This window comes from Bos taurus, chromosome 21 (genome assembly GCF_002263795.3).
Source record: "Bos taurus isolate L1 Dominette 01449 registration number 42190680 breed Hereford chromosome 21, ARS-UCD2.0, whole genome shotgun sequence".
NCBI classification, from domain to species: domain Eukaryota; kingdom Metazoa; phylum Chordata; class Mammalia; order Artiodactyla; family Bovidae; genus Bos; species Bos taurus.
In genome coordinates this window covers 11,118,680-11,190,768 of record NC_037348.1, presented here as the reverse complement: position 1 = coordinate 11,190,768, position 72,089 = coordinate 11,118,680, and the positions used below count along the sequence as shown (strand labels likewise).

At 38.3% G+C, this 72,089-nt stretch overlaps 1 long non-coding RNA gene across 1 annotated transcript; it reads right to left on the bottom strand.

The window, feature by feature from the left end:
* Positions 1–32,714: 32,714 nt before the first annotated feature.
* On the bottom strand, positions 32,715–70,446 carry LOC100847841 (uncharacterized). The gene is made up of 6 exons (XR_003031555.2): positions 70,412–70,446; positions 52,527–52,684; positions 48,986–49,030; positions 48,109–48,321; positions 42,763–42,820; positions 32,715–33,198 (listed from the first exon to the last, which is right to left on the bottom strand). It is a non-coding gene; the product is annotated as an uncharacterized lncRNA (long non-coding RNA).
* Between the last annotated feature and the right edge of the window lie 1,643 nt (positions 70,447–72,089).

Genomic DNA, 72,089 nt, shown 5'->3' with positions numbered 1-72,089 from the left:
ATTCTGCAAACTAATCCCTGTGCATTATACAGAAATATATTCTCTCAGTCAAGTCCTTCTCTTTAACTTAGTTTATTGAATCTTTGTTTACTAAGACTATCAAGTAGAACTCAGACTAAAGTAGAATTTAAAACTTGAAGATTCAATGGACTTATCCACTTCTCATTTTATGGAAGAGAAAACTGAGGGTGATAAAATATGTATTGGGTTGACCAAAACAGTTTGTTCTAAGGTTACCCTATCAGTTAGTGGTTGGGAAAAAAAAAAAGAAAGAAAGAAATTAGATCTCTTGATTTCTGGGTTAATATATTGGAGCCATACCAACATATTATTCACTGGACTCTGGTTAAAGTATTGTTAGAGGAAAAATAATATATATATATATATATACATATATATATACACACACACCAAAACCCACACTCACATCCACTACTAATTCATTGTGTCTTTGAATTATTCATATGCTGATTTTTTTTTCAACAAAGGCTACACTCAAGTGTAAAGCACCTTTTGAGAGTCCTCCTTTCTTCCTCTGTCTTTCCTTTCTGCTAGGCCTCACTTGATAGCCATGAACTGTGGATAAAGAATAAATATGGCTTTGCTGTACCCCAGGACTATCCTCTGCCTTATTTATGTCTGACCTGGTACAGCACTGCTGACCTTGAAAAGTTTAATTGAGGCTGGAATTATATGGCACAGCTTGAGGCCACCTGAATTTAGAGGGTGTGACATACACAAAGACACACACACGTTGAGGATAGAACAGTCTGATGAGCTGATGTATGCGTGCGTGTCTTTAGCTCTGCTGAAAATGACAGCAGTGAAAAAACCTATTGTGATTGGTCTCGGGTAGAATTCTTATGGAACAATACAATATGCCTACATACTTCTATAATTAAAGCAGAGTTTATTGGTTAAAGAAATGCAAAACTACTTAAATATGTAAGCTATCAAGATGAAATAAAAAGCATAGACAGTTGTAACTAATTCAAGGAATTCTGTGAAATATTTCTTAATCATTTTAATAAATGTTCAAGTGATTGATAAATGTTGACATTTCCATTATGTTGTTAAGATAATTTAATAATATAAAAGCAAACAAAAGTTTCACTAATTGATTTATTTTAGATAAGCATTTAAATTTTTTAAAGCTATCCTAAGTGATCAATTACCAAAAAAAAAAAAAAAAAAAAGTTCTATTGTGTTTAATAAGATTATAACCAAGATTTTAGATCTAATTTGTACATGAAATCAAAGACATTGCTACTGAAAAGAAAATATTAAGTTAATGTTTTATTAATTTACTTGATTTGTAATCAGTTACACTCCTAGCCATTTATTCCCTAATTATCATTTTACTACAAAGTTGGTTTTGAACTATTTTAGTACAGATGCCGTTGCAGATAAACCTGAAAATTAAAGCAGGTAGTATTATTCACTTTTATCTAATTAAATAAATAACTATCCTATTTTTCAGGGATATTATTATATATCCTCTGTAATTAGTTAAGAACATACCAACGCCCAAAAATACATACCAAAATATTTCCAAATTAAAGAACAAGGTCAAATTTTTATTTCATCCAGCATAACTAAAAGTAGTTCTGAAATTTATCTTAAAATAACAGAATAAAGTTAAACAGATTAATAGATGATATTTGCAAACATATAATTTCTATATATTATATATAGCATAACACACACACATATATATATGAAAAATCTCTAGAGAACATACATTTTAATAACTAAATGGCTAGAAAAGATTTATTCTTTTGCTTTCATACATATAAATATATTACACATTTTTTTTTCCCCTACATATAATGTCATAAGTATGAACAGCGCTCCGAATTTGTGAAACACAAAGGAAGAAGTCAAGTTTAGCCGCAGGTCATTCTAAATTCACACACATAGAAGCTGGACATAGAGAAGCAGATAATTATGTCCATATGCACCCATATAAACTCCTCCACAAACAAGGTTTATACCTGTAAGTGAAACTCAAGATGTCACCAAATCACAGCATAGATTCATTAATCAAAACATTAAGTGAAACTATTTTAAAATTAGCTCTCAAAGGGACAAGACCTCTTTTGCTTACCAATTATTTCTCATATAATATAAACAATGAATATACAAACATCTCAATAATTTTTAAAATTTTAAATCAATTATCACACCAATTTAAGTAAGAGAAGATTAAGAACTTATGTCCACATTCTGCCATGAGTTCCAGGATCTGTAGATTTTGTTTTGCTAAGAGTTTCAGACAAATTAGATTCCCCTAATAATGATTGTGTTGTAATTAAGGAATCTGGCTTGATAAATAAGAATAATGGTAAGTATGATTATCAGCCCTTGCACAGCATTATGTGCCAGATAGTATTCTAAACACCTTGCACATAGTAATTCATTGATTGTAGTTACTCATTAATCAAACGTTCTTGCTTGCCCTAGAAAGGAATTTTACTTGACTATACAGAGATAATATAGAAGCAGATTTTTTTTGCATAAATAGTAAGACACATGAAGAATAAGGTGTTCAGCATTTATCCAACCTCACATTGATTTCTTATTCTGGGTCAGATCCCAGAAGCCACCACAATGTATGAAAATTCTGTTTTAAAATGAATAGAAATATTTTTTGATGCCACATCTTAAATTTTTTAGTAAGAAAATTAGACAGTTTGAGATCCAAAAGAAAAATTAGAGTAGGCAGCCTTAAATGTTCTAGCTATAATGATTCAGCACCTTAATAATTAATTTGGAGAGATTTGACTTTCATTTTCCATGTTCCACATATGCCTGGATTTCTCGATACCTTCTGAATACCAACAACATCCTAGGCCCGTAAAAATTTTTATCTGATAATGTTAAATAGCAGGATACTCAAAATTTGAAATTTTCTTTAAAAATAGGTATTAGGTTAGGACATTTTAACTTTCACAATTGTCTACATGACCTATTCCTGATGGATTTCTCATTTTGCTTGTGATGGCTAAATTCACTAATGATTTGATACCCAGAGCTATATGTGTAATTTGTAATATGTGACCCATTTATTGCACTGAATTTACTATGCTTAGGAAGGATCATTGCCACGGTCAATAGAAACTGTTACTGAATTTTGATAATACTCATTCCCCCTCTCAATGTGGCAGGAACTGCAGTTATAAAGAATTATGTAAGGCTTGCTCTATTTTTCAATATTGAGATACATACATATATATTTTTTTCTACCAAAATAGGGTTTTTTATTAATAGTAAAGACTATTCACACATATTGCTTGCAAACAGTATAGACACAAAATTATAAACATAAACCAGCAGATATTTAAGCACAAATGCAAAGCTTCACATGAAGTCATTAAAGATTTTGTATACCTTTGTATACTGTAAGTTATCATTAACTAAATAAGGTGGAAACCGGCAAGTATTATATGCCACCATCTGTGTTTTTAAAATGAGAAATACAGACAAATACCCTCTCCTATCATCCGTAAATAAATGCTTTAAAACAGAAATTCAACTAGATAAATATATAGGTACATATATATATATATGCATATACACACATGTATATATATGTATCTATACATTTATCTAGTTGAATTTCTATTTTAAAGCATTTATTTACAGATGATAGGAGAGGGTATTTGTCTGCATTTCTCATTTATATATATATATATATATATAATCATATCATATAAGAACAAAAGATAAAATCAAATAAAATGGCTTGAATATCTACTATCCAAATAGGGTGCACTTTCCCTTCCATGAGCCATCCCAAGACAGATATAAACTGAGTGTTCAGGATGCTGACAGATGTGCTGTATTATGCAGGGAGACATTTTACGACTGAGGCTACTGCCCTCTGGAGATGCAGCGGACTCCATGGACCACTTCACCTGAGACCACAGATCACACTCAAGTCGCCGGCCCCAGAGGCCTTATCATCCCAGGGAACCACTAAAGTCCATTTTTGGCAAGATCTCAATTCTTTTCCTTTCCTTGAGGTCAATAGAGTCAAGGGCACGGAGGTGGCCCACCCAGACCTACGCACATTCACTTTTGGGGGGAATTCACCTTAGTAAAATCTATCTACCTTAGGTCAATTTAAATTCCACCATGGAACATGAAATATCAGTAAGTATCCATTACTTACAGAATCTTTGAATCCTTAGAGAATTCTCTACCTTTAAAATAATAATAAAAATGATAAGATAAAAACACTATGAATTTTCCCTAAAGAGCATCTTAAGCAGAGTTCCTGCCACTGCTTTTTTTTTTTTTTAAATCTGTGTTTTGATTCCTGGTGATTTCTATTCAGTCACTCCTGCTTTTATCACTAGGCTTCCATGCGGGTTTATGGGATTACTTTCTTAAGTGTGTAAATAAGGTCTATTTATTCAAATGACAAACTTTACTGAAAGATCCACAAGGCTTCAATCTGAAGCTGTCACATCTTTAACATGACTCCAGCAAAGTTTATTTTTGCGACTGTGAATAGAATTCCAGCACTGATGAAGATCCTATACATTTATGATGAGTAATATAGGAACAAAAGTACTGAGCCTGGAAAGAAATATTTTTGGATTTCTTATTTATTACATTTTTAATAGAAACTCAGGGAAAGCCTTATCTGCTGTCATTTGGTTTAAATTCCACAGTACTTTTTGTATTTGACCAAATTCCCTTATCTCTTATTTCCTTGTATTCTGCTGTGCCAGCCTCCTAGCAGTTGATATACTTATCTGTGGTTTTATAATAAAGTTTTAGCTTCTACTGAGGGAAAAGAGGGAAAAAAATAGAAAAGGAAAAGCTGCTCCTTAGATACTAAATATACAGGCAGCCTGCGTCCATTATACGGCTTTGAAACGGTTGCCTGTTCTTGGGTTTATCTGTGAAGCTTTGGGGGTTAGTTCCATGCATCCAATTAAGAGGGGACACTGTGCCCAGTGTCATAGCCTCTGATTTATTCATAGAACAAGAGATTATACAGTGTACAAGGTGTAAAAAAGAGAAAAAATATGTACACACACATACAAACACACATTAAGTGGCAAAACAGAAATAAAAAGAGAATACAGAAAGAATGGAGATATATATATATAACTGATTCTATATGTGTGTGTGTATATATATATAACTGATTCTATATGTGTGTGTGTATATATATATAACTGATTCTATATGTGTGTGTGTGTATATAAATATAACTGATTCTATATGTGTGTGTGTGTGTATATATATAACTGATTCTATATGTATGTGTGTGTATATATATATAACTGATTCTATATGTGTGTGTGTGTGTATATATATAACTGATTCTATATGTATGTGTGTGTATATATATATAACTGATTCTATATGTGTGTGTGTGTATATATATATAACTGATTCTATATGTGTGTGTGTGTATATATATATAACTGATTCTATATGTGTGTGTATATATATAACTGATTCTATATGTATGTGTGTGTATATATATATAACTGATTCTATATGTATGTGTGTGTATATATATATAACTGATTCTATATGTATGTGTGTATATATATATAACTGATTCTATATGTGTGTGTGTGTGTATATATATAACTGATTCTATATGTATGTGTGTGTATATATATATAACTGATTCTATATGTGTGTGTGTGTGTATATATATAACTGATTCTATATGTATGTGTGTGTATATATATATAACTGATTCTATATGTGTGTGTGTATATATATATATAACTGATTCTATATGTGTGTGTGTGTATATATATATAACTGATTCTATATGTGTGTGTGTGTATATATATAACTGATTCTATATGTATGTGTGTGTATATATATATAACTGATTCTATATGTATGTGTGTGTATATATATATAACTGATTCTATATGTATGTGTGTGTATATATATATAACTGATTCTATATGTATGTGTGTGTATATATATATAACTGATTCTATATGTATGTGTGTGTATATATATATAACTGATTCTATATGTGTGTGTGTGTGTGTATATATATAACTGATTCTATATGTGTGTGTGTGTATATATATATAACTGATTCTATATGTGTGTGTATATATATATAACTGATTCTATATGTATGTGTGTGTGTATATATAACTGATTCACTTTGCTGTACACCTAAAATTAACACAATGTTAAAAATCAACTACATTCCAATAAAAATTTTGAAACAAAATAGATTAAAGTTGAAAATAGGAGTTGGGGGTGGGGGGTGGTCAGTCCAAAATAAACTATTATCTCTGTTTCAGAACTGAAGGGAGATGATAATTTTTGGCACACCAACCTGATTTGATATTAAGTACTGTATTTTAATCCCCATTCAAAAGGTAAAATTTAAAATAAACAAACAATTTACAATAAAATGTGAAAAAGATAGTTTTGGGAATCCAAACTATTTAACGTCGTGATAGGGTATGGATTCTAAAAGTCTCATAGTCCTCATGCAAGGAGATGAGATATAAATTCATGAACAAATGAACACATTACTCAAAGTAATTGTAGACAATGATATTCTTTCTCAGAGGGTTTAGAAAGATGAGTCTTTCAATGCTGCTGACTGGTCTAGAGAGATCCAATCCAACAAGCAGTTTGCTAAGTATTTACAATGTGCTAGACTCTCTCCTCGGAGAAGGCAATGGCACCCCACTCCAGTGCTCTTGCCTGGAAAATCCCATGGATGGAGGAGCCTGGTGGGCTGCAGCATGAGGTGGCTAAGATTTGGACACGACTGAGTGATTTCCCTTTCACTTTTCACTTTCATGCATTGGAGAAGGAAATGGCAACCCACTCCAGTGTTCTTGCCTGGAGAATCCCAGGGACAGTGGAGCCTTGGTGGGCTGCCGTCTATGGGGTCTCAGAGTTGGACACTACTAAAGCGACTTAGCAGCAGCAGCAGTAGACTCTCTCCTGAGGACTACTGGCTCTTGCTTAGATTAGCAAGGTATAATTCTGACCTACAATTTAGAACTGTTGTGCCATACATATAAATACACACATATCTATACACATGGGCTTCCCCAGTGGCTCAGCAGTAAAGAATCTGCCTTCAATGCAGGAAACATGGGCTTGATCCCTGGGTTGGGGCGATTTCCTGCAGGAGGGTATGGCAACCCACTCCAGTATTCTTGCCTGCAAAATTACAGGGACAGAGGAGCCCAGGAGGCTATAGTCCATAGGGCAGAAAAGACAAGACTGAAGCGACTGCATATTTGTACATATATAAAAACTCATATGACCTATAAACCTCACTTAATTCATCTGTAAAATGGAGATCCTACTACCCGCTTGAAGAAAAGAAGCAGAATTCATTTGGAGTCCTTGCTGAAATGCATATGATCGAATGATTTTACTGGCTCTGTAGATCCATATAATCTTCTAAGAAAAATGGACTCCCATTGAATTTCCTTGAGGAAACAGCTCTGCTTTCCAAAAAGCAAAATTGGATTCCATGATTGTTCTGAATTACGAGGGCTCAAAATAGTCTATTTTAAGTGCCCTCTAAAACATCCCTTCTGAGTCCACTCAGCCCGGTTTGCCATGAAGTGCAGTTACACCGTGCAGAAAACACATGCTTTGCTCCCAGTCAGGAACCATTTGGTGCTGCCCTGAAGCCTGTGATCTTGGAAACAGAGAAGCTGCCACTTTTCACCGGCAGTAAATTCACCAAAACTTCTCTGTGAATGTGCACAAGAAAGGCGGAGGGTCTCCTCCTCCTTGTCTTCCCCAACAGATGTTTTGCCTCCGTGACACAGTACAATAAACCTGTGAAATAAGAAAGGCGGGACTCGCACTGAAACCTCTGGATGCTTCTGCAGGGAACAAACCGATTAGATTATTTCCACGATCTTCTGCTGTGTCAGAATGTGACAACTATACCTTTTCATTTCCCAGCCAGCCTTCAGGAGATGGAAGATTTAGTATCCTTTCGCACACTTTAAGTCTGAGAAACTTCTCCTTATGGCTTCTGATGAGTCCTGGAGACTGGGAAAGAAATCAAGTTGCTTGAGATTGGCGGCAAAGATTCATATTAAGCCGCTCCCATTTGCAGCAGAGACGCTGGTGGCACTTTGCAAATATTGTCACCATTGACCCGCAGAGGTGGTACATCTCCACCTCTGAGCACCGCTTTCATGTCAGCAAATGAGCTGTTTTCAATCCCTGTTCCACATTTTTTTTTCTGCTATTTTGTCAGGTTCCAAGCTGAGACTGTCAACATTACTATAACTTGTGATCTCGCACAGCCATCAGTTGAAAACAATTTCCATGCACATTTATTCAGGCCAAGCCACAAGCAGGAGGTCCCAAGGTGGCAGGTTCTTGCATTACTCTAATCCAGTTACCACTGAGTTAAAATGCTTTCATTACAGTTTCAAACCCCCGGGAGAAAGTAGGTATGACAAGCTGGGCTCTGCTTATTATGTTTTAAACCAAGATTGACTCCAAGAAATAGTAGCAAGACTGAGCTAGTATATTTTTACCTACTTCCCTTCTTCTGTCTTTCGTGGTTCATGTTTTGAATGCTTCTTAATTTGAACTCTCTTCAAGATCATTGGGCCCACCTTGCTGGAGATTTGGAGAACAGAAATACAAGCAATAATTATAAATACATTACTTATTTCTGCAAAGTCCTTCGGAAACCTTAGATGTCTTGGGCAGGCTTTAACCTGCCCCTCACCCCCTCTGCTCAACTCAAATATTTTGAAACTGTCTAAACTTATTCACCGAAGCAGTCGTGAATTATTAAAAACTAACTACTTTCTTAACTACTTCCTTAATCATTACAGATGAACACTCTAAATCAAATATTTAAGGTATAATTTGATGTAAAGCAACTTATTTATTCAATTAATATTTATGAAACAGCTACTTAAATGTAAGTACTGTGCTAAACCTGATACCTCAAAGGAGGAGATGTGACCATCATACCAAACTTTTCTGGGTTTACAATCTTCGTGGGCAAACTGGACAGATAAGCATTTAATGCTTATAATTTAAGACATGTGCTATAACAGGAGAAGGAAAGAAGCTGGGAAGTAAAATCTCAAGGTGCCTTCATAGATCCACCTCAGAGAAAAGCTATGAAGGCTTCCTGCAGGAAATAACACCTATGATATCCCTAAAGGGATACAATATGTGTTAGAGGAAGATCGGACCACTTTCATGTGACAGAATCAGCAATGCTTAACAGAGAAAGACTAGGAAGGATTTTGAAAGAGAAAACAAGCTAAAGTAAACTTCAGCTTATCAAATGCACATTCCTGCAACTTCATATGCATTGGCTGCTAATGATGTCCATTTCCAAGTATCTGAAGCTTATATCATTTAAGGGTCCAAACTTTATTACTCTATTTTCGCTTCAGCCAAAGACCTCTCTCTTAAAGGCGTCACCTCATTCTTTGCCTTTCCAATCAGGAAAGCCCCAATAACTTCTGTACTTGCCTAGTGAAAGAAATGAGAAATTATTATGAAAGTGACTTCTCTTCCCATCCAGTTTTTAAGATCTTTGAAATTCTGGATCTTATTTTTTATGCTTTCTGTACTCTTAGCTCATATTATGTACTGAATTTTTATTTGTGGAATGAATAAGGCTTGAAGGAATGCACATGTGCATATGTGAATTTATGTCATGAGTTGGAGGGACAGAAAGGAGACTGCATGGCTAAGGTGCAATTACTGCAGGACAGGGAAAGAGGGAATGATATCAATTAGACAGTTGGATGTAGACAGAAGAGTTGAATCGTGCAGAGCTGTTGGAGAGACTCAGTTTTTTCATTATGAGGGAGATGGGTGGGCCCTCAATTCCAGGGTGGTAAGTGATATGATCTGACTGCCTTTTGATAATCATCTGTCAGTGTACAAGAGTGGTAGGTGGAGTTGGAGGGGAGTGGGTGGTAGGGAGGAGGGATATCGCAACAACCTAGTGAGAACTAGGGTGGCGGGTACAGAGTGCCAACGGTGGAGGTGATGAGAGCTGGTGAGGTTCTGGACAGATTTTGAAAGATGACAAGGCTTGCTGATGGACCAGAATTTGGAAATCAACAGAAGAAAAGACACAAAGAAAACACTGGGATTTTCATTTCAGCGAACTATCAAAAGACTTCATTTTTCTTCGGGGAAAAAATGAGGCATAAGAAACCAAGCCCAATGAAAACAAAACTTCTGTTTTAGATTTCTTCATAGAAGAACAATGAAATGGAACTTCTGGTTTTAAGAGTTGAGAATCTGTCTCTGAATAGACTTTCCACAGACTCTTGGCCTGCTTAATCATGGAAAAGTCACTGAACTGTGTTCAGTATTCTTATGCATAAAAGAGCAGTAATAATAGCACTTACTTCACAGAAGAGTTGTGGGTACAAAATAAGAAAATCTGTGTAAAATGACATCAGAGTGACTGACAGAGTCATCGCTCAACACTTACCAGAAAAACAAACTGCTTTTGTGAAATGAGAGAAAAACTAACCATTTCAAAGGTGATGAAATTTCCCATAAACCATGAGAAACTGTCCTCATATTAGCAGGTAAATAATTTCCTTTTTTGCAAAACAGATTCTTAGTAACATGAAGTTGGGCACCAAAAACTGAGAGGTGTTGATAGAATATACACAGTGGGGTCCACATTTTTCAAGGAACATATAGCTTAGTGGAGGGGACAGATGTGTGTACAGTATTATGTGATAGTCAATGAAAATTGAATGAGAATAGTGATTTTTTTCTACTGAGAGTGGAATTAGTTTGAAGACAGTTTCTAAATGGGAATAAAAGCTTTAGACTATAGTGATGGTACTTGCTGAACAAAAAATCAATACATGTGACCTGAGAAACATAGTTATGGGGAAAAACAGAGTCAAGCATTTGAAATCTGGGCTATCCTACAAAGTTCAACATTGATAACAATTTTAATGTGCATCATATCATAATAATGATTACACAAAGTACTATAAAAAATGTCTGCTTTCCAACATTCAAAGAGCTAAGCTCCCCTGTCGGAATAGGCCACCTTTTCCCTAAGAGAAACCCAGAGATACAGTAAGCCAAGTCCCGAATCTGGAGTGCTTATCTGAACTAAAATCAAAACCTTCAAGTTTGTTGCCTTGCCATTATTAATGGATGCTTAACACCCTGCTAAGCTGGGCTAGCACTCAGCTGTTTTCTTAAAGTTGGTTGAATAACTGGTATTCTTCCTGCTCACAAAGTCTTTGTTAATGTGCGTATTGCAAAATCATCCTGAGTAAACAGTCTGTGTCATCTGTATTGAAGGGAAGTAATGTATGGATTAGTGCATAATAGCCTGGGTTAGGGAGAAAAGTGAGTCACTAAAGTAACTGGTTCAAAAGAATAAATAACTAAATCATTATCTTGATGCCTGACTTAAAACGCTTTAGCTCTCAAAGGCATAATGTCTAAAATATAAAGGCCATTGTGTAAAGCCCCATTATGGACGGCAGTTTGGTAGTTTATGATGGAAAACTATGGGCTAAGCATATACTTAAAACACAGGATTTAGAAGGAAAAAGTGGAAAGGAACTATTATGATTTTTCAGCTAAATTTCTTTTTCCCTAATGGTGAAAATTAGAAGCCTTTGCTTCTAATGAAAGAGATATGGTATGTAGAAATAAATTGCTTTACATGTCAGGTATTGATCTATCTGGAAGCATCTTCTTCAAAAGGATTTTAATGCAGTTATTGTATCTATTCTCTGTTTCTGGTACAGGGGACCCATAGACATTTGACATGCCTGTCATCAAGGACATCACAATTAGAGCAGGTATGACAAATGGATTTCAGGGATGTATCAGTGACAGTGGTCAGTAGAAGCTACCTCTGGCACTGTTTTGAGAGGAGTGCTGACTCAGCAGGAGAGATCATTGTGATCCACTAGTCAGGTCTGGCAGGGATGTTGTAACGGAAGTGAAGGCTCAAACATTAAATGTTTGACAACAGTGATCTAGTGGAAGGAGTAGACAAAGACGTGCAATAAAATGCTAAAGGAAATGCTCTGGGGGCATACAGGAAGTGAGGTGGCGGTCAGGGAAGATTCTTTAAAGGGGAGATTACTTTTGGTTTGAGTCTTAAAGGATGATCAGGTATATAACAGTGTTATAGACTGAATGCGTGGGTTTCCCCCAAGTTTGTATTTTGGAACCCTATTCTTTAATGTTATGGTAGGAGGAGATGGGGCTTTGGGGATAAAATTAGGGATAGGTGAGGTCAAGATTGTGGAGCTGCCATAATGAGATTGGGACATTAGAAGAGGAGGCCTGAAGGCTAGTCTCCTCTCTCTCTTAGCCATGTGAGACTGTAGCAAGAAACCAGCTATCTGCAGTGAGAACGAGAATCCCCACTTCATACTGAATATGCCAGCGCCTTGTTCTTGGACTCCCATCCTCCAGAACTGTGAGAAATAAATACTTGTTTAAGTCACCTGATGTATAGCGACTTCTTATGGCAGCCCAATCTAGGATAAGTAGGTAGATGATGTTGCAAAGTGCACTCATGAGGAACCCAGGACTTTTAAACACACAGAAAGGTAAGAAGAGGCATGGACTGTTCAAAGTTACAAGAAGTTTGGTATTTCTACAGGACAGAGTATAAGCTGAACTTGCCAAGCCCAATCTTTCCCAAGTTCTCTTGAAGTCCTATTATTTTTCAAACCTATTTCATTTTCCTAATGTCAGCCGTCACTCTAGTCTCAAACATTATCACTTTTTACTTAAGCCATCGCAGTGACAACTGATTTTGCATATTCGCAATTTATCCATTCATTCAACAACTTTATTGAGGCATCATTTACATACCATAAAACTCATTTGTTTTGAGTGCACAATTCAGCAAATTCAAAATGTTGCATAACCATCATCACATCATTCTGATTTTAGGACATTTTCATCACCCCAAAGATCTTTTGTGACTATTTGCAATCACTTCCTACTCCCCTCTGCCATTTCGTGCATGCTCAATCGCTAAGTAGTATCCGACTCTTTGTGACCCTGTGGACTGTAGCCCACCAAACCCCTCTGTCCATGGGATTTCCTAGGCAAGAACACTGGAGTGGGTTACCATTCCTCCCCCAAAGGATATTCCTGACCCAGGGAGTGAACCTAACCCTAACACCATCTCTAACCCTAACTCCCCACACTGAATCCCCAGATACTAATCCACTTCTGTCTCCATAGATTTGTTTTTCTGAGCAATTTCATGTATATGACATCATTCTATAGATAATATTTTGTATCTGGTTTCTTTCACCTAGCATCAGTTCAGTTCAGTTCAGTCGCTCAGTCGTATCCGACTCTTTGTGACTCCATGAATCGCAGCACGCCAGGCCTCCCTGTCCATCACCATCTCCTGCAGTTCACTCAAACTCACGTCCATCGAGTTGGTGATGCCATCCAGCCATCTCATCCTCTGTCGTCCCCTTTTCCTCCTGCCCCCAATCCCTCCCAGCATCAGAGTCTTTTCCAATGAGCCAACTGTTCACCTAGCATAGTGTTTTTTAATTTCATCCATGTTGGGGCATATATAAGTACTTTGTGTTTTTTTTTTTTTTTGCAGAATAGTATTCCATTGTATGGATATATCATATTTTATTTACCCATTCACCAGTTGATAGACATTGGACTGTTTCTACTTTTGGTTATTGTGAATAATGGTACCATGGACATACACATACATATTTTGGTGTGAACATATGTTTTCATTTCTCTTGTTTAGGTAACTAGAAATGGAATTTCTGGGTCATATGGTAAATTTAAGACACTGCCAAACTCTTCAACAGTGACTGTACTGTTTTATATTCCCATCAGCAATGGGGAAAAAATTTCCATCTCCAGTTTTTTTCTCTATACTGCTGTCAGAGGTTCTTTACAAAATTTTTATGACATGATATTTTACAACTGTATGTGAAGAATTTCAATGGCTTCTATCTGTTCTCAGAGTAAAGAACCAAATTCTGAACAGAACCTATGAGGTCAAGGAAAAGGTCTGGTCCTTGATCACCTCTTTATGTCACCTCTTCATTTCTTCGCATCCCCTTCCTCTCTACTCCAGTGATAGCAGTCTTCTTCCAGTCCTTTAAACATAGTAAATTCCCACAAGAGAGTCTTTGCAAATACTATGCCCAAGGCTTGACTGCTTCCCCCATATTTTCTGTTTCTTTGCTTCCTTAACAATGTCTACCCATCAGTTATGTATCAGATCAGGTACCAGTTGCTCAGCAAAATCTTCCCTAACTCCCCAGGCTAGGTCAGATTTCTACATGCTATATTTTGCATTTTATTGATCTCAGTTTATAATTGTGCATTCATTTATTTAATGGCCTCTCTCCACCAACTTCCTGGAAGAGGGATCTAAACTTCTGGAAGTTTAGATCTAAATTTCCTAAAAGAGGGATCATGTTAGCCTGCTCACAATACTACATAGGAAGCATCAGTAAATATTTATTGAATGAATGAAGAAAGGAGAAAATGGAAAGAGGGGATTGGAGAGGTAGAGATGGATCAGATCACAAAAAGACCTTGGACATCTTTTGCGGGGATGTGTACTTTATCCAACAAGTTGGAGAGCAATTAGTACTTTCAGATGGATAGAAACAGATTTATACTTGAATTAGCTCACTTCAGTTTCTTTATGAAGAAAGTATTTAAAGAAGTAAAAGAAACAGAAAGCCTATGTTAGAGGTGGATACTGAGAAAGGGTTTCGATTCAAGAAAAACTAAGATGTCTTCAGTTTGCTAGCTTGATAAGGCAGATATAAGCTACTTATCAAAACAAGAAAATGATTATTGTACAATTGAGCATGTGAGTCTGTGAGTCTGGACTGGATAAAGAAATAACTAGCATAAGTAGCCTATAGATTATCATAAAAGCCTTAAAATAGACCAGAGATGACAAAACCCTGGGTAATCCCAATATGTAATGTACCAAGAGTTGAAAGAAAGAATGAAAGAAAGAAGAAATCAGCAAGCCAAGAGGAGTCTAAGAAGAACCACGAGAGAGTAACATAGGAGAAAGGTGCTATGACATAAATCTTGGCAATGGTTTTTTGGATATGATACCAAAAGTATCAACAAAAAAATTTTTTTAATAATCAAATAGGACTACATCAACTAAGAAGCTTCTGCACAGAAAAATAAATAGTCAATAAAATGAAAAGGCAACCAACAGAATGACAGATAATATTTGCAAGCCACACTTCCAATAAGCCTTTAAAATCCAAAAATATATAAAGAACTCATATATCAATAGCAAAAAAAAAAAAAAAAAAATGAATAGGAATTAAACAGAAGGCAAAGGACCTAAATGCCTAAATGGACCTGTTTCCAAACAAGATATCAAGTGACCAAAAGGTAAATGAAAAGGTGCTCAACATCACTAATCATTAGAGAAATGCAAATTTAACTGCCATGAAATGTCACCTCAAACCTTCTCTAATAGCTATCATCAAAAAGACAAGAGAAACAAGCTAGACGTCCATCAACAAATGGATGGATAAAGAAGCTGTGGTATGTATAAACAATGGAATATTACTCAGCGATAAAAAAGACTGAAATACTGTCATTTGCAGCAAGTAATTGCAGCAAGTAATGGAAGGACCTAGAAATTATATTAAGTGAGGTGAATCAGAGAAAGGCAAATATCATACGACAATCACTTACACGTGTGATGTAAAAAATGGTACAAATTAACTTACTTCCAAACAGAAATAGAGCCACAGATGTGGAAAACACACTTATGGTTACCAAAGGGGATAGTGGGGGTGGGAAGAGAATTAAGAGTTCGGGATTAACATATACACAGTGTTATAGATATGGAATAGATAAACCATAAGTCCTCACTGTATAGCACAGGGAGCTATACTCAGTATCTTGCGATAAACCATAATAGAAAAGAATATGAAAAAGAATGCATACATATGAATAACTGAATCACTTTGTTGTACACCTGAAACTAACACAATATTGTGAGTCAGCTACAATTCAATTAAAAAAAAATACACAAGATAATGAGTGACTCAGTGAGGATGTGGGGAACAGGTGTGCACTGTTGGTGAGAAGATTAATTGGCCTAGCCACTATGGAAAACAATTTGGATGTTCCAGAAGGACTTTAAAATAGAACTACCATTTTATCCAACAATCTCGCTTTTGGGTATACATTGTAAAAAAATGAAATCGCTATCCTCAAGAGATGTTTGCACCCTTATAGTTATTGCAGCATTATTTATAATACTCAAGACATAGAAACAACCTGTGTCTATCGATAAATAAGTTTAAAAAATGCATAAAGGGAACTTCCCTAGTGGATGGTGGCTGAGACTCTGCAACCCCAGTGCATTGGTCCTGGGTTCGTTCCATGCCTGGCTGGTGAATAAGATCCCATATGCCAAAACTAAAAATCCCCCACCATGACAAAGATCAAAATTCTGCATGGCACAACTAAGACCCACCACAGCCAAACAAATGTTTTTAAATACACATTTTTAAATATATACATACATATGCTTATAATATATACATATGTATATTTAATGTATATATGCATACTTACAGTATATATATATATATATTTACTGTATATATACATACTTACTGTATATATATGTGTATATATATATATTTAGTAAAATATCAATACTACTATTCAGCCATAAAAGTAAGGAAATTGTGCCATTTGTGAGAGTATGGCTGAATCTTGAGGGGGTTATGCACAGTGAAACAAGTTAAGTAGAGAAAGACAAATACTGCATAATCTCAGAAGCAGAGTCTGAAACAACAAAACTCATCAAAACAAAGGTCAAATTTGTGGTTGTCAGAGGCAGGGGTAATAGCTGGGAGAACTGGATGAAGGTGGTCAAACTTCTAGTTACAAGATAAATTAAGTGCTGCAGATGTAATGAATAGCATGGTGACTATGGATATCAACTGTTGTTTAGTCACTAAGTCATGTCTGACTCTTTTATGACACTATGGACTGTAGCCTACCAGGCTCCTCTGTCCATGGGATTTCTCATTTCCTTCTCCAGAGGATCTTCTCAACCTAGGAATCGAGCTCACACCTCCTGCATTGCAGGTGGGTTCTTTACTATTGAGCCACCCATTGTTTTGTGTATTAAAAAGTTGCTGCTGCTGCTAAGTCACTTCAGTCGTGTCTGACTCTGTGTGACCCCAAAACAGCAGCCCACCAGGCTCCCCTGTCCCTGGGATTCTCCAGGCAAGAACACTGGAGTGGTTTGTCATTTCCTTCTCCAGAGGATTTTCTCAACCTAAGAATCAAGCCTACACCTCCTGCATTGCAGGTGGATTCTTTACTATTGAGCCACCCATTGTTTTGTGTATTAAAAAGTTGCTGCTGCTGCTGCTGCTGCTAAGTCACTTCAGTCGTGTCCGACTCTGTGTGACCCCATAGACAGCAGCCCACCAGGCTCCCCTGTCCCTGGGATTCTCCAGGCAAGAACACTGGAGTGGGTTGAAATTTCCTTCTCCAACGCATGAAAGTGAAGAGTGAAAGTGAAGTCGCTCAGTCATGTCCGACTCTTAGCGACCCCATGGACTGCAGCCTACCAGGCTCCTCCATCCGAAAGTTGCTAGGACAGTATAAATTAAAAGTTCTCATCACATGGGAAAAACATTTTTTAACTACGTTGGGTATTGGATGTTAACTAAACTTACTGTGGTAATTATTTCAGAAATATACAAATATAAAATTGCTATGTTATACATCTGAAACTTACACTATGTTATATGTCAATTACAACTTCATAAAACTGGGAGAAAACAAAACAAAGCCATGAAGAGTCTAAGGAGGACCAGGAGGGAGGAACATGCTGAGAATCATTACAAGAGAGCTTCAGCAAGGAGGGAGAAAGAGGTCACCATTGCCATACACAGTTAGTTAGCTCTCAAATAAGGGCTATGAAGGTCCATGGTTTTACCTGGGGGGAAAGTTGATCAATAGAATTTTATCTGCCACAGTGTTGTATCTAGTGGTACAGAATGCTTTCTGATAAATTTTATGTGATTTATGTGGTTTAGTAAATGCTTTATTTTGGGTTCACATAAGAGTTTGTTTAGGAGATAACTTGGAATTAAAAAAAAAAAAAAAAGAAACTTGAAATGGAAAAGCAAGACTTCTTAACTCTGCCCAAGTTTCTGTCTTGCTTTCTTCCTTCCCAATCTGTTTTGACATCAAGACTCTCTTGTTTTGTCAACTGTGCCGGAGACAGATAAGGATGGCAGGTATGCAGCTTAGTAATCACTAAGTCTCAAGTTGTCTTGACATCTGCCAATAGCTAAAACACTTTGTTTTTAAGTCTGAATTATCTGCTCATTCACTTTTCTTGCTATTCAAGTTTAGTGACACAGCCAAAAAATACCATCATCACCCGTAAGAAAACTACTGTAGCAAATAAATGCATTTTAAAAAGTCCAACTACCTTCTATTTTTTTAAAAAATATTTTTGTAAAATAAAAAAAAAACTTTAGTCTAAGTCAACCAAATTCACATTTAAGGCTGTTCTCTTATGAACTGTCAAAAATTAAAAATTTTACACTCAAAAAGAGTAATCATAAATTTAGAGTGGAACTCCATAGACATTTTCATAACTCAATTTGAAAGTTTAGCAATCGGTTATGTGGTAAACCTATGTATCAAAAATATCCTCATAATTTAGACAATCTCTTTAAAATTTAAAAAAACATAGTTAATATTTAAGTAGCAAAGGCTATTTTAAAATAGTAGCACTAATAAATCCATAGATGTGCTATGAAATTGCAAAACTAATACCTACTTATTTTCCAGCTTAATAGAGTATAAGTTAATTGTCAGGTACACTATAAATCAGACAATTATTTCTAAAAATAGATTATTTTTCAAACATCTAAGAAATTATCCTTGCTAATATTTCTCACTTTGGAAATTACATTTTCGAAAGAAATAGTTCTGAAGTGTTCTTTTGGGGCAAAATTTAAAAATTATCAGTAGACATACAAAATTAGAATAGGTATATATCACTTGGTTAGCTATGAAATGAAATTAAAACTTAGATTTTTAACTGACGTCAAAAGAAAAATATAGAGCTCCCATATAAGAGAAAAGGACTGCCCATATACCAAGTCAATGATTTCTTTAACTTTAGGTGAAGAATTTGTGTTCAAAAACTGAACAACTTGAATGTGAATCACGTCTCCTCACCATATGGTAAATAACACTGGGAATACTCTACCTGTCTTTCTCTGTGAAATGCATCTTACAATTCTATTATAGTGTTTTAATGATAAAAGGTTGAATTAAATGTGTAAAGTACTTAGAAAACTGTTGATGCCTCCTTAATATTAATAATTACTACTCATTAATATTATCATTGGAAGTACAATTTCCCAGAATTTTGCTAGAAGTGTCCTATAACAAGGGATATAACATCTGAACGTTATTACCTTTCAGAGCCATAATCCACAAATTTAAAGTAGAAATTAAGTTTAAATATTAGAGTGCCAACAAATCACGTAATATAATTTCTGAGTGTACTACATTATTTATCATATCCCATCTGTTCATTTATTTTAGATAAAACCAAGTTTTTATTTTAAAATTGTCAATGAAAACATGGTATCAATGGTGTTGATTAGAAAGATCCAGAATATGCTCCTGGATATAAGGAAAGATGGTATAGCAGGCTAACTCTTGATGAAAACAGTTCAAAAATCTGGAAGATATATAGATATAGGTATAGATATAGATACACAAATGGCATTATATATAAATATGTATAACAATTATATGAGCCACAGACACACGTATATCACACATCCAATCTAAGTATCCAAGTGCTACTTAGGCAACAAAGATAAGGAAGCCAAGATTCCAGAGACAAGGGAAGCACAGAGAAATTAACCTCTCATTTGACATCATTTTTCTCCTTGAGGCAATTTTTTATTCCCAAGACCAATTGATATGCACTGCAGAAAGTGTCCACTGAGCAACTGAGAATCTGAAAGACTGAGCAATACTTGCCGCAGTCCTTTGTACCCAGTTTGACAATATTGGAGTTCAGAGCCCATAAAGTCTAGGGGCTGTCATAAACAGCCAGGGTTCTGAGTTGGGAACTCAGAATATACAATTTCTAGTGTTAAAGAGAAAGTGGAAATAAACTAGTTCTGAAAAAGGCCTAAGCTCAGCTTTAAATCAACTTAATTGATGTTGGATTAAAAGAAAGTAATTTACTAAATCACTCAGTCGTGTCCAATTCTTTGCCACCCCATGGACTGTAGCCTACCAGGCTTCTCCATCCATGGGATTTTCCAGGCAAGAATACTGGAGTGGGTTGCTATTTCCTTCTCCAGTAGATCTTCCCAACCCAGGGATTGAACCCCGGTCTCCTGCATTGTAGGCAGACGCTTTACCATCTGAGCCACCAGGGAATTCATATTTCTTAGACAGTTTGCTAAAGGAAGGAAACCTTCCTTTCCTTCATTGGAGAAGGAAATGGCAACACTCCAGTGTTCTTGCCTGGAGAATCCCAGGGACGTGGGAGCCTGGTGGGCTGTCGTCTACGGGGTTGCACAGAGTCGGACACGACTGAAGTGACTTAGCAGCTTAGCATAACTGATTTGATGTCACAAAGGCAAAGTTGAGTAGTTACCATCATGTGGCTGGCAAAGCCTAAACTGTTGCAACACAGAATGTTATACTCAGTGAACATGTACTTCAAGATTGAAAACAAAATACAGAAAATCTCAGATGAAAACAAAAAATTTAATGCCAGCAGTTCTGCATTAAGAAACTTAAGAGTGCTCTTCAGACAGAAGACAGATGACTGCAGATGGAAACATTGAGATACAGAAAGGAAAGGAATGAAAAAAGGATAATATGTAGGTAAATAGATACAATTATGCATAAATAGGAGAAGGCAATGGCAGCCCACTCCAATACTCTAGCCTGGAAAATCCCATGGACAGAGGAGCATGGTAAGGTACAGTCCATGGGGTGGCTAGGAGTCGGACACGACTGAGCGACTTCACTTTCACTTTTCACTTTCATGCATTGGAGAAGGAAATGGCAACCCACTCCAGTGTTCTTGCCTGGAGAATCCCAGGGACGGGGGAGCCTGGTGGGCTGCCATCTATGGGGTCATACAGAATCGGACACGACTGAAGTGACTTAGCATAACATGCATAAATAATTAAAGTCATATATTTTTGGATTTTAAATATAGATTTAACTAAAATACATGTCACCTATAACATAAATAACATGTACAAGCTGAAAAATCCTAAGGTTCTTGAGTGGTCCAAATGTTGTTAAAAATACTGCTTTTAATAAGAATGTGTGTTGGTAGGTCTAGGTAGTAATAAAATGATATAAAGGAAATAAACTAAGAGATGGAACAGGGAATTCTTTGCGGTTGGAGGGGGAACGGGAAACACAAAGAAGGGCCAAAAATAAAAATAGAGAAAAAGGAGAGTGAAACTAGACTGCTGCTGCTGCTGCTGCTGCTAAGTCGCTTCAGTCGTGTCCGACTCTGTGTGACCCCATAGACAGCAGCCCACCAGGCTTCCCTGTCCCTGGGATTCTCCAGGCAAGAACACTGGAGTGGGTTGCCATTTCCTTCTCCAATGCATGAAAGTGAAAAGTGAAAAGTGAAAGTGAAGTCGCTCAGTCGTGTCTGACTCCTAGCCACCCCATGGACTGTACCTTACCATGCTCCTCTGTCCATGGGATTTTCCAGGCAGGAGTACTGGAGTGGGGTGCCACTGCCTTCTTCAGAAACTAGACTAATAGAAAGCAAATAATAAAATGAGAAATGAAAGTATAGCATATAAACAGCTAAGTAATTGTAAGTACAATAAATGTCCTAATTAAAAGATAATTTTCTCAAACTGTATAAAGTTCTATATACTGTTTATCAAAATACATTAAACAGAAGAAAACATAAGAAACCAAAAAACAGTGCAAATAATGGTAGAGATCTTTAAATCATGAAATACATGTATAGATAAATAAAACTATTTCATAATATTAAAAGGGCAATTCTATCAAAAAGATTAAAATATTTAAAAACAAGAATGTAACAAACAGCATGACTGTAAGTACATAAATCTAAGATTGACAGCACTAAAAGAAAAAGTAGATTTTAACATATCTCTCTCAATATCTAATAGAGCAATATAGCAAAATTCAGTTAAAATATAGGACATCTGAACATGATTGGCCATTTTGACCTAGTCAAGACATTAAGATAACACTGTATACAACGAGACTATTACTTTGAACATTCTTTTCAAGTTTATGCTGCCAAGTTTAGCTAAAATTACCCATATTATTAACAAATCTAAAAAATTTTGAAGTTTTTTGAAATAACGTAGAAAAAATGCATCTCTGACAATGTTATAAACTAGAAATTGATTTTGTAAAATGATACTCTAATGTCATTTATTTGTAAACAAAGCATTGCACTTCTTAATAATATCTGAGGCAAAATATCACAATATAATTTAAAAATATTTTGAACAGAATAGCAGTGAGTATATGACATTATTTAATTTGTGGGATGATGCTAATATCATGCTGAGTAGAAAAAATTCAGCCTTGTATATAGACTTGCGAAAGGAAGAAAGGCAGAAAATTTTAAATATCTTTATACTCACATCATGAAAAGTTAAAATATTGAACCTAAAGACTGTAGAACACAAGAAATAATAATGAATATTAATTGAAGACATAAAAAAATAAACTTACAATAGAATCAAATCAGCCAATTGTTATATATCTGAAAACAATATTTAAGCTGTTAAAATTCTTACAAGATTGATCAAGAATAAAAGAGAAAAGACGCAAGAATCAAGATGAGAAATAAAAATGGGAAATGCAATACAACCATGTACAAAAAGGCATGTTTCAGAAGGTAATCGAGACATTTCTCATAAAAGTCCCAAACTCTGAAACTGTCCACAAGTCCATCAATGGGAAAAATAAAAAAGCTATGGAATATTTCTACAATGGAATACTACACAGTAATGAGACTGAAATACTACTACACAATTTGTTACGTGGATAAATTCAATCTTGTCCAGTTTATCTTCATCATCTAGATAGCCCCTGGGTGTTTAGATTGTGGTGTGTGTGTGTGTGAATATATATTTATAGATGGTATGTGTATATTTATATTTGTATATATCCTAGGTTTTGTGTTTTTTCAAGACAATTAGCTTAAACTACCCCCTTAAATCCAGACACATACTCAAAATCTTTTATTATTATTTATTTATTCTTGGCTGCACTGGGTCTTCCTTGATGCCTGTGGGCCTTCTCTAGTTGCGGAGTTGCAGAGAGTGGCGGGGCGGGGAGGCGGGGTCGCGGGTGGGGAAGGGGGCCGCTCCCTAGTGGTGAAGCCTGAGCTTCTCCTGTAGAGAACGGGCTCTAGGCACACACGGGCTTCAGTAGTTGTGGTGCACAGGCTTAGTTGCTCAAGGCACGTGGAATCTTCCAGGACCAGGGATTGAACCTGTGTCCCCTGCGTTGGCAGGCAGATTTTTAATCCCTGGACCACCAAGGAAGTCTGATATTTAGAATCTTTTTAATCAATACCATGTGTACATATATTTTTATAAAGAATTTTAAAATAAAATTTTATTTTAATCTAAAATAAAAATTCCCTTTACTTGTGGAACTTTAAATATATGGCTTATGACAAATAATGTTGTCGTAACATAATGGGTAAAAAAAAATCAGAAATCAAAGAATACCTACTGTATGACTCAATTATATACATTTTATACAAAGGGAAAACTAATATATAGCTCTAAAGTTTTATTATCTTTGTGATTGGGACAGGGAGAACACTTCTGTGAAGATGGGGAAATTCTATTTCTCAATCTTGGTGACAGTTACTTGTGAAAATCTTGTACAAATTTATTGATGTGATCACTTATGAGTTGAGGACTTTCCTGAATTTATGGTATTCTTAAATAAAAATTCTTTTAAAAAAATGTCCAGAGTATCATATTTCCTTTAGCACTGTGAAATTATAAATTTAGTTATAAAAATAAGAAAAAGTATGTAAAACTTATTTGACAAAATTCCACTTCTGATTCACATTCAAACTATCATTCACATTATTTCTAAAGAGCATTATAAATAAGTATGATTTTTAAATCAATAAAAAAATAACATCACAAAGACTATTATAGAGAGCAATACTCTCTAAATATGAAGAACTGTCATATTTGCCACTTTATTATTTTTAAAGAAATATAATATAGAGTCCCCTGGAGAAGGAAATGGCTGCCCACTCCAGTATTCTTGCCTGGAGAATCCCATGGACAGAGGAGCCTGGCAGGCCATGGTCTATAGGGTCACAGAGTTGGACACAACTGAAGTGACATGAGAAACACTGGGCTGGAAGAAGCACAAGCTGGAATCAAGATTGCCAGGAGAAATATCAATAACCTCAGATATGCAGATGACACCACTCTTATGGCAGAAAGTGAAGACGAACTAGAGAGCCTCTTGATGAAAGTGAAAGTGGAGAGTGAAAAAGTTGGCTTAAAGCTCACATTCAGAAAACTAAGATCATGGCATCTGGTCACATCACTTTATGGGAAATAGATGGGGAAACAGTGGAAACAGTGTCAGACTTTATTTTTCTGGGCTCCAAAATGACTGCAGATGGTGACCGCAGCCATGAAATTAAAAGACGCTTACTCCTTGGAAGGAAAGTTATGACCAACCTAGATAGCATATTCAAAAGCAGAGACATTACTTTGCCAACATAGGGTCCGTCTAGTCAAGGCTATGGTTTTTCCTGTGGTCATGTATGGATGTGAGAGTTGGACTGTGAAGAAGGCTGAGCGCCTAAGAATTGATGCTTTTGAACTGTGGTGTTGGAGAAGACTCTTGAGAGTCCCTTGGACTGCAAGGAGATCCAACCAGTCCATTCTTAAGGAGATCAGTCCTGGATGTTCTTTGGAAGGACTGATGCTAAAGCTGAAACTCCAATACTTTGGCCACCTCATGCGAAGAGTTGACTTATTGGAAAAGACTCTGATGTTGGGAGGGATTGGGGGCAGGAGGAGAAGGGGACAACAGAAGATGAGATGGGTGGATGGCATCACCGACTCGATGGACGTGAGTTTGAGTGCACTCCGGGAGTTGGTGATGGACAGGCAAGCCTGGCGTGCTGCAATTCATGGGGTCGCAAAGAGTCAGACACGACTGAGCGACTGAACTGAACTGAACTGAAGCGACTAAGCATGCATGCATGCAATATAGAGTCATGACAAATAATTTATATTATCCAAAAGTTTAGATAGATGTAATAAATGTATATGTGTATATTTGTATACATACACATTATATGTTTGTATACTTGTATATGTGTATCTGTGATAGATGCGTATATGCATATGTATATATGAACAGATATATATGTGTATGTATGTGCGTATGTGTGTATGTACACACATAAAATACTCACAAATGGTTATACATATGGTACAGAAACATGTCTTACTTTTTTCGAAAACTTATAAGATTCACTAAAATCTCTTAAACATTCTTTATGTCCTCTGAGTTCCCCTTCATTTTCCCTTGTACTGATTTTCTTACTTATCTGTGGCAATGGTACTTTTAACTTCTTAAGGACCTGGCATACTGCTGCTGCTGCTGCTGCTAAGTCGCTTCAGTCGTGTCCGACTCTGCGACCCCATAGACAACAGCCCACCAGGCTCCTCCGTCCATGGGATTTTCCAGGCAAGAGTACTGGCATACTACTACCAGTGATCAAATTAGTATAATAGTACTGTATGACAACTGTACAGTGGTATAATACTATTGTTACACTATTCAACTGCTTACTTTTTCCTCCTCAGTACTTGTTTTGCATCCATATTTCTGCATGTTATCGCTTCTGTTTCTGTCTCCCTGCCACATGGCACTTCACAGTGTACACCCACTGATTCTAGCCACTCAGACTCCCAATGACAAGCCTTTTGATATGGCTCAGTGGTAAAGAATCTGCCTGCAATACAGGAGACCTGGGTTAAAGCCCTGGGTTGGAAAGATCCCCTGGAGGAGGGCATGGCAACCCACTCCAGTATTCTTGCCTGGAGAATCCATGGACAGAAGAACCTGGCGGGCTACAGTCTGTGGGGTTGCAAAGAGCTGGACACAACTAAGTGACTAATACTTTATTCTTTCCAATTTCTCACACCACAAATAATGCTGGGGAGAAAAAACAACGAAAAAAAAGTTCGTGCATGCCCACATATGGACCTGAACGAGAATTTTCTTAGTATATATTCATAAAAGCAGAAGTGCTGATTTATCTGGAATGCACATATTTATTTTTTCTAAATACCACCAAGTAGCTCTCCAGGGCGGCTACGTGTATCTGTATTCTCACCAGCAGAGCAGAGAGCCACCACACCCTCACATTACCTGCTACCACTGAGCTTCCTAGACTTTTGGTGGTTTATAGATAAATTGATGTTTAATTGTTGTTTTAATTTGAATTTCATTAACTTATAAATAGTTATACATCCACTTAAGTACACTGCCTATTTAGATTTTTGTCTATTTTTTTCTTGGGGTTGAAGCAGCTTTCCTGTTGATTTAAAAGAGTTTCCTTGTACCATATTTCCAAGATTTTCTTGAGAATTTTTGACATTGCATATATCTTCGTCCATACTCTCTTATCTCTCCCTTAACTTTATGCATATTACTGTTTCTTAATATTAATTTCAGATTCTAAGTATAACCAAATCCATCGTTTCTTACAGATTTGTCATTTGATTAGTGTTTCCATGCTAAGTCACAAAGATTATCCCATTTTCTTTCATTAATTTTAATTTTACCTTTCACATGTTTTTCACATGGTTTTGCCTTTTCTTATTAACCTATGTGGTATAAAAATATAATAATTTTCAGTTGGTCATTCTTTATTCTTCTCTATGGCTACATAATATCACATTATATGACTACAGTGTATTTAAGCAGTATGCAGATGATTTTTTTAGGCTTTTCTAGTATACTCACTTATATAAACAGTATCTTTCTGGAGTTGCTAGGTCAATATGTTTATATGTTTTTGGTGTTTTTTGTTTTGATTACTGTCAAACTGCCCTCTAAACTACTGTTCTATCTGTGATGTTCAATAATAGTACCCTTCATATTTCATGCATATACATTTATAGATAATTCATATGAGAATTCTCATATCTAATCCTAACCCTAACCCTAATTGGAAATTTCTACAATTGGAAATCAATCAAGATAGCAGAGTGAATGGACCTGAAGCTCATTTCCCCCATAAACACTTCAAAAATACACCTACATGTGGAACAATTCTCACTGAAAACTAACTGGAAACTGGCAGGATTCCTGTACATCCAAGTTCAGTTCAGTTCAGTCGCTCAGTCATGTGCAACTCTTTGTGACTCCATGGACTGCTGCATGCCAGGCTTCCCTGTTCATCACCAACTCCTGGAGCTTGTTCAAACTCATGTCCATTGAGTTAGTGATGCCATGCAAACATCTCATCCTCTGTCATCCCCTTCTCCTCCTGCCTTCAATCTTTCCCAGCATCAGTGTCTGTTCCAATGAGTCAGCTCTTCACATCAGGTGGCCAAAGTATTGGAACTTCAGCTTCAGCATCAGCCCTTCCAATAAGTATTCAGGACTGATTTCCTTTAGGATTTATGGTTTTGATCTCCTTGCAGTCCAAGGGACTCTCAAGAGTCTTCTCCAACACCACAGTTCAAAAGCATCAGTTCTTCAGTGCTCAGCTTTCTTTATAGTCTCTCACATCCATACATGACTACTGGAAAAACCATAGCTTTGATTAGACGGACCTTTGTTGGCAAAGTAATGTCTCAGCTTTTTAATATGCTGTCTAGGTTGGTCATAGCTTTTATTCCAAGGAGCAAGGGTCTTTTAATTTCATGGCTCCAGTCACCATCTGCAGTAATTTTGGAGCCCAAAAAATAAAGTCTCTGTTTCCATTGTTTCCCCATCTATTTGCCATGAAGTGATGGGGCCAAATACCATGATCTTAGTTTTCTGATTGTTGAGTTTTAAGCCAACTTTTTCACTCTCCTCTTTCACTTATATCAAGAGGCTCTTTAGTTCCTCTTCACTTTCTGTCATAAGGATGATGTCATCTGTGTATCTGAGATTATTGATATTTCTCCCAGCAATCTTGATTCCAGCTTGTGCTTCATCCAGACAGGCCTTTGGCATGATATACTCTGCGTATAAGTTAAATAAGCAGGACAACTATATACAACCTTGCCTTACTCCTTTCCCTATTTGGAACCAGTCATTATTGCATGTCCAGTTCCAACTGTTGTTTCTTTACCTGCATACAGATTTCTCAGGAGGCAGGTAAGGTGGTCTTGTATCTCATCTCTTCAGGAATTTTCCACGGTTTGCTATACATCCAAAGCTGTAAGAAAGATAAACATGTAATCTGGTAGGAAGGGAAGAAAGCAAGCAGGTCAGGATCTGTGCCCCTGGGAGAGGACCCAGAGGAAAAGGGAGATGACATGGGTAGACACCTGCCCTGGGGAGTGAGCAGTGAGAGCCACAGGCTGGGTGCCCAGTCCTGGGGTCCTACACCAAGGAGACAAGCTCCCCTGGAGGGTTGGAGGATGACTGGGACTAACAGGAGAGCTGTGGCAAGCCTGGACTCCACTCATGAGGAGCTTGTACTGACTTGCCCTCAAGGAAGAATCAAGCCCAGGACACAGAGGTCACCCAGTCCTGGGGTTGAGCCTGAGTGGTAGGTGCTTGTCAGTGTTGGCACTTCACTCAAGCACTGCAGCCCAGATTTCTGACAGCAGTTACAGCTCCTCCTGATACATGCCAAAGGGCCACTCGAGTCCACCCACCCTGTAGTGTGGTCCACAGCATGGGGTGCGTGTGGAGCCTGGGGACAGGGAGAGGGCTGGGAGGGACAAAGGGGACTTGCACCTGAGGCTGCATTTGAGTGGAGCGAGGGAAACAAATACCGGCACCTGCATAGGCAGTGTGGAGGGGACGGGTCAGACCTTTGTCTCTGGTCAGCATAAGCCGAGAACTCACATGGACCCCAACTGCTTCAGCACTCACACCTGGCTCTACCCTTAGCTCCTCCACCACCAGCCCTCCCCTCTACCACACTGACAACTGCCAGCATCAAATCCAGCTTTCTCACCGGAGACACTGGGAATACACAGTATAGGCAAGCATCCACTTAAGGACACACTTTCAAGACCATAATAGGTAAGTGTTTCACCTAAATTCATGGAAGAAGAGAAAGTTAAGCAAAATGAAAGAGCAAGAGAAAACTCCTGGAAAAAATTAGGAAATTATCAGATAAGGAATTCAAAGTGTTGATTGTAAAAATGTTAACTGAATTAGGGGAAAGAATAGAACTACACATTGATAATTTTAACAAGGAATTAGGAAATATACAAAGACTCAATCAGAAATGAACAAGTCAATAGCCAGCATAAAAGACATCAGAAAGATTAACAAGATTGTAAATGGAATTATTTTATTTTATTGAACTAATTTCTGAAAAAAAAAAAAGGTACATCAGAAGAAATGAATAACAGACTAAGTGATACAGAAGAATGAAAAAGTGATCCAGATGATAGAATAAAATGGAAATTGCTCAATCAGAATAGCAAAAAGCAAAGCAAATTTTAAAAAATGAAAACAGTCTAAGAGATTTCTGGGTGGGATAGCGTTAAATGCACCAACATTGACATAGTAGGAGCCCTAGAAAGAGGAGAGAGAGAGAATGGGATCGAAATGTATTTGAAGAAACCATGGTTGAAAACTTTCCAAACCTGAAAAAGGAAATAGATAGAAAACACAGAGGATTCCAAACAGAATGAATCCAAACAAACCCACGCCAAGACATATCATAATTAAAACAGCAAAAGTTAAAGAGAATACTAAAGTTGGCAAGAGAAAAACAGAGTCATATATAAAGGAATCACCATGTCTGTCAGCTGATTTCTCTGCAGAAACTTTGCAGACCAAAAGGGAGTGTCATGATATATTCAAAGTGCTTAAAGGGGAAAACCTGAAACCTAAGATACTCTGCCTAGAAAGATTACTATTAAGAATAGAAAGATAAAGGACTTCTCAAATAAGCAAAAACTAAAAAAAAAAATCATACTCTAGCTTCTCTAAAAGAAATGCTAAAGGATCTTCTTTAAATGGAAAAGAAATAAGAATCTAATAGGAAAGGGAAAACCTCACTAGGAAAGCCAAATATATAGTAAGCACTGGGGATTTACCATTTAAATAAGACAGTATGAAAATTAACAGACAATTATAAAAGCAACAGTAACTACAAATAACAGCTAAGGAATAAACATGTAAAATATGATTTCAAAACCACAGAATGGAGGGGAGAGAACAGGAGTACAAAGTATAGATCTTTTAGAATTTGTTTGAATTTAGATGACAATCTGTTTGAAAGTTCAGTTCAATCGCTCAGTCGTGTCCAGCTGTTTGTGACTCCATGGACAGCAGCACGCCAGGCTTCCCTGTCCATCAACTCCCGGAGCATATTCAAACTCATGTCCATCAAGTTGGTGATGCCATCCAACCATTTCACCCTCTGTCTTCCCCTTCTCCTCTTGTCTTCAGTCTTTCCCAGCATCAGGGTCTTTTCAAATGAGCCAGTTCTTCTCATCAGGTGGCCAAAGTATTGGAGCTTCAGCTTCAACATAGTCCTTCTAATGAATATTCAGGGTTGATTTCCTGTAGGATTGACTGTTTTGATCTCCTTGCAGTCCAAGAGACTCTCAAGAGTCTTCTCCAACACCACAGTTCAAAAGCATCAATTCTTTGGCACTCAGCTTTCTTTATAGTCCAACTCTCACATCTATACACGACTACTGGAAAAACCATAGCTTTGACTAGATGGACCTTTGTCATCAAAGTAATGTCTTTGCTTTTATTTTTAATTAATTTATTTATTTAATTGGAGGATAATTACTTTACAATATTATGGTGGTTTTGGCCATACATCAACATGTCTCTGCTTTTTAATATGCCATCTAGGTTGGTCATAGCTTTTCTTCCAAGGAGCAAGCATCTTTTAATTGAAACAAGTAGATGTAGTTACAGGTCAGTGTCAACTCCATGTAACCACAAACCAAAAACCTACAATAAATACCCAAACACAAAGGACCTAAAAGGAAGAAATACAGGCATACTACTAAAGAACATATTTGCAAATGATAGGGCCTACAAAGGGTTAATATCCAAAACCCTTTGGACATTTGGATATATTAATGGCTCATACAACTCAGTATTGAAACAAACAAACAGCCCAATCAGAAAATGGACAGTAGACCTAAACAGAAATTTTCCAAAGAAGATATGCAAATGACTAACAGGAACTTGAAAAAATGCTCAACATCACTAATTATTAGAGAAATGTAAATCAAAACCAAAGTGAGATATCACCTCACACCTGTCAGAGTGGCCATCATCAAAAAATCTACAAATAATAAATGCTAGAGGGATGGACCTGAGAAGGCAATGGCACCCCACGCCAGGACTCTTGCCTGGAAAATCCCATGGATGGAGGAGCCTGGTGAGCTGCAGTCCATGGGGTCGCTAAGAGTCAGACACGACTGAGCGACTTCACTTTCACTTTTCACTTTCATGTATTGGAGAAGGAAATGGCAACCCATTCCAGTGTTCTTGCCTGGAGAATCCCAGGGACAGGGGAGCCTGGTGGGCTGCGGTCTTTGGGGTCGCACAGAGTCGGACATGACTGAAGCGACTTAGCAGAGGGATGGACAGAAAAGGGAACACTGCTACACTGTTGGTGGGAATGTAAATTAATGCAGCGACTGTGGAGAGTAATATGGAGGTTTCCCAAAAGTTAAAACTAGAACTTACATATGATCCAGCAATTGTACTCCTGAATATATATATATGAAAACACTAATTTAAAAAGATGCATGCACCCCAATGTTCATAGCAACACTCTTCACAATAGCCAAGATATGGAAATAACCCAAGTGCCCATCAACAGACGATTGACTTAAGAAGATGTGATATATATATATAATGGAATGTTACTCAACTATAAAAAAGAATGAAATAATGCCATTTATAGCATGAATGCCTATCAACAGATGATTGACTTAAGAAGTCAATTGACTTAAGAAGTCAAATAATGCCATTTATAGCGTGAATGCACCTATATTCTCAGTGAAGTAAGACAGAGAAAGGCAAATACTGTAGGATATCACTTATATGTAGAATCTAAAAAAATAAAACATGTATAAAGATATAAACAGACTCTCAGGTATAGGGGGGGAGGGAAACCTAGAGGTTATAGCGAGAAAAAAGAAGGGGGAGATGGAAGATGGGGTATGAGATTAAGAGATGCAAACTACTTAAATAAAATAGATATGCATAAAGTAGATATGCAACAAAAATATGTTGTCTAGCTCAGGGAATTACAGACCTTATCTTGCAATAACTTTTAATGGAATATAATCTATAAAAATATTGAATTGCTATGCTGTGTACTTGAAACTAATATAATATTATAAATCAATTTTACTTCAATTTAAAAAGTTATCTGGCATTCTATTGTGGTATTAACATTAAAGATTTTAAACTAAAAATATTGTATTCCACTACCCATATTATTGCTTGATTTTATCTTTATTTGAGAGCCTTAATTTTTTTCTTTACATTCTTTGTTGTGTCATATCTTGTTGTTTTACAGTAGCTCAGTTGCTAAGTCATGTCCTAATCTTTGCGACCCCATGGACTGCAGCACGTCAGGCTTCCCTGTCCTTTACTATCTCCCAGAGTTTGCTCAAACTATGTCCATTAAGTCAGTGATGCCATCCAACCGTCTCATTTTCTGTCACCCCTTCTCTTCCTGCCCTCAGTGTTTCCAGAGTCAGGGTCTTTTCCAATGAGTTGGCTTTTCACATCAGATGGCCAAAGTATTGGAGCTTCAGCATCAGTCCTTCCAGTGAATGTTTGGGGTTGATTTCCTTTAAGATGGACTGGTTTGGTCTCCTTGCTGTCCAAGGCACTCTCAAGAGTTTTATCCAACACCACAGTTCAAAAGCATCAGTTCTTCGGCACTCAGCCTTCTTATGTGTTTTTATATTTTCCCTGAAAAAGAAAAGACTATGGTAGGATGATAGCAGACACATTAAAAGAAAAAAGATCTCTAGGAAACATAATAATTCCTGATTTTATTTCTCCCTGTAAGCAGGTACAAATAAAAACAGACTTCTGAAAACTTGCAGCCTAATATATTCTACTTATACTTAATAGACCACACTAAAATCAGAAATATCACTTGCAAAGTGATTATCTACCTTAACCACATTCACAATTATTTTTGTAAGTATTTTCACCAAAGATCTCTTGTCTTATCAAACAAAATTATATTAATTATTACCAAATATTTTGAAGGTACTTGACAGTAATTTTGGCCAGAAACCACATTTGCTAAAATGAGAAAATGTTTAGCATTTGGTCTATTTTGAAAGACACATTTTAAATTATTTGTGGGGAAAAATACACTCAGCATATAAGTATATTGCTAACTCATTTTTAAGCAAAATTAAATTTTTATTTCAAGTCAAGAAAAATCTCCTATATGAATGAAATATTTAGTGGCTGAGCTAAAATGCGACAGTATTGGTACATTTTTCTTGTAACAGCATGTTAGCTAGCATATAGGTGACAGGCCTTTTTAGTCATTGTTAGTGGGACTGTAAAATGATATAAACTGGTTGGAATAAAGTTTGACAACACATTCAGTACATTAAATATAAGATGTAAGTTAAAATACTAAAGTGAAAGTGAAGTCGCTCAGTCGTGTCCGGCTCTTTGCAACCCCATGGACTGGAGCCTATCAGGCTCCTCCATCCATGGGATTTTCCAGGCAAGAGTGCTGGAGTGGGTTGCCATTTCCTTATCCAGGGGATCTTCCCGACCCAGGAATCGAACACGGATCTCCTGCATTACAGGCAGACGCTTTACCATCTGAGCCACCAGGGAAGCCATGAGAGTATTAAATAGAATGTTCTGTGGTGTTATTGAAGAAAATATTTAAAGTCAGAAAAATCCCTAAAATTTATTAAGGAAAAATAAGTTTTTTAATAAACACTTTACACATTTTACTCTTTCCTTTACTTTCCAGTGATTAAAAAGTTATATATTCTGTCTCAGTTCAGTTCAGTTCAGTCGCTCAGTCGTGTCAGACTCTTTGTGACCCCATGAATCGTAGCACGCCAGGCCTCCCTGTCCATCACCAACTCCCGGAGTTCACCCAGACTCATGTCCATCGAGTCAGTGTTGCATATCTAAAGTATGTTGACTCAACTTTCTTACTCCCAATTTCCTATATATTTCACAATAATTTCAAATTTGAAATTTAGATTATTACTGACAAACTGCTTTTACTTTATTAATATCCCTTTTCAAGAATAATTTTGACATGTGTGTTATATTCCTTGACTATATTTTATGGTCAATATTTGAAAAAAAAAGCCTTAGGGTTTATGAATTTAATTTTTCATCGCTCTTTTTATTTACATCATATTCTTTCAGTTCTTTCATCTGTTATTTTGATTCATTTCTCATTTGGTTAGAATATGTCCTCAATTTTTTCACAAAAGTTTAAATGATCTATTTTCTGGGATTCTTTGAGTTTGAGAACATTTTTTCTATCTCATTTGTGAATGAATCATAGCTTCCCCTTATTTAGAAACCTTGAATTACAATTTTTCATTCTCAAAGCATATGCAGATGTGGTTCCCTTGTGTGAAGCATTTATGAAAAGAAGAAATGTAGACAAATTTGTTTCTCCTCCTTTTCTCTGTTACCTTGTGGTCTCTGTGCTATAGTTCATAACATTATTTTCAAATGCTGATTTTTTATTACAAGAAGACTGGATGTAATTCTCTTTCCTTTGATATATTTTGTTGGCATTTGGTGAGTCTTAATCTGAACTCACTTTTGCTTCATGTCAGGAAAATTTTCTTCTATTGTTTCCTATTATTATTTTTCCATTTGCTCTATTATTTTTCTGTCTGTAATTCCCTGCCATGTTTGCTTGTACTCACATACTGAAATGACCTATTTGTATACCATTTTGGCTCTTTTTTCTTCTCCCTTTAACTGGAAAAAAAAATCAGAGAATATAGGGGTATAGTAGTGTTTATAGTCAGTGGTTTCTTAGGGGTAGGATTAAAGGTAATGTAAAATTTTTAAACATTTTAAATTTCATGTGTCCAAGTTTTAAAGACATCTACAAATAATATATGTATTACTTCTGCAATAATAAAAAATGTTTTCAAAAATAAAGAAATAACTTGAAGAGGAAACATAAAAATTACAGGGAAAGAATTTCATTGCAATGCTTAGTGACCAACTCTGGCCATACTATTATAGATTCTTGTGTTTTAAAATCTGAGGGGGATTTAAGATTCAATAAATGATTTAGTGATGCTAATAATTATCACTATAATATCAGACAACAGGGGCTTCCCTGGTGGCTCAGTTGATAAAGTATCCACCTACAATGCAGGAGACACAGATTTAATCCCTGAGTTGGGAAGATGCCCTGGAGAAGGGCATGGCAACCCACTCCCATATCTGCCTGGAGAACCCCATGGACTGAGGAACCTGTTGGTCTACTGTCCATAGAGTCACAGAGTCGGACGTGACTGAAGTGACTGAGCACGCACACATGCATCAGATAACAAACATACGGGTAAAATTAGAGAAGAAGAGAGATTACGTTGCCTGAAAAGGTAACATTAAGATGAACTTAAAATTATTTTTCCAGAGTGTGACAGGCTTTCATACTGTAGTCACATATTTTCAACCCATGATCTGAACTCCAGTGGAAAGTTTAAGATACTGTAGCTTTTCCCCAACAACAAGGAGATGATTTTAGGAAACTTCCACAGTGGAAAACTTGGCAATTAAGGAATTTATGATTCAGTGTGAGAAATAAAACTAGAATAAATTCCTGAAATCCCTCAAAAATCTATTTAGTTACAATAAAATAATAATGAATGGTGCAGAAATAATTCCAGTTGCTATCTAAGCCTTACATTTATAAGGATATACATTGAGCTTTTAATTTTTATTTATTCTTCCAAACAGTCCAGAAATATTTTTGAATCTCCTCTAATGCTCCAAGTATTTTAAAGTGTTTTTGATCTGTTTTGCACTAATAGACAAATTAGTTATGCAGTGTTTGTAGTGATGGATTGCTTTGTATTTATGTTCTTGCCTATGTCTGGGTCTTCAAAGAATGATGCCTTCTGGATTCTAATATTTGGAATTTTGTGACCCCCCCCCCCACCTACCCCACTCTGAGTCCTGTCTTCATCAACATTTACTGGGTTAGTTTCACCCTTTACCTTCTTACAGATGATTCCAGAATGTGGCTGTAAGTGCTTCCTTGGCATTCCTTCTGTTTTTCTTATCTCTTTTTCTCTGATCTCTCAGTCTTTTTTCTTACATGCATGGAGCATCTAAGCCAGGAAATTTGATACTACCCACAATTCTACACATATTCTCAGTTCAGGCCACTTTTCCTGCCACAAAAAAGTGGCTGACCAGGTAAATCACTCAAAGCTCTGCTCACTGGGAAGAGCTTATCTTACTAATGGTTTTCAAGCCACCTTTGACTATGACTATGATGCAGCCCATCATCCTTTAATGGCTTGCCCCTTGTAAGATGATCCCTGATAATTATCTTTGAGATCTGGTTCCCCCATCAGCTTGTCTTACAGAAAATCCCATGAAGTCATTGATGAGAGTTGAGATGGGGCCACTGGGCCCTCCTGCAGCATATTTTGTACCTAGGAAAACCATCCCTATTTCATGCAATTAATCCCCACATTTCTCAGTGAGTCAAAGCACCATCTGATTCTACTTGGGCTCTATCTTACATGTTCCTTTTCCATGTAATGTTAGATTCCTGTGCTGCCTGCCTAATCAATATATAACTAAAAGAAACCAGTTCATGATGAAAGTTCTAGATCCATGGTCACTTGTTCTTAAACTTTCTATCTCTTTCAGCACATAGAAGGATGCTGATGTTTAATTCTTCATTGCAAATGTCATTCCCTTGTTTCAGAATCCTGGGGTCTTGCACTGTGACCCTCCCTCTGAAATTTGTCATGCACTCCTCTCAGCAGCGCTTGTCACCACTGACATGTGACTGTGTGACCCAAGTAGTGGGATGCAAACCCTGTAGCCTGCTCCCAAGATAGATCCTTTTCCTACTCCAGGTTCCACTCAAAGATCATAGAATTTAGGTCAAAGTAAAGTTCCTAGTTGTGTGGGCTTTATTAAATTGATTATACGCATTAGGTACAACCCTCAATGACTACCCATTTATTTTGTCCCTAGGAAAAATGGGCCCTATTTCATCCAATTAATAATCTCTTCAGTTCTCTGTGAGGCAAGGCCCCTTGGGTACCACCCTGCTCTCACTCATTGCACAGCTGTCCCAGAGTACCGGTGGTTAGTGCCACCACCTGGTATCTATTGCTTTGGGACTCCGCCATCCCCACTGCTCTCAATGAACAAGCTCTGTGTCAGCCTGCAGAGGAGAGTTAATGATGCAGGTGCCTTTCTCACTGGCACATTCACAGCAGCCATGTAAATACTGAGTCCTCTGGGCCCTGACTTAGAACATAATCTTCCATCCTCTCCAGCACGGGCTGCTTTACTGAACTTTTTAGTTCCTTCCTCAACCACCTGCCATAGTCATTCAGCTTTTCAACTTCACTCAGTGGGGCCATCTTGCTTTCCAGGCTTCCAGAGCCAGCCTCCCAACAAGTTTGCATCATCCCCTGGTGTCAAGTCCTACATCCTGACAGACCGACCCATTCTCTTCACTTTTGGCTGTATTCTAACCACCTTGATCAAGTACTCTCCAAATCCAGTCTGTAGGTGCCCCCCTGGTTTTTGCCTGTATATACTGATTTTCTTATTGCCCCTTTGGCACAAAGCTCTCACCAGGCTCAGGACATCTTCAGTAAGCTATGAGTTAACCTCAGTTTTTGGTTTGGCAGGCAGCAGAGGAGGTAGTGGACCCAGTGGACTTAGCGGTGAGAACTCCTGGCCTCTTCCCATACAGGGAGAATACTAACTCTTAATAGGGAGAGAAGCCATCTCTCCAGGCTCTGAGAGCTTGGAGCGAGGGGGTCAAATATCTAGGGTGCATGAGATTGACTAGGGGTTAATGCACATGAAAAATTAAAAGGAAAAAGGCAAAATTTGACAGGAGAGCCTCTGACTGCAATAAAAATCTGACTGAGAACATCCACACCAACAAGGAACTCCAGTGCAAAAAGACTACCTTATTGAAGGACCCTGGTACTTTGTGCCACACTTAGGCATTGGCTGGGGCTGCCTGGGAGGAGAGTGGTCTCAGCTGGAAAGCTGAAGTGGTCCCTGGAGTTGTAATAACTGCAGGTTGTCAGCTGATTGTGTTCCTTGCCTCTTAACGGCAAGGTCTTCTATGAAAGAAAGATCTCCAACGCAGAGTCCATGGCTGCCGCAGCCAGCAAGGTCCTCCCACAATGAGAACTTAGGGAGGAGGCATCAGTTTTGTAGGTTTCATCTCTCATTTTCTCCAGGGCACAAGCTCATGGAGAGACACAGAGACCAAAATAGCCCAAAACCACACATTGTTCTTTCTCAGGGATCCATCATCCAATTCTTTTGCAAGTTAAAAATATGCTCACAAGATTCAATTGCAAAATAAATACAAAAACTAAAATTATTTTCTTTAATATTATCCATTCACCATCTGTTGTTTTTTACTATAAGCATAGCTTGTTTTATTATGTTGCTTTACTGTAATTTGCAGATATTGCATCTTTTGCAAATTGAAGTTGGTAGCAATGCTGCACTGAGCAAGTCTTTTAGCGCCATTTTTCCATCAGCATTTGCCCACTTCATGTCTCTATGTCACATTTTGGTAATTGTCTCAGTATTTCAAACTTTTGCATTATTATTACATTTTTCTGTTGATTTGTGGTCAGTGAACTTTGGTGTTACTACTATGACTCAGTGAAGGCTCAGATGATGGCTAACATTCTTTAGCAGTAAACTGTCAGGGGCCTCCCTGGTGGCTCAGACAGTAAAGAATCTAACTGCAATGTAGGACACCCGGCTTTGATCCCTGGGTTGGGAAGATCCCCTGAAGAAGGGAATGGCAACTCACTCCAGTATTCTTGCCTGGAGAATCCCACGGACAGAGGAGCCTGGTGGGCTACAGTCCATGGGGTCACAAAGAGTTGAACACAACTGAGTGACTAACATTTTCACTTTTCAGAGTTCCATGTGCTATAACAGTAGGTTCTAAAACACTAGGTTATTGGAACACACACACACACACACACACACACACACTGGGATTTCCCTGGTAGTTCCGTGGCAAAAACTCCATGCTCCCAATACACGGGGCCCCGGTTTGATTGCTGGCCAAAGAGCTAGATCCACATGCTGCAACTAAGAGTTATCATCCTGTAACTAAAGAACTCATTTGCCACCATTAAGACAGTGTAGTCAAATAAATATATACATGGTTAAAAGTAATAATAATTTTTTTTTTAATTTAAAAACATGCAAGATGTGCCTTGCTAGGTGCCAGGCCTGTGCTTCCCCTACTCCAGGCCATGACTTATTAGTGGAATGAGAAATCAGTTCAGTGGGTTGTGACCCACTTTATTTTTTTTTAATAGAATGAGATAGGCTAGAACAGAAAATACCATTCTGTCTTTTACACAGTAAGAGTAAGTATCTTGTGAGAATTTTGTTTCTATTAGCTATTGTGTATGTGTGTGTGTGTGTGTGTGTGTGTGTGCACGCGTGCACTGGGTCACACTATTCTAGGCCCACTGAGTGCTGGCAACAGAAAGTTCATCTAAAATCAGCCACAGGAACTGATTCTTGCTCCTTCTTCAAATTAATTTCCACATGATTTCTAAGCCTAGGGTAAGACTGACTGATACAGCACCATACTACATTCTACTGTCTATCCCCATCAGAGAGGAAAAGGAGCTCTATGTAAAGGCACAAAGAGGTTTATGACAAGTAGGCATAACCATGAGATTTTAAAACACTCTTAAATAACAGGCAATTTACCCCCAAGCATCATAGTTAAGAGCCATTCGACTATGAAGATCAGAGAAAGTCAGGGCGGAACTTGGCAACTATTAGAATGACATCACGTGTCCACCAAACTTCCACGTTAACTACAAGCACTTCTACCGTGAGCACATTATCAGTTCCTCTGTGCTACAGTTTTTAAACATGCAGTCTTTGAAAAAGCTCCTTTGGAATTCTGTGCTTTTATATAGTTAAAGCTGTTTAAGTTTCAAAATAAGTTTTAATTTCCCTGCCAAGAGATAGCAAAATAGGACTTCTTGCTAATGACATACTAAAAGAGTATGCTGATTATAAAAAGTGGATTTATTTTCCTTAAGACAGTGACATTTTCAGGAGGACTATGGTTATTTATAAAACGGAAACCATATCAGGGAATGGAAAAAGTTTGCAATTATGACTTAGCTGGCACAATCTTCCTTGGAACCTTGGCTCTTCCTGTACCCTTGACCTGTGAGTGAGACTGACTTTTCTAGCTCACATGGTTACCCAGCAGGATAAGAAGAGCTGACACTTATTTTTCTGTAATGTTTTCTCCTCAACTATGTTGAGGTTTTCTAGTTGTGAAAAGTGTCAAGGGACTTCGCTGGTGGCTCAGTGGTAAAGAATCTGCCTGTCAATGCAGGAGACATAAGTTCAATCCCTGGTCCAGGAAGATCCCTCACGCTGTGGAGCAACTAAGCCCGTGCACCACAACTACTGAGCCAGTGTTCTAGAGACTGGAACCGCAGCTACTACTGAGCTGACACGTGCCCTAGAGACTGCTCTGCAACAAGAGGAGCTGCCGCAACAAGAAGCCCAGGCACTGCAACTAGAGAGCAACCCCTGCTCATCACAGCTAGAGAAAAGCCACGTGTCAACAAAGACCGTGAACGGCCATAAATAAACAAATATTTTTTAAGTGATCAAATCACAACTTAAGCTTTTAACCCAAATCTACCACATCGATTTCAGTTCAGTTCAGTCGCTCAGTCGTGTCTGACTCTTTGCGACCCCATGAATCGCAGCACGCCAGGCCTCCCTGTCCATCACCAACTCCCGGAGTTCACTGAGACTCACGTCCATCGAGTCAGTGATGCCATCCAGCCATCTCATCCTCTGTTGTTCCCTTCTCCTCCTGCCCCCAATCCTTCCCAGCATCAGGGTCTTTTCAAATGAGTCAACTCTTTGCATGAGGTGGACAAAGTACTGGAGTTTCAGCTTCAGCATCAGTCCTTCCAATGAACACCCAGGACTGATCTCCTTTAGGATGGACTGGTTGGATCTCCTTGCAGTCCAAGGGACTCTCAACAGTCTTCTCCAACACCACAGTTCAAAAGCATCAATTCTTCAGCGCTCAGCTTTCTTCACAGTTCAACTCTCACATCCATACATGACCACAGGAAAAACCATAGTCTTGAATAGATGGACCTTTGTTGGCAAAGTAATGTCTCTGCTTTTCAATATGCTATCTAGGATGGTCATAACTTTCCCTCCAAGGAGTAAGCGTCTTTTAATTTCATGGCTGCAGTCACCATCTGCAGTGATTTTGGAGCCCAGAAAAATAAAGTCAGCCACTGTTTCCCCATCTATTTGCCATGAAGTGATGGGACCAGATGCCATGATGTTAGTTTTCTGAATGTTGAGCTTTAAGCCAACTTTTTCACTCCTCTTTCACTTTGATCAAGAGGCTTTTTAGTTCCTCTTCACTTTCTGCCATAAGAGTGGTGTCATCTGCATATCTGAGGTTATTAATGGTAACCAAATCTACCTCATCTGATTTAAGGGTAAATTTAATAAAGCTTAAAGAAAGTTTAGTCGCTCAGTCATGTCCGACTCTTTGCAAACCCATGGAATGGGGTCTACCACTCCATGGTAGACTGCAGCCTACCAGGCTCCTCCGTCCATGGGATTTTCCAGGCAAGAGTACTGGAGTGGGTTGCCATTTCCTTCTCCAGAGGATCTTCCTGACCCAGGGATCGAACCCAGGTCTCCCACATTGTAGGCAGACACTTTACCATCTGAGCCACCAGGGAAGTCCTAATTTATCAAATTGCATCTGGACACAGCACCTTATATTTGTTATTTTATTATTGATGTCACTCGTTTGATTGCTTTTGCTGTTTTTAATCCCAAAGTTGCAGCTGCCTCAGAGAAAAATAACTTCATTCCACGTGGTTATCCTATCCAATCCAAAAAAAATAAATTTAAAAATATCTCTGAATTAGGTATTATATCAACTAACTTGAAACATGTATGTCTGTTTTATTTAAAGCACTAGCAAATTGAAATATTATAAAGGAGCATAATGATCTATATTAACAGGAAATAAAATATTAGACTCTGCCATCTATATCTGTAAACACTCTACACAATAGAATAAAAGGGTCAAAAGAGTGGTACTTGGGACTAGCCCTTAATCTATAATGTCTTTGGGACACATCTTGACCTTTTAAAATGGCTCTTCTTCTTTTTAAGGGGGCAGAGTTAGCATCCGCAGTTGAATCAGGAAAAAGAAGAGCTCCACTCTAACATCTTTAAGCTTACCTTTAGAACTGAGCATTTTTATAGAGGGCAACTTCCCATTTGCTGAGGAAATAACATCCTGGAAAATGAGTCAGAAATAAATATCCTCAGTTTAATGCTATATAAATACATTTGCCATAAGTTTCATTAAATATTCATGGTACACACATGTACAGGTCAAATTACCTTTAAATATTACATTTCTTTCCAGTGGTAGAAAATTTCAGATTCATTCCATGTTTGGAAGGAGCAGCGATGGGACACATGCGTTAGTATCTGCCAGCAAATTCAGCTGCTGGTTTCACTTAACTCACCAAAATGTGAAGTAGCCTCAAGTGTCTTGTCTATCTCCTAGAAATCACAGATGGAACTTAAAGCCATCCTAAAATCCTAAGTATTTTACACATACTTTAAAGAAGAAATGGATTGTTTGGTGCCTCCTGTATAATATGCCTCAGGCATGTTATACAAATCTCAGTTAATACAACCAAATCCATGAAGTAGGACTGATCATCCTTCCACATAATGCAATTGATTAAAAAAAAAAAAAAAAAAAATGGCTCAGACCGATACGTTGCACGTGATTGTAGGAAATGGCAGGATCTGCATGGAAACAGATCCTGCTTCTGACAAACCATGGTTTGTCAGGGTCCCACAGTTCCAGTGCATCTCTGGTAAGATCAGTTGTCACGTGTGGCCCTGTAGATTACAACGTGGGCCGAGCATTAGCAACTTGAACTAATCAAGCCTCTTCTAACTTCCCCCTCCTGCACAGCAGCTCGGAAACACTCTGGATTCAAGTCTGAAGGATTTTTCGGTCTGAACCCTGTTCTTTCCCTGACGTGCTGTGCTTAGTCACTCAGTCATGTCCAATTATATGTGACCCCATGAACTGTACCCGCCAGGCTCTTCTCTCCATGGGATTCTCCAGGAAATAATACTGGAGTGGGTTGCCATGCCCTCCTCCAGGGATCTTCCTAACCCAGGAATTGAACCCATATCTCTCGCATTGCAGGTAGATTCTTTAACATCTGAGTCATCTTGAGTTACTTGTGCATTTCACATTCTTCTGATTTTTTTTTTTTTCCATCAAGGGTAAATCAGGAATAATATTACAAGTACTGCCAATCTCATAGTAGAATCAGAGGATCGGCTGAGATGGTATATGGGGTCACTGTATGGAAAATGCCAAGCCCAAAACTGATGTAGGGCTTATGTAGATCTCATCACACACCCATCTCTGGTAGCAGACTGGTCCGCATCTTATCCAGCATCTGGCCACAGAAAGTTCATATGAAATCAGCCACAAGAACTGACCCTCTCCTTCCTCATAAATCCATTCCCATAGGGTTTCAAACTCTAGGGTCAGTCTACCTGATACAACAAGACACTATATCCCTCTGCCCGCTGCTCAGAGAAAGAATAAAGGGCTCCATGTAAAGGCACTAAAAGGTTTATGACAAAGCATAACCATGACATTTTGGCAGTCTTTGCTGTCTTTGAAAAAGACCTCAACTTCACCACCTCAACTTATGGCATCACCTCTGTGGAGATGACCCCCATATTCATTTCCAAAGCCTATTATTCTCAAAGTGCCTCCAACTGAGAATGTTGATGTTTCTATAAATAGGCTTTACAGAGAGTTACTGAGCCATGTGGGGACCGTGGAAAGAAGGCATTCAGCATAGGGGTTTAAACATATTGCTAAGTTGATTAAACAATTTATCATCCAAACTGGGAGACTCTTTGAATGCTATTAATAATTATGCTGAGACAAAGGGTTTACACCAGGACTGTCCCAGGCACAGCAAGAGGAAGAATCACCCCATATATACCCCAATAAAAAACCATCCTATTTAGAGAAACACTAGTGGATGTTAACTGTCTCCCATCCTGTATTTATGGGTGTTAGTTCAACTGCTTTGCTAGTAACAGAGTCAAATTATCAGAGTAAACTGCATGGTAACTAAAAAGTAGGAATAAAATCATTTCTTATAAAAAAATAAAAATAAAACCATTTTAATTAATCCTCCATGCTTATATATATTTTAGGAACTCCATCTTAATTTTCTTTAAAAAGGCAGCTGGATTATATCTAATGAAGGTGTTATTTTGATACATGTAAAAAATGTTAAATATGCCACAAAGTTTCTATTTGTTCTCTCTCTTTTTTTTCTTAATATGTCAGTTATATTAAAAAAAAAAATCAGAAATGGTTCAGAAGTCTTTGAACCTCGGAGAGGCTCTAGACACCCCTAGGCCTGACCTTCCCTCTGGTTCTGTCAGTGGAGTTTAAACTAGCTCCTGCTACTGCTGCTGCTAAGTCGCTTCAGTCGTGTCCGACTCTGTGTGACCCCATAGATGGCAGCCCACCAGGCTCCCCTGTCTCTGGAATTCTCCAGCCAAGAACACTGGAGTAGGTTGACATTTCCTCCTCCAATGCATGAAAGGGAAAAGTGAAAGTGAAGTCGCTCAGTCGTGTCTGACTCTTCGCGACCCCATGGACTGCAGCCTTCCAGGCTCCTCTGTCCATGGGATTTTCCAGGCAAGAGTACTGGAGTGGGGTGCCATCACCTTCTCCGTTAAACTAGCTGGACATTCACAATTCTGCATCTTCTCAAACTCAGGATGTGTGCATGTGCTCAGTCACTCCAGTAGTGTCCAACTCTTTGTGACCCCATGGACTGTGGCCACCAGGCTCCTCTTTCCATGGAATTCTCCAGGCAAGGATACTGGAGTGGGTAGCCATGCCCTCCTCCAGGATATCCTCCCAACCCAGGGGTCAAACTCACATCTCCTGCATCTCCTGCATTGCAGGTGGATTCTTTACCTGCTAAGCCACCTGTGAAGCCCAAATTCAATATAGGTGAAACCAAACTCCTCTAGGTTCATCTATCATGTGACTATGATAAGGACTATAAGATCGACTGCGTCTGGGTCCACTGTCTTTGGGGCCAACATTGGCCCCAAATATCATAGAGTGACACTGCAAATCTGAGCCACAAGGGGAGCAGAAAAGAGGAGAGATGTAAATGAGAGCCAAGGCCAGAATCCCTGTTTGGTGTCACTTCCAATGGCTTCTGTTGCCTTTGATTTCTCATCCTCCAAGGGGCAGGGTGCACAAGCTGCAATGTCAAGGCGAACTCCAGGAGCAGGGCAGGGAGCCAGACACCTGAGCCTTGGCTGACAGTGGAGAGCGGCTCAGGCAAGTGGCTTCTGGGGAAGGCAAGGTGACAAAGACGCATGCTGCTTCCCCATCTGACACTTACCTGCAGCACCATCTGTGGCACCTACTCAGAGCCGGGAAGTCTTCTGGCCTCTGGGGGAAAAGAGGGCTCTCAACTGCAACCCTGTGGACCCCGAGTCAGTGGATGCCTGCTCTGAAATAGCAGTGGCAATTCCTATTCGTAAAAATCCCACCAGGATTCTAGCGACACATTTTGAGGATTGCCCAGCAGGTTCTCATCCTGGTGTAACAGGCCTCCCATACACAACTGCCCCCTTTCGCCTGGTTGAATGAATCACTTTACACACCCATCTCAACACACACCTGCTCATTTCACGCCCCCACATGTGCTGTCTTTACATCTTCAAGGCTGAGTTTCATAATATTGTAAGGTGACCTTTAGCATAAAAAGTGCCATCATGGAAGGAAAATCACTATCAGCCAAATTTTAATTAGTCCTGTAAGGATAATGCTGTAAGTACCCTGAAGGATGCTGGATGAGGGGACCCACAGGGCAATGTCACAGTGCCCATTTCTTGGAGGTGATCATTTCCCTGAGGATTCTCTGGCCATTGGGCAGACAGAGGTCCCTGGGTGCACCAGTTCTTTGGACCAGATCCTCAAGTCACTAAGCAGTGTCCCTCGTCTGTCTAGTTTATCTGACCTGCTGGCATCCATGGTGGAAGTGGAGTTCTTTCAACCCATGAGGAAGGCATGATCAGTCACCCGGGTGGATATAAAGAAAGAAACTTCTATTCCTTCAAACTACCAAACCTGAGCTGCATCTAATTACTACAAATGCTCTATGCATATTTTTATGTTTCATTTTTAAAATGGGACATTTTTCTCCCACTTACATGTCAGAACACTGAATTTCCAAAAGTTCAGTTTTTAATTCACATAACTAATAAACAGAATGCTTCCCAGGTGGCTCAGTGGTAAAGAATCCGCCTGCTAATGCAGGAGATGCAAGAGATAGGGATTCGATCCTTGGGTCCACCCACTCCAGTATTCTTGCCTGGAAAATTCCATGGATAGAGGAAGGTGCCTAGTAGCTACGTTCCATGGGGTCACAAAGAGTCAGACACAATGGAGGGATTGAGCACATGCACACTCGTTAAACAAAACAGCCAATTGATATATAAGCAAACTTGTTTTTGATAAGCCTACATTTGGAAGTTTTGCCTTAACAATTGAATATTTGCTGTTAATAATAAAAATATTCTCAATTATTATTTAAAAATCTTTTTGGTTTCTATAAAAATACAGAGACAAGTAGCCTGGATTCAGTGTCCATCAATAAATTTCCAAAATGCTGTGAAAGTAGGAAATTATTTAAATTAAATAAAACACATTCACTTTTATTTAATTCACTATTAAATAAAAGTGAATAATTTATTATGTTTAGAGGAAGCTTATCTTAAAATAAGAGCTATTGCTGGTTACATAGGTTATTGCAAAACCAGACCAAGGAACACAGAGAATCACAATGTTAATGGCCTTGCCTGGCAAACAGATTACTTTATAGAAAATTTTCAGACAACTCAGTGGCTAAATTTGTGTCTTTTCCATGATTAAATTATTTTCTTCTCATAGACTCAAACTTTCTTGAGTATAGAAACTCTGTCAATTTAGTCCTTTTATCTACAAAACACCTCACGTATTTCTGAGCATGCAATAGATGCTTAAAATATGCTTATATTTAACTTATATAACATTCCAGTCCTAACCTCTGAGAATCAAAAGTATTTGCATCGTACTTTACAGTTTACAAATCACTTTTATAAATGGTACAATTAGGAGGATTATCTTCAATGTAAATAAGCCATAGAAGCTAGAACTGAGAAAAATGTAAAGAGTTTCCCAAGATGACATGGTTTTTAAAACCTGTGTGTTGATGAACCCAACTTATATCATTTGACTTGAGCGCCTACAATCTTGGTTTGTATGTAAGGGAAGACTTTGCTGAATTAATGGATACCTCAATCAATAATGAAATCATTGAAAAGTAAGCACTGAAATCAGATTGTGAAGCAACAAGCTAGTTGATGATAAGTACCAAGGTTATTATTTATGTGATCTTCATTATTTTTTCTAAAGAAGAGTGAGGTAGATGAAACACAGAACAAACAAAATGATACCTCGCAAAACAAGAGTCCCACAGTCATCAAGGGGCATGTATGTTTCTTTACACTCAGAGAAGTACCCAAGAGCTTGCTTGATGGAAAAGACTCACAAAGAACCGAATAGTTTGGCGTCACAGACCAAGTGGTTCCTCGCTGGCGATGACCACTGTCACAAGACTGGATTTAGCTTCAGACGTATTGCGTGCCATCTGGCTCCAAAGAGCAAACCTATTTTTATAATATCATATTTGCAATAAGAGAAAACGACACACATGCTCAGAGTTGGATGGGCTTCCATTTTTAACACGACTGACTTTCATCTTCCTGGGGGCCCCAAACTGGGTGGGCTCTCTTTCTCTGCTCTGAGTCTTATCTCTGTTAAGTTGCATGATTAGGATCCCAAAGTCACTGAACAAACAGGGTAGAATTCTCCATAACAGACCTCTTGTTCATATGCATTTCACTGGCTTTTGTTCGAGAAGTCCGAAAACGGCTATCATCTCCACACTAATAATATCCTTCAGTAAATGATAAAGCCAAGTCCAAAGTAAACCAATAAGCTTTATCGGCATGTCAAAGTGATCCCCTTACAGCTCTGTACTTGCCAAGTGTGCATCCTTTTCCTAGACACAGCCTCGATGCACATTAAAAGGCACTTACTAGAGTGGGTGTTTGTTTGCCAAAGGAGGGCAGGCTACACTCTGATTCCAGTCACCCCGGTCGTCACTCTCATCACAGGAAGATAGGTGTACTTTACAGCCAGACTCCTTCCTTGATGACCTCTTGACTCAGAGTCTGGGGGAAATTCAGAGCTTCCTGCCAAGTGGTTCTTGCTCTTTCTGCTTGTTAATATTAACTGATGGACTTCTCGGAGGGAGGGTGAATTTCTTACCATGAATCCAGAGAATGCCGCGGTCCACCAGCTACTCTTCCATCCCTGTTGTCAGAGAAGATGAGTCAAGAAGGATTTATACATGCTGTTCATCCTAACAGATGGCCTTTCCCCTGTATTCTGAGAGAAGCTGAAAAATCAATCCACGTTCTCTCTAATTCCAAATTAGGCAAATGAGTGTGCTGGCCTTGATTGCTGGGAGTGGATTTAGCAAAATGGACACAGTGAAAAAGGTGAAAGATGTAAAATGTTTAGAAAAGCCTGTATCTCACCTCATTTAGAATTCTGTGCCCCTCTTCTCACTTCTTTTACTTTAATTAATTTTGATAGGAGTATAATTGCTTTACAATGTTGTGCTGGTTTCTATCACCACCTCCCCAACTTTTGGCATAAAAAATGAGGCTTATTTATGAAGGAGTGAAAACAATAATATTCTTTCCTTTCCTTTTGTGTTCTGTGTGTGTGTGTGTGTGACTTTGCCACTCTATGTCCAAGAAAGGTTGCTGTATACAGCATATGCTTGTATAATTGGTATAAGTGAATGTGTAACTATAAAAACATGTCCATTGTATGTACATCACACACTGAAATAGCATGTGGGTCTGTGTAGCTAATATCAGGAACAATGGAGGCTGCTTATGTTAGGTAATAGCAATATGTTGCAGGTTTTCTTAGAATTTTTTTTTTTTTTTATGATTGTAGATAAATATTCCCCCAGGAATGAATGGCTCGGGGAAGGTGTGATGGGATATGAAGCCTTTCGTCATAAAATCCCCATATAAAAATCCTGTCAAGATTGATAGGGACTGAAGTGTGTCTAACACTGTTGCTGCGTTGGTTTCATTCCAAACACAGCATGCTCCTGAATGATTTGTCATTACCATCAGACCTGAAGGAAAGAAGAGCTGGAGAGAGAAACCTCTCATTGCCACCTATAGGCTGCGAGAGGAAGGTCCAGGGGACAGCCATGTTGCTCTGGGGAGCAGCAGAGAAGGAGAGAGATTCTAGAGGCCTCCAGTTTGCATTCACATTGACTTTGCCTCACTCCTTTTTCCAAAGAGCACTTCTTGGGCCAACATCTGGCCCAGATGCAGTAGAGGATACAAAGGTACAAAAGAAATATTGTCCTCATCTTTGGCTACAAATATGAAAAATAAATCTATCTCTCATGGTCTAGGCACTGGAGAGAAGCCACAGTGAGCTGAGAACTTGATTGATGGTGGTGACAGAGAGGTCTTCCTGGAGGAGGTAATATTCAAATCCTGCTAAGTGCTCTACAAGGCCAACACCCAGGTAGAGGGGAGGGGTCGTATTCTGGGTCACAGAGCATGGCATAAGCAAGGGGGTAGGAGTACAGATGACATGCTTCATGTTTAGGGAACTACAATAAGTTCTATATCTGACTTTGTTCTAAGGGTGAATTTTCTACAGTATGTGGAAGGGGAATAGTATGGCCTAAGATGGGGCTAAAAAAAAAACTGAAGAAAGATGAACTATGAAAGGCTCAAGGACTCTGCTACTGTTGTTGTTTAGTCCCTAAGTCATGCCCAACTCTTTGCGACTCCATGGACCATAGCCCTCAAGGCTCCTCTGTCCATGGGATTTCCCAAGCAAGAATACTGAAGTGGGTTGCCATTTCCTTCTCTGGGGAATTTTCCTGACACAGAGACTGAACCTGCATCTCCTGCATTGGCAAGCAGGTACTTTTACCACTGAGCCACCGGGGAAACCCCATGCTATGGTACCTGTAGTTTATTCTAGACTCAGAGTCGCTGTCTCTCAAATGAGATCAGTATTTGCTGAAAACAAAAACCTTTGTTATTTTACCATTATAATTGACATGTTTGGTGGTGTCTCTCCAACTCACACTTTTCCCTTTCTTCTGACTCTCCCGCTACTCCGCAGAAAGGCCCCTTAGTGGTGGGTCATGTGCAAGTTTTACAACCCTGCTTCTCCGACTACCATATGCAGAGTAATTAGATCTCTGGCCCAAGCTGGGCCAATCAGCTTCCTTCTTACATGAGTTTATTGTAACAGAGAATTCCTGGGAACTGAGTTCACTAATGATAGATCTCAAGAAGGAAGATCCGGACCTCAATATCAATGTTTCCATGCTTTCTAACACCACTTAATTCAGCCCTTTCATGACAACTTCAGTATCCTTCATATGAATACCCTTTTTTGAATAAGCTAGCTCAAGTTATTTTCTGCTGATTTGCAAAGCAAAGACCACTAATACAGTCGATTTCATTTGTAGTGTTTTATTATTTATCTGGGAGATTTTCCCTTGACAGACAGCGATCTATTCCCAAGGTGGTGGGGGGAGGGGGGCAGTAATTGTTCCAGGTATTGCACTCACACAATTCCCCAGAATGGTAACTAACTACTTATGTCCATAATTCACCAACCCGCTGAATCAAAGTCTAATTTTTTTCATTAAAATTATTTCACTCAGTAACCCACTAGAAGGAAGATCCAAATACCAAATCCTACTTAAGAATTAGAGAGCTATATCCATTTCTGTGTTTAAGTCCATTTATATGGAGCTGGTTTTATCTGTTCATTCATGTGTTAAAGAATTCATGTGTTTGAAATGCATTTTGCATCTACTTAACAGCTGAAAGGAAATTCTGAGCCGCCATGTTTACCATTGTCAGGATCTCTGTAAATTAGCCTAGCTATGAGAGATCACTTGTACCCAGGGAAGACATTCAGTAGCTCTCACTGTGGCTCAGCATTTCAAATGAAAAGCTTTTTCCATCAGTATGATTCCTTCTGCCCTCTCACCTTCCCTCTTCCTGAGCTACCATCTGGGTAGAGATGTATGAAGGCATTGCCAAAAATTGCTGTATCAAACAATAGGTGTCACTGTGTGACAGCATGCAAAAATTAAGCTGTTACCTTGGTGACCAGACCAGAATAAAAGAGTCCCATAGACTTAGATTTAGTATAGAGAGACCTGGCGGTTGGTTGGGTGTGGTTTGTGCTCCGGCCAAACTGACTCACACATATCATAATGTCTGCTGTCCACTGAGCCCCTGTGACAGGGAACAGTCAACAGGGAACATCTTGCTAGTGTCCAGGAACCTGAGATAATGAACTTGGAAAGCCTTTGTCTATTAGGCAATTCTAAAATCCTTCAAATCAAAATGCAAACTTCAATTCTATATTCTCTCCAAGGAAAAAATATTACTAGCTTTCATCTATAACACCATCATCTCACTTTAAAAAGGTTTGGTTCTGAACCTCCTTTCTGTCTATGAGATAGAGTTGGAGCTATGTTGAAATGAGATTGTTAAGAGCCCAGACTGTAGAATTTTCTCTGGCCATCCGAGTCACTCAGAAAGCCCGAAGCACTCTCTTTTTCCATGTATTATAATAAAACAAATTATTCTGGTGTCACAGACCTTGAATACCTACTAACCTTGATAAGCACTTACATCTAAACAAAAAGGGAATCAATTTGCATTTTCCTTTCTACTGGCTAACATAATGCTTCATTTTACAGTCGCCATTAAGGGTTATTGCTATCTTTACATACCACATTAGGCAGTGTGTGTCCATTGTTCGTGCACAGGTCCATCAGAATGTTTCAGGTTGAAGGCATTTTTACAATGAAGTGGCTTTTGTCCTGTCCCAGCGCTATTATCTTGAATGTGTTTATCCCAACAGGTCTCTTCAAAACTGGAAAACTGTCCCCTGTAAGAACATGTCAGTGATCACCTTGCTTCACAATCAGAATTAACAAAGCTCACACTACTGTACATAAAATAGATAACTAAAAAGGACCTACTGTATAGCACAGGGAACTCTATTCATTATTCTTTAATAACCCATATGGGAAAAGAATCTGAAAAACAATGGATATATGTATATGTACAACTGATCTACTTTGCGTACACCTGAAATTAAAGCAACTTTGTAAATCAACTATACTCTAATACAAAATTTTTTAAAAAAAGAATTAACAATATTTAAAGTCTCACCAAGCCTCAGTGAGCATGCATACACACACACACACACACACACACACACAGAGCTTACCTGGATGGGCAGTTAGATCAAATATTCTTGGACTGACCTTAATGAATTGAAAACTGCATAGACTCAAGAAATTCTTTGAAGGACTCATAGCATTCTAAACCATGTGAAGCTTTCAACCATGCCATGCCTGGCCTTTAAATTAGCATTTTTTTCCTCTGATCTATGGCCTCTTAATTTTCTGGAGAAGAGGAAATAAACCACAGGCATTCATGAAACAAGCATCCGTGTATGGGAAGAAATGGGAAGCATACTTCTACTGGAAACCACAAATAGTTGAGTTAGAATAATTGAGAAATGGCCACTGGCAGGTAGGGTAACACAATTATTATAGATGTAACCTTTGGGGAAGTAAAAGCCGAAAATCTTAACTGAGAAAGATAGATGCACTCCATGAAAAAGAATGATCACCAAAGACCCATTTCACAATGAAAAGCATGTAAGTAGTGGTTGCAGAACACTATTCCAACAATGACAAATAGCTTGGTCAGAGGTCAAAAATTAAAGCATAAAATATTGATATTTTAAAATTGAGCTTTCATAATAAAAAACACCAAAGAACCATTTTCTCTTGGTCTGTTTGGCAATCATATTTTAATGTATATTCAGCTATTCCTTATTTTATATTAGTCCTGTAACTTTTTCCTGCCCTGATTCCATTTCAAATCAAGAAAGTATAGGTCTGGAATATTTTGCCATTGTGAGAAGTCTGAATGAATCTTGAATGTCCAATTCTTAATATCTTTATTACTGAATAATCATATTGTGCAATGAAGAAACTAGATTCTAAGATTCTAACAGATAGGTAAAGTATCTTTAAATTTTGTTCAGGGCCTTGTGTGAAGTAGTTAACAATGATGGAAGAGATACTGATAAATAAAACTAACAGAAGCTCTGGCAGAACTAGTGATCCTTGGAATATATGGGCATCTTCCAAGGAGTTTAAAATACAATCACATTCCACTCAGAAACTACTCCTTTATGTGTCAGTCCAGTGAAAAGGAAAAAAAAAACAAAACACAAATTTATAAAACAAGGACTCTGTGACAGGGTCTGGAGTAAGCTCTGGGGAAGGAGAAGGGAAGGAGACTTTGCACCTGCTCTGTAGAATTTTCCAGCCCAGAATAGAGTCTGACAAGAAAGCAATCAAAACGCATATAATGTGGTAAGTGCTTGATTTCCCCGTGCAAGACTGAAAATCATTTCCACATCACCCTTGCCTTAATCTTCTTGATTATCCTATGGACCAGGTGCTAATTATCATCTCAGTTCACACTGGGACATTCTGAGACATCGGGAGATGACCTAGAGTCAGGTAGGAGGTCTGGGGGTGGACCTCCGTTTCCCCACTCCTGGCGGCACGGAGTGGTGGTGATTTTCCATAGTGTTTCCATGGGAGTACTGAGCCTGTGGCTATGTCTAAGTTCCTCCCAGAAGGATGTAAAGTCCTGGCGAAGCTGCTTAATTTCACTTGTGCTGGCTACTTCACCTCTCAGCTCCATACCAGATTGGGAATGCCCATCAAAATGTTGGCAGATTCCATAAATGCAAATTCAAAGAATCTGAAGAGCAGACACTGTCATTCAGAAGCTCTCCACATCCTCAGCCCATCCTCTTATTATAGAGCCAAATCCAAGTTTACTAAAGAAGTTGGGGAAACAAGAACTCAGATAAAAAAGGGAGTGATTGTTGTTGTTTTTTTTTTTTTCTGAAATAAAAATACTCATGATGACTGGAAGCTCCACCTAAAGGATTTTAAAATAAATGTTAAAACCAATAAAAGTTATTTAGGAGTAAATATTTGTATTATTCAAAGACTTTCTGTCTACGAAAGGGTTCCCTGAAGATTTCCTCTTAATGGTGTACTCCCTTGGTGCTTCTTAAATGGTATTTACAGACTATTAACTACTCGCAAAAAAGCAGGTAGAGAAAAACTGCCAAAGTATGAGAATCTCTTATTGATTAGTCAAAATTAAGAAAAGCCTCCCTGAGAGATGAAATTCGGTCTGCCAGAAGTGAATTTTCACAATGAATTTTGAAATAAATCCCTGATGGCAAGATTTCTTCCTTGAATGCAAACAGAACTCAGATTTTAAGCACATTATTTTTAATGCTACAGTGTTTGGGGATGAAAATATTAAAACTTTACAAACTATTACCAGGGTATTGATAATTAGGAGATTTTTAAAAACTAAATAAATAACATTATAATTGAAATCCAAATGCACAAAATTTTGCCACATTTCTGCTTGATCCCTTAGCATTGACTTGTAGAAGTAATAGATAAAATGCACACATTTTTAAAAAAATATTTCTGACCTAAATTATTCAAACACTTTTCAGAAATATCTTTCTGACTCAAATTAGCATCACCACAAAGACCTTTCCAAAACTTCCCAAGAAGTGGGCATGAACATTTTAAAAGGCTTCCTAATATTAGTTGAAAATAGTACTTCTTGTTATTTATTTTAAAAGAGTTTGATTGCAAATTAAGTTGAACATATTTTTTATTTTAATTAGCAATTTGTATTTTCTGCTGTAAGCTATCTGTAAACTATTTGTATTTTATGCTGTAAACAGATACTTTACATTGTGGTATGTTCCTATTGAGTCTCAGTATTTCCTTATTGATTTGTGTGAGTTCTTCACATATCAAGATGGACAGTTCCTTTCATACTGGTTACAAACAATTTCTTCAGTTAGATGTGTGTACTTTTATTTCGTTTGTGAAATTTGTAACATGTGCTTTTGACTTTTTTCACCAATTTTTACCTAGAAAATGTTTTCTCCATAAATTACATAAAGAAGTTATTTATGTTTTCATCTGTTGTTTTCAATGTTTTTTCCTATTGTTTTCAAATTTTTCTTTTTAAATGTTTTTACCAGTGGATGAGTCAGGCTGCTCTCCTAATCTCTTTGAAACTGTTTTTTGCTTCATAATGCAGAAATTATAATAACTATTTTGTAAAATTTGGGGAATTCTGTGAAGTCGTATTTGAAAGCTCTTTTTTGTCCTCAGAAGCTGAAAAATCTGAAATTTCAATAGTATTTATTATTATGGCTGACCAGAATCTGATATGCCAAAAAGTTCCGACAATCTTAACCAAGCAAAGCAAAGCAAAACAAAGTGCATCTTTCATAGCTTTGAATGACACAGAAGTCAGTATGCTTTGGCCAGATGTAAAATAATTAAACTTCATACGAGCATCTTTGAACCAAATCTTATGATGACTTTTTTACCCTTTTCTTCCTGTGTTTATTTTTTTTTTTCCTCTTTAAAAATCATCTCCAAGTAACGCACAAGAAGAGATTGCCCCGCCCCCTTGCCTCACTGCCCGGTTTAATATGGCTTGGACTGTCTTCTCGTATCCCCAGCTCCTATATGAATCATTTTCAGCACTGAGTTCTGATCATTATATACAAGGTCACTTTTTAATTAGAACAATATAGTAAAACATATGCTCACAAGATAAATGAGGTACAAAGCTAGCTGTGCTACAGTGAACCCTTTTATTGGAAAGCCCTTAAAAATAATAAGCGTCATGTATAGTCCAGGGGCCTTTGCAACATATTTCAGTACAGCAAAGTGCCTGCCACAGTGAATGAATACCCTGTTATAGTGAACAATCATTTGGCAGCATAGGTTATTTTAATGGACACATCACTTTAAACGAAGCCTTCGCCATCTGTTCTGCCCTCTAATTACAGATGCAAAAGGAACATAATTCACAATTGCATCATAAAAAAGTAAGATATAAGTGATTTAAATGCATGTGGATCTTCCTTATTCAATGCAGTATGCAGCTGTTATGTTGTTTTCATGTTTCAAACACAAATGAGGATAGAAATCGTTCTTCTCTGATGGAGTGAATTCCCTGATACAGAACATTTTGGGGTGTGAATAAATGCAAAAGTGCTTCCTCTTCCAGCACCTTCCTATCACATGAGAGACAAGGCTCTTCTGTAATGCATTCTGCGTTCTGTTACCATGTGTGATGGAGGGCACGTTTGTGTTAAAATCTAATGTTCGGTTGATTCTTTATTAGGCTTTCTCATCTCAATGACTGCTCAAGTACTTGTACTTTTTTGATAACCAAACGGTTGACTGTAGGTTGATGTATTATAACAAAGAAATCCTCCTTCAGAGTAAGATGAGGACATGGTTACCCCAATAAGCACGTTGGTATATCTTACACAAATCCCTTTTGATTTTTCAAGACTAACTCTTTGGAGTTATAAGCAGAAAGATGGAACTCCTTCCCTTTTCCCTAATTTTTCAAAAATACTTCAAAACCCCCTCATGAATTCACAAGTTAAGGATTACTTATTTGGGGAAGGATATTTTAATATACAACTTGAAGGTGATGCCTTATTGTAAAACTTCCAGTGTAATTTAGTACTGACACAATCACAATGAATCAGAATATAATTTTGTTTTCTAAAGACAAAATTTGTTAAATTCATCCTAGAGATGCTCAATTTGTTTTCAAACAATGAAGCTGGATAGTCAAATGGAATGTTAATAAGGTAAAATATTTCATTCTTAGAACTAATTGCTGGGGGAATGGTGCTAAAAAATGGAATTAATTGGTGAAGAGTGCAAACAGCTTAAAAAGTTAAGAATATTATTTAAAATCCATGCTGTACCCCTGAGAATGACAAGAAAAATGTCCCCTGCAAAAGTTTATACTTCAGATTCTCTGTGGTTCTACAGTGAATGAGATGCAGTTCCATAGTCATTGCTAATAAACAGGTGCTTTGAAGGTGTTAAGTCATTTAAAAATCCATCTTCCCCCAAAATAAAGTTTATATTTCTAATTTATCTAACAACTATTTTTTACAGATCAATCAAACAATATTTAGATAATCTAAATATCAACACTACAATTATTGTATTCAAATTCATGTCCATTGGGTTGGGTGATGCCATCCAACCATCTCATTCTCTGTCGTCCCCATCTCCTTCTGCCTTCTATCTTTCCCAGAATCAGGGTCTTCTCCAGTAAGTCGGCTCTTCACATCAGGTGGCCAAAGTATTGGAGCTTCAGCTTCAGCATCAGCCCTTCCAATGAATATTCAGGACTGATTTCCTTTGGGATTGACTGGTTTGATCTCCTTGTAGTCCAAGGCACTCTCAAGAGTCTTTTCCAACACCACAGTTCAAAAGCATCAATTCTTTGATGTTCAGCTTTCTTTATGGTCCAGCTCTCACATCCATACATGACTACTGGAAAAAACATAGCTTTGACTAGATGGACCTTTGTTGGCAAAGTAATGTCTCTGCTTTTTAATATGCTGTCTAGGTTGGCCATAGCTTTCCTTCCAAGGAGCAAGTATCTTTTAATTTCATGGCTGCAGTTATCATCTACAGTGATTTTAGAGCCCAAGAAAATAAAGTCTGTCACTGTTTCCATTGTTTCCCCATCTATTTGCCATGAAGTGATGGGACCAGATCACATGATCTTTGTTTTTTGAGTGTTGAGTTTTAAGCCAGCTTTTCCACTCTCCTCTTTCACTTTCTCCTCTCACACTAGTTTGGTGTTGACTTTATTTATGATTCCTCCATGTGTCATGTAAGACTTGATCATACATTGAAATTAGAAATAACCAAACAATTCATATCAATTAATCTATAAATAGCTTGATAATTACCATTATTCATTTAAAAAATTATCACCTTTTTTTTAGAAAAATAGCACACAATCAGAAATTTCCATCAAATTCACCTGAATATTCTTTCACATTTCAATGACATTATTTCTCAGAAAGTATACTAAAGGGACGCTTACTTCCCGCAGGTAAGAAGTAAGCTTCCCAAACCAGTTAGCAGCAAAATGAAAGATGTAAAGATAATGAATCTAAAATAAAATGTACTTAATAAGTTTAAAGTTTATATTATATTTCTTCTAATTTTCTATTTTTTGGTATTTTATGTTAATTTTTATTTTTAATTTTATTGAAATCTAGTTGATTTGCAATGGTTGATTCACAATGTTGTGTTAGTTTCAAGTGCCCACCAAAGTGATTCAGTTTTATATGTATACATATATATATTCTTTTTTTACATCCTCTTTTATAGGTTATTACACGATATGGAGGTATTTACCTGTGCTATACAGTAGGTCCTTATTCATTCAGTTCAGTTCAGTTTAGTTGCTCAGTCATGTCCAACTCTGAGATCCCATGGACTGCAGCATGGCCGGCTTCCCTGTTCATCACCAACTCCCTGAGCTTACTCAAACTCATGTCCATTCAGTCAGTGACTCTATCTGACATCCCATCCTCTATCATCCCCTTCACCTCCTGCCTTCAATCTTTCTCAGCATAAGGGTCTTTTCAGATGAGTCAGCTCTTCGCATCAGGTGGCCAAAGTATTGGAGCTTCAGCTTCAGCATCAGCCCTTCCAATGAATATTCAGGACTGATTTCCTTTAGGATTGACTGGTTGAATCTTCTTGAAGTCCAAGGGACTCTCAAGAGTCTTCTCCAACACCACAGTTCAAAAGCATCAATTCTTCTGTGCTCAGCTTTCTTTATGGTCCAACTCTCACATCACAATGCTCACAGGACTATTGGAAAAACCATAGCTTTGACTAGATGGACCTTTGTCGGGAAAGTAATGTTGCTGCTTTTTAATATGCTGTCTAGGATTTGAAATAGCTCCACTGGAATTCCATCATTTCCATTAGCTTTGTTCACAGTAATGTTTCTTAAGGCCCACTTGACTTCATATTCCAGGATGTCTGGTTCTAGGTGAGTGATCACACTATCGTGGTTATCTGGGTCATGAAGACCTTTTTTATATAGCTCTTCTGTGTATTCTTGCCACCTCTTCTTAATACCTTCTGTTTCTGTTAGGTCCATACCATTTTCGTCCTTTATTGTGCCCAACTTTGCATGAAATGTTCCCTTGGTATCTCTAATTTTCTTGAAGAGATCTCTAATCTTTCCCATTCTATTGTTTTCCTCTGTTTTTCTGCATTGATTACTTTGGAAGGCTATCTTATCTCTCCTTGCTATTCTTTGGAACTCTGCATTCAAATAGATATATCTTTCCTTTTCCCCTTTTCCTTTTGCTTCTCTTCTTTTCTCAGCTATTTGCAAGGCCTCCTCATACAACCATTTTGCCTTTTGCATTTCTTTTTCTTGGGGATGGTTTTCATCACCATCTCCTGTACAATGTTATAAACTATTATGGTATATATATTTTATTCAAAAATTCCTAATTTAATTAAATTTTTATGACGAATGATGGACTAGGAAAACTTCTGTTACTTGTCATACTGATTTTTAATTCTTTGTAAACTTCAAAGTCTTTTTAGGATTTTTTAAACTATAGCTTGAGAGGAGGTAAGTGGGAGAAATTAGGAAGGTAAAAAAAAAAAATCTGTTAAACATTTTTACTTTTCTCTGTTAACCAGCTATGTGGACGTATCTTATAATTACAGGTTATATACTAAGTAATTCTGTAACTGTAGAATGTCAGGATGGATCAAATACAAAAAACAACAAATTCAGTGTTAGCAATCCATACGTTTGGACATACATTTAAATTTTCTCTTTATTTTTTATGTTATTTTTATGGTAGCCAATAATTTAACTAGTAATAAATAGGAATTTCAAGGAAGTCAAGATGAAAGGATTGTGTCCTTGGTAGTAGTGTCTATATCTAAAACTCTCTACATTATTTTTATTTTAGATGATTTCAGAAAAGAAAGTCAAATTAATATTTCTGAACATGTAACTTTCTGGACAAGACTGTTTTCAATAGATATCATTTAACAGATCACTTCTTTTATTTAAATATGTATTAGTTGCCCTTGGAAAGGACAAATGAATCAGCAGCAAAATAGATCTTCAGATCAGATCAGTTCAGTCGCTCAGTCATGTCCAACTCTTTGCGACCCCATGAATCGCAGCACGCCAGGCCTCCCTGTCCATCACCAACTCCCGGAGTTCACTCAGACTCACGTCCATCGAGTCAGTGATGCCATCCAGCCATCTCATCCTCTGTTGTCCCCTTCTCCTCCTGCCCCCAATCCCTCCCAGCATCAGAGTCTTTTCCAATGAGTCAACTCTTCACATGAGGTGGCCAAAGTACTGGAGTTTCAGCTTTAGTATCATTCCTTCCAAAGAAATCCCAGGGCTGATCTCCTTCAGGATGGACTGGTTGGATCTCCTTGCAGTCCAAGGGACTCTCAAGAGTCTTCTCCAACACCACAGTTCAAAAGCATCAATTCTTCGGCACTCAGCTTTCTTCACAGTCCAACTCTCACATCCATACATGACCACAGGAAAAACCATAGCCTTGACTAAACGGACCTTTTGGCAAAGTAATGTCTCTGCTTTTTAATATGCTATCTAGGTTGGTCATAACTTTCCTTCCAAGGAGTAAGCGTCTTTTAATTTCATGGCTGCAGTCACCATCTGTAGTGATTTTGGAGCCCAGAAAAATAAAGTCTGACACCGTTTCCACTGTTTCCCCATCTATTTCCCTTGAAGTGGTGGGACCAGATGCCATGATCTTCATTTTCTGAATGTTGAGCTTTAAGCCAACTTTTTCACTCTCCACTTTCACTTTCATCAAGAGGCTTTTGAGTTCCTCTTCACTTTCTGCCATAAGGGTGGTGTCATCTGCATATCTGAGGTTATTGATATTTCTCCCGGCAATCTTAATTTCAGCTTGTGTTTCTTCCAGTCCAGTGTTTCTCATGATGTACTCTGCATATAAGTTAAATAAGCAGGGTGACAATATACAGCCTTGACGAACTCCTTTTCCTATTTGGAACCAGTCTGTTGTTCCATGTCCAGTTCTAACTGTTGCTTCCTGACCTGCATACAAATTTCTTACCTTACCTCTATTTTTCAGTTAAATTACAAATAATTTCCTTTTTTTGCATAGTTTTCAGTTGCATTTAGTGTAAAGGATATGTGATTTGTTTAACAAAAATATTTGCTGGCTAGCCATAAATTCAGCTTCATTTTAGAAATTTCAAAGCTATCAATTGCTAGTAAACTTTAAAAGGACTTTAAACATAAATGTATTTATTTGTTGAATGGCCTGTAAGTGAATCCATTTGGGGATGAAGGACACTAATAAGGGTCCACTTGGAAGTGAGAGTGTGCAGGGAGTCATAGCTAATTTCATCAAGCAGAAGACACTGCAGCTCACCCTCCCACAGAAGAAAGCCATATGTGATACATGAGAAGCAACGATTCCTAGTTGTATACTAATGAAGTACAAAAAGTCTTTGCTCTGGGAAAATCACCGGAGTCTAGTATTGTAAGTCCTTTACTAAGACCACTCAGCCCAACATAGTATCACATTAATATTAGAACCATGTTGCAGTTTTGGTCACTGAGAGCAATGACATTGACAGTTCATGTATATGAGTGGTGATGATGGATGATGCTGCTGATGGTGACACTGATGATGAGGATGATGTGATGAAGACGATGAAGTTGATAAAGCACTGAAGATAATACTGCTGCTGCTGCTGATGACATTTAACAAATATGAAATGACTATGTGTTAAACACTTTTCTTTTCTGATTAACTTTTTGTTACATTTAATCCTCTCAACAACCCTGTGAGAAAGTCATCGGAACATTAGAAAGGACATACCACCAGAATGAGAAGCTCTAGGGAACATCACTGGTTCTGTGAAAAGTCTTTACTAACTTATATTGGCCCATAGGAGGGACTGATGCTGAAGCTGAAGCTCCAATACTTTGGCCACTGATGTGAAGAGCCAATCCATTGGGAAAAACCCTGATGCTGGGAAAGACTCAGGGCAGGATGAGAAGGTGGCAACAGAGGATGAGATGGTTGGATGGCCTAACTGACTCAATGGACATGAGTTTGAGCAAACTTCGGGAGATAGTGAAGGACAAGGAAGGCTGGTGTGCTGCAGTCCATGAGATCACAAAGGGTTGAACGCAACTCAGCACCTGAACAACATTGGCTCACTTATACCAGCCTTAATTCCTTATGTTGTAAGTCCATTCTTACTTGGCAAAAATTGATTAGGGTGATTGAAGGAAAACTGCTTCAAAAGTATTCTATCTTGAAATTAATCAAAAATTTAAAAGTCATTGCTATTTAACCTATATAGGCATATACTCATCGGTCCCATCACTTCAAGGGAAATAGATGGGGAAACAGTGGAAACAGTGTCAGACTTTATTTTTCTGGGCTCCAAAATCACTGCAGATGGTGACTGCAGCCATGAAATTAAAAGACGCTTACTCCTTGGAAGGAAAGTTATGACCAACCTAGATAGCATATTCAAAAGCAGAGACATTACTTTGCCAACATAGGGTCCGTCTAGTCAAGGCTATGGTTTTTCCAGTGGTCATGCATGGATGTGAGAGTTGGACTGTGAAGAAGGCTGAGCGCCTAAGAATTGATGCTTTTGAACTGTGGTTTTGGAGAAGACTCTTGAGAGTCCCTTGGACTGCAAGGAGATCCAACCAGTCCATCCTGAAGGAGATCAGCCCTGGGATTTCTTTGGAAGGAATGATACTAAAGCTGAAACTCCAGTACTTTGGCCACCTCATGTGAAGAGTTGACTCATTGGAAAAGACTCTGATGCTGGGAGGGATTGGGGGCAGGAGGAGAAGGGGATGACAGAGGATGAGATGGCTGGATGGCATCACTGACTCGATGGACGTGAGTCTGAGTGAACTCCGGGAGTTGGTGATGGACAGGGAGGCCTGGCGTGCTGCGATTCATGGGGTCGCAAAGAGTCAGACACGACTGAGCGAATGAACTGAACTGAACTGAGGCATATAGTATATACACTAAATAACTTATTTCCCCAAAATCAAAATAAATGACTAAATCAATATATATATCTAGAAATGGTGAGAAAAGAAAACAACAAAAAAAGACCCTGAAATGCAGCATCTCTGTGCTCAAGACAACAAAAGGTAATTAAGCATCTATCAACTACAGCTGCTATATGAAAAACACTGGGTTAGATGCTGTGGAGGGAACAAAGAGAATTAATATTTGTCCTAAGGAGTGACCCATCCAATCAGGAGTGCAAAGATGAACTCATAGAACTACAATAATATAAGACTGAAAGACGGAGCATTTCTAATTAGTTACTTGGAAAATACCAAATCACTTTCCTCTTTCTTTAAACCTCCTTCATAACATTTATTTCAAGTGGACAGGAGTCATCTCTCCTACCAGGCTTTCATAATCCTTTGTCATTCTTATAAAACGTGTTCTTCATTGGGCTGAGCCTGTTTGCACCTCTGTTTTCACATCTATGAAATGGAATCCTGAGTAACAGCCTCATAGGGTTATTGTCAGCACTCTGATCTTTTCCAGTTCTGTGGAAAAGGACACTTATTGTTAATGACATTGACATTTATCGTCAATGACAATAAATGATTAGAATATTTCCTAGCCCGTGAGAGTATCACCGTCTTATTGTTACCACCTACCTCTCTACTGAATTTCTTGACCTGATTTGTAAGCTTCATATCATCTTGTTCACAATTCAAACAGCTTCTAGAAAACTACAATAGGTATTTTATGTGTTTTCTCAAATGAGAATAATGAAGTAGATGATAAAGACTAATGATGCAATGGGTATCCAGAGGGTGCATGTTCACTCATCTCTAGAGAATTCAAGGCAGACTTGCTGAGGAATGTGAGTTGAAAGGTACAAGGGAACAAAAATGACCTCCTTCTGGGTAGGAAACCAGATTGAGGCACAGGTCACTGGAACATACATAGAAGAGAGGTGGCTGGAACGGAGAAGTGTGTTAGGTAAGCGATGAAAAAGAAACTCACCTCGGGTGTCACTGCAGTAATTTAGCAATGAATATCTGAGAGTCTCAACTACACAGGGCCATAGAAATAGGATAGAATCAGGATGTAGAAGCGACAAGACTCAGTAGGAGCACATCGCTGCTGTCACAAAGGGAGCAAGAGGAAAAGAGAAGAAGAGGAAAAAAAATCAGAGATGCAGCTCAATTTCTGAGTTTGGATAACAAAAGCAATGATAATTATAGAAATGGGAAAATGAAAGAGAAAGCAGAGCTTGCTTTTCTAAGGGGAGACTGGAAGTGAGTTTAACATAGGTGGAGTTTGAGGTTCACAGGTTATCAAATTGGACATGCTTACTAAGTCTGTCATATGAGGTTGAATCACTGAGGGGAAAGCGAAATTAGAGAGTTAAAAGCAACAATTAACCCTTTAATGTAAGTGACCCATGTCCTTGTAAGTTCAGTATCAAGATTCATAGGTATTCACAGACTCTTAACAGAAGTCCCTTGGGGCCAACATCAAGGAGAAGAGGGACAAAACCAAGGTGGCCATTCTTTTAAAAAAAATTTATTGGTGTATAATTGCTTTAAAATGCTGTGTTAGTGTCTGCTGTACAGCAAAGTGACTCAGCTATATGAATATATATATCCCTTCTTTTTTGTATTTCCTTCCCTTCTAGGTCACCAGAGAACACTGAATAGAGTTCCCAGCACTATACAGTCAGTTCTTATTTGTTATCTATCTTATGCATAGCAGTGTATATATGTCAATCGCAAACTCCCAACCCATCCCATCCTTCCTTTCCCCATTTGGTGTCCATATCTTTGTTCTCTACATCTGTGTTTCTATTTCTGCTTTGCAAATAAGATCATCTGTACTATTTTTCTAGATTCCACACATATGAGTTAATATATATAATATTTGTTTTTCTCTTTATGACTTATTTCACTCTGTTCGTATTTCCTTGGCCTTGGTTCTACAAGGATACAGGGTATGGGACCCGCACTGGGCTTTACACAGGGAGAGTTCTCTTTCCTTTCCCTGAAGCCACAGTCTAGCTCGAGGAGACAAAGTTAGTGAGAGACAAAGGAAGGCCTCCTGATTCAACTCAGCTCCCAGTACACACACCAGACAGACAAGGTGGCCCACAGCCTATATCAGCATAAATACAAATGGCTGAAATAGATCTTTTACCTAAAATAAATGTCAAATAGTATGCAAATAAAAATATATTTTTGTCAGAAGGACCTTGGACAAGGCAGAACACAAATGTTTATTTAAAAGAATTTTTAAACTCTGATTCAGACTAGGAAAGTCAGGCCAGTCGCTGAATCCCATGGGACAAGCACATGCGAAGGTCTCCACCCAGTAAGTTAGCTTTTAATGGTGTCTTTACAAAACCACATGTCCTCAACTAGAACTAAGAAAAACTCCCAAAATATATCAATTCCAAGTGCATGCTGCTACTGCTGCTAAGTCGCTTCAGTTGTGTCCGACTCTGTGCGACCCCATAGACGGCAGCCCACCAGGCTTCCAGTCCCTGGAATTCTCCAGGCAAGAACACTGGAGTGGGTTGCCATTTCCTTCTCCAATGCATGAAAGTGAAAAATGAAAGTGAAGTCGCTCAGTCGTATCCAACTCTTAGTGACCCCATGGACTGCAGCCTACCAGGCTCCTCCGTCCATGGGATTTTCCAGGCAAAAGTACTGGAGTGGGGTGCCATTGCCTTCTCTGCCAAGTGCATGACCCAGGTCTAAATAAAGAAGAGAGGAAATGTTAGGTCATGTATATACATCAAATTCATGGACCTTTCCAGTTGCGATACCAACAATACCTAAAATTGAGATTATATTTTTCAATGTTCACTTATCTGTTTAAACATGCTTATTTCCCGTAATTATAATGGGGGAAAAAATGCAGTCCACTGTTAGAACATAAGGGACAAGAAAGAAGGAAAGAAAACAATCATACAGATATGTGTAGTTTGTCCATCTTACAGGTAAGAAACTGAGGGAGATGGAAATGAGTGTCCAAGTTCAATGAAGGGAGCACAAGAATGGACAGAATTAGACTAGAACGGAAGCCTTCCCAGCACCCAATCCATGAGCTTTCCCCACAAACTTGTTGCCTCTCAGGAAGAGGAGACTCAGAAGAAAACATTAAGAGATATTCCTTACCCTAGGGTTTGACAGATAACCTCTGATGGAAAGTTCCTTCTGTGTTTTGAGTCAAGAGGTAGAAATACAATGGATAGCATAGGCAAAGAGGAGAGTCGAGGCTAATCACTTTGCTGCTTTTGAGAAGATCTGCTTAGAATGTTCAATATCTATTTCAGAAATTTCACAATGAAAACCCGTGAAACAATGTACTCTCTAGAAAAGAATGGACTAGAAGAGGCAAAAACGGAAAAGGAAAAGTGAAACAAATTTCCCAGAAGTTCACATCTCATCATCCCATGAAAATCCCCTAGACATAACCTTCACTTTTCTTTCCTACAACTGCAAACTAGCTTTCTGTTTACTTCTGTTCAGCTTTTTTTTTTTTTTCCTGCTATAAGGAGACTTAGCACCTCACATCTGAGAGTTGCCAAATGATGTCCTATGCAGAATGTCAGTTTGAGAGTCTGGAGGGTGAAGGATGAAGAGACCCCAGAGGAATATCCAAGAGCCCAGAGAAATGAAGACCCAATGGCTCTGGGAAGAGGAAGGAGGCATTAGGCAGAGGCAGAAGGACAAAGTTACGCTCAGCTTGCAGTTTGCCCCATAAACCATCGCTGAGATATGAAAATAAAAGTGTCACTTTGAGATAACTTGTAGGTTTCTGGAAATAATCAAAGCTCTATTGAAGTGTAAGTGAACATGACTAGATCCTGGAAATAATGAATTTAGGAACTCCAGAAGTGAAAACAAAAGGCAATGAATGAAATCCACCTCCTTCAAGACATAATGCTTTTATCAATAAGTCAAAATTACTGCCAGACTTCCCGGGTGCCTCAGTGCTAAAGAATCTGCCTGCCAATGCAGGAGACTCAGGTTTGATATCTAGGTCAGGAATATCCCCTGGAAGAGGAAATGGCAACCCACTCCAGTATTCTGGCTGGGAAATCCCATGACAGAGGAGTCTGGTGTGCTATGGTCCGTGGGATCACAAAAGAGTCGGACACAACTGAACACACATGTACAAAACTATTGCCACATAATTGTTCAAAGGCAAATCAAGTTCAAAACAATATTCTAAGTTCATCAGCTATAGGACTCCCTTAAAGAGGAGGTTAAATGAATGTGAATCGAAGCTAGTCAATATGTCCTCTGTTTTCAAGAAACTTGTTTCTCAACTTGAAACTATTAGTTTTTAGAGTAAATATGTTTACTTAAAAGATTCATAGAAAGGAGCTAATCTCAGTTTCCTATCAATGTGATCTCTTTTTATCTTAGCCTCAAGCAGTGTTCTCTAAAATGAAATTATAGCACAGTTTTAGAGAATAGAGTTCTTGAAATGACTTGGATAAAGGATATATTCTCAAATGATGTAAAGTGGCATTGTCAATAGAAGAAGGGGCTAAACTGAGAAATTTTGAAAAGGCAATGGGAAGGGAAGGCAGCTAGATTTTATAAACCAGCTAATGTGTGATTGATCTGAGTTCCACTGTTAGGGTTTAAATGGAACTCCCCTCTGGCGTTCACATCCTAACTGTAACCTTTCTTCAGCTTGAACATGGGACCTATAGGGATTTGAGCTACCACACCCTTCTCTCTGTGTACATAAAATATTTTTGGAGAGCTCTTTAGAATCTGTCTGCTCTGAGACCCATAAGTCCACTCTAAAGACAAGAGGTTTAACTTGAGATGGACACTTGTCATTGAGGAGGGCTCATAAATCATCGTCCGTTGAGCCTCTTTAGAGGATGAAAAGATATCTGAAATAGCATCCTGCATTCAGAAGGTCTAGAAAGACACCCAGGAAGAGTGATCCTCTCTAAGCTGTTGAACTTGGTCATAAGCCATCAAGAGGTTCCCTGGTGGCTCAGTCAGTAAAAAATCTGCCTGCAATGTGAGAGACCTGGGTTTGATCCCTGGGTTGGGAAGATCCCTTGGACAAGGGCTTGGCAACCCACTCCAGTACTCTTGCCTGGAGAATCCCCATGGACAGAGGAGCCTGGCGGGCTGCAGTCTACGGAGTCACAAAGAGTCAGATACAACTGAGTGACTAAGCACAGCACATAAGCCTTCAAATCCAAATGGGTTCGGTGTTTTGGATTTTAAATCCCTTCTCTTCTAACACAGATAGAAATAATACAAAAAAGTTTACCTATGCAGCTGCAAATAAAAAATAATAATAAAATGCATCAAGTAAAAACTAATGATGAATAAAATAATAATGAAAAAAACTAGCAATTGCAACAATCAAACCCCAACAAATCACACAGCTGTGTCCCTGCCTTCAGCACATATGATTCTTAAATGATTGCATTCAACTTATGTGCTTGTTTTAAAGTTTTATTGCCAAAATGTTCCCAGAAAAGTATTGTGCTTTCTGGCCTTGTGATAATCAGAGATACCAATGTGAGTTGTTGCTTTTTTTTTTTCCCCTATCTTTTGGATCATATAAATGTACATGGTTTTCAGTCTTGCTTCCTGCATTTGTTTTTTTCCCTCTAGGACAATTTCTGGGGATCTCAAGAGAATGAAAGAAACCACTGTGACCAAGCTGGAATGCATGAAAACCATACCACCTCCTCACAGAGGACGAGGAACGGATCCCACGACTCTGTACTTGCCCCTGTCTTCTCTCCTTCCCTCCAGCTACATGTCCACTCTGCACCTTCCTTGCTACCCAGGCCAACTCTACCCTAGCTCCCTGGCCAAAGGGAAGATGGCTAGATCTCCTGGGGCCATGATGTGCGGCCTGAGAGGAAGTGTTGTCTTTGGGGAAATAGCAAGATTGGGTGACTACCTTAAAGTCAATACTATTTATCTTCACCTCTTGTCCTGTGGGCTGACAAAGGGGCACCACTGTTAGGCCCAACCCCCCTGCACAGCTGCAATAGAAAAGGCAGGGACTTGTACTTTCAAGTGTCAGACCCTTTGTGCCTGACTACTAGTTTATGAGGCTGATGTCAAGCATGGCAGTCAATGAAGTCTTTGTCCTAGGTGTACAGGGCAGGACAGTGGAAAAACTGCCCTCTCTTATATCCCAGGCTCATCCATCTTCCCCTCACCCTGGTTCTCAACTTCTCTGTCTCTTGAGCCGACAGAGAGAGGATCCCTCCTGGGTTAATGTACTGGAAAATTGCTCTGCATGTTTATGAGGGGGTCCCTTCCAAATGAAAGAAAAAAGGAAAGGGGAAAAAAACGGGGAAGAAGAGTCGTTTTTTCCCACTGAACTCATTGGCCTTATGCATGTGGGTCTGACCCTGATTAAGAAAATCTCAATGCCCTGCTAGGAGCTTTATTGTCCAGTTTGGCAGAACGCACTTCCGATTGAATTTTTTTTTATTATTTATAATCACAAAGTGGTTTTGAACAGCGACTCCCATCACCCATCCCACCACCACTACACACACACACACACACACATACACACACACATCTAAGCCCTTACCTTTAAAGAGGCCCCATCCACTCACATCCAGTTTTCCTCACAACAACCTATCCTCCTTTTTAAAGCTGGTTTCCCCAAGGGAATTCCTTATAAATAGCAAACATGTTGTTTTCATACAGTTATATGGAAGTTGGACTGTGTGAACTTTGCCATGGACTTTGGATCCAAGAGGTGGCTGCCTTCCATGAAATCACATTTGCTTATTTTAACTTTCTTTTTTTTTTTTTTTTTAGCTAAAAATAATATCCTCTATCTCCAACCTCTTCCTTCACTCCCAAATTTTATTCCTCCATGCAAGGCTTGAGACTAAAACAAGATGTCACATAAGTGGTTAAGGCATCTACTAGGTATCAATTATGTATGCTCCGTCTACAGCAGACCAAGAGATTTTTACAAAACTAAACTGAGACCTTCCAGAAACTTCTGAACAGAAATCATGGAAATTGGAAACACAAGATTATAGATAGTTGTTTCGTCTAGAAGCCAGCAGGCACACAGCAAGTGCTTTTTTGTTTGTTTGTTTCAGAAAATGAAGAAAAAAGAACTTAGCAGCTCAGTCCATTTTCTTCTTTCTTTAGCCTGATTTTCAGAAATTGCTTTATGTTTCCATGGATTATTAGTTTGGCCAGAGAAATTGGAGATGGGGAAATATTTGCACATAAAAGCTGAAATTCAGTCCTACTCAGCGTTGGACACCAGGAAACACAGCCCCAGCCCTCAAGGAAAAGAGTTAAAAGGGCAAGGATGGGAAAAGCAGCCCCAATCCATGCCTGCTAAGTCCCTTCAGACGTGTCAGACTCTTTGCTACACTGTGGACTGTAGCCCACCAGCCTCCTCCTTGAATTGTTTCTATGAAACAATTCAAAAGCTGAAATTCATTGGTGACAGAAGGAAAATTTTTTTAGGGAAATTTGTGGAAAAGTCACAAAACTGACTCAAATTTTAAAAAGTTAATCAAAGAGAAGAATTACTATTCCACCCTCAACCCCCACTCCAATGGTGGCTTCTGTCCTTGTTTTGAGTTGATGACACCAACCTTGAGGCAAATCCTACATTAAAGTTGAATTCCCTGGTAAATGAATGACCAAACCACCTTTCCTGTTAGGAAGTTTTTTGCAGAAGCTGACAGAAAACAATTACAACTGATTTTTCAATTCTGTGTATGATGTCCAAAACCGAGAAGTTTCTATGAAACAATTCAATTCCAGCATGTGAGGAATTTCCTGGGTTGTTGATTTTTCTTTTTCTCTTTCTCACTGTATATTTTTCACCAAGATTTCCTTCTGATTGAAACCTAACTTTCTTTTCTGCAATTTCCATTGCTCTACCACTGACAACAAAGGGGCTCATTTAAACATTTCGCAAGACGACAAAAAGAAAAAGGGGAAAGCTGACAAATCAGGCTCAGGAGAGGGGGGAGGCATTAAGTCTAACACAAACATTAATAGGGACCCCTAATCTCTTCTCCCGCCTCCTTTGATAGAAGGAGGTCAGAGCGCCTGGTCCCCACGCCTGCTCCCTCAAGACCGATAACAAGCAGATGTTACTGTAACATGCTCAGGGAATCAAGCATAAATATGACCCCTGACCCCGGCTGTCAGCTGATCCACTGAGCCTCTTAGAAATAGACTCTTCTCATTGCTGAGTCCCCCCTCTTTCCCACCAGCCCCCTCCCCGG